Source organism: Lepisma saccharinum, chromosome 17, assembly GCF_977018435.1.
Source record: "Lepisma saccharinum chromosome 17, izLepSacc3.1, whole genome shotgun sequence".
NCBI lineage: Eukaryota > Metazoa > Arthropoda > Insecta > Zygentoma > Lepismatidae > Lepisma > Lepisma saccharinum.
Genome location: NC_139245.1, coordinates 25,642,179 through 25,703,126, shown reverse-complemented (window position 1 = coordinate 25,703,126; position 60,948 = coordinate 25,642,179). Strand labels below are relative to the sequence as shown.

The following is a 60,948-nucleotide window of genomic DNA, read 5'->3' as shown; positions in this document are numbered from 1 at the left end:
GAAAAAATCATGATACTTAGTAAATCGTCCACTATTGCCAGGTGCACATAGCTTCAATTTTTCCACCCCGTATGAATAATATCCTTACCCCATCCTTTCTCATTCTTTATTCACTGGCCCTCATATACACAATGATCAAAAAATAGTATTTCAGTAGATATTGCACGTTTGACTGTTCTGTATCAGATTACTACCATCTTTACATTACAGACCCACTGGCTATTTTGATATTAAAAAACCAGTGGCCTTATATGGAAATAAAGCTGCACCATTATATTTCCTCCACAAGCACTTCTTATTTTTAAAAAAATCATGCAAAAGGATAGTATATTGAAACAATCATTGCTTATACCTGTGTATATTTATACAAATGCTTCAAAAGATACATTAATGTACAAAAATCAGTTGGCTATTCTATTATCTCTGTACAATAAACATTTATATATTTACAACAATTATACAAGAAACAAAACACATTAATATTAAAAAAATCTCTTGCACAAGACACAAATCAAAAAACCTGGCCCAAATGGAATGCCCTCTCAAAAAATGCAAAGGTACCTTATTTTCACTCTTAGTTCCTGACAAATTATAAACACATGAAGTAACAAAAATAGTTCTATTCTAAATTATAACTAGAGGTAACATAACAAAGATTCAGTGACAGCAGCAAAATTTATGAACAGTCGACATCTGAAACTCGAATCATCTGATGGAAACAAAGTAACAATATGATAAAAGAATGCTGTACTAGTATTGCCAGATTACTTTCATTTTTCCATGTGTAAAATTCTGTGACAGTTCCATTAGTCTTTCCAAGAACTGTGAGCAGATGAGATACAACCACCTTGTACGCAATTGTACTACGAGGTACAGGAACACATCTAGAAATATATTTGAAGAGGGATGGGGGAATCCGAACCAAGTGACACAATAATAGTAGTAGTAATATAAATGTTTAAATTAATATGTTAATATAATTTATAGGTCTATTCATATGTTGTACTATTATTATTTAGGTAAAAAGACTGAATAATAGAGATATAACAGCACATTTTCATTATCTAGCTTACATGTAGTTAAGATCGTAAAAATTTGAATAAAAACAACTGTCCTGGCAAGGAAATTAATGTCAAAAAGAACTGAATATTTATGGAATAACAAAAAAAAAAAGTATGCTAGATCCAGTTGACAAAAAGTCAAGTTCCTGATTAATATTTTATCCATATTAGTGGTGTGCATAAATCTTTGGTACTGCCCTACAATCCTTACCTTCCAGTTTGGCAGAAATAGATATCCCCCGATTAATACAGCAAACACTATTAAAAGTATATTTTCATTATTCAATTTTAGTACTTGGTAAGTCTTTCTGGTGGAGGGGGGGCTGGACCTCCTTAACTCTTTCGCTGCGGAATTCTCGCACACAATATCCCTTGGCTGCGTAAATAATTTGAAAATATATTTTTTTTATAAAAAAATAGTTTTCACAATTACATTGCATTATATATGAGAGAGAACTTACAAAAGTCATTCCTTGCACTGGAAAACCATTCTCTAGTCCCTGGTGGTATGATATTTTGAAATATTTTGAAATTTTGAAAAAAAAACAACATTTTTTTAGAAAGAATAATTTTACAAAATTACATTGCAAAATATGTTATAGAGAACTTACAAAAGTCATTCCTTGCACTGGCAAACTATTCGGTAGTCCCAGGTGGTATGATATTTTGAAAAATTTTGAAATTCCCGCACCTAGATCAATGCTGTTTTGCACTCTGCTCCATGTTGTTACGGACGGTGGTAAAAATTCTTCATCAGACACTACACAATCACTGTCACCACTTGAAGTCTCATAAAAACTGTCGCTATTATCGTCACAACTTAATTCACCTTCTGATTCTGAGTCGGCAAATAACAGTTGAGTAACATCATTATCACACAAGTGTTGACGACTTGACGAAGCCATGTTGTTTACATTCGAACATGCATTTGAAACTGACATGGTCAGAGCACTCAACGCTCGTATGTCAAAGAATTCAAAACGGAGGCGTAATTAGCGACATCACATGGATAAAAACAAAACTAGTTCAAATAGTTCAAAATACTATCAACAGATGTCAGAAGGCTACTAAAAGCGACGTACTTCGGAAATGCGACACCCGCAGCGAGTGGAAGTATGAACTCGCAATAATGCGACTTCCGCAGAGCAAGGCACCTGGCGTGCTGTGCATAAAAGCGACGACCGCAGTGAAAGAGTTAAATATGATTTTGATTCTGTACTCTTGCCAGAGATGTGAAATATTATGTAAGTCATCAATTAATGACTAGTTGAATTTCATAGATAAGTGTTACGTACAAGCAATCAAACATGTCTTTTGATGTAAGCAATATGTAGATACAAGGAGAATTCCTTTATTTCTCTTCTAGTTAATTTTCATGTAGCATTTCGGGAGAACACACACTCCCTTCATCAAACATTTATTCTGATACACTTCAATTTCATGAAACCCTATGGATCTATGCAAATAATAGCGATGTAGGTGACAGATACACAAGTCTCATTTCAATTGGAGCTCAAGGGCCTCCCCAATGGCGCAGTGGTAGCATCGTCGCTTTGAAATCAAGGGGTCCCGGGTTCGATACCCAGTGGAGGCACATAGTGGTTCGGATCCCACTTTAAACTGTAGGTACAGTCCCAATTAGCCTTACCGTGCACAAAGTGGACTTAAAACACCAAATCAAACGTACAATTGGAGTTCAACGTCATCAAACAGTTAAACTTATATGTAAGAATATGCAATGGTGCTATTCGTAATGACTGACACAAGGGATATCTACAGTTCCATTCAAAGATTTCAGGTGTGAATTTTTTTAGCAATGTCCCTGCATAAGGTGGCTAGGGTAGCTCAGCATGAAATACGTGGGATCATCTCTTAACCACTTCCATGCCTTCGTGGCACCGAGCGAAGTACAAGGAGTAGCATTAACATTTCTTTCAGCTTTGTGTATATAAAAGAACATCCTAAATTGCGCTAAAAACTTATGGCATTTCAGTACTCCCACTGAAAGTATATTTTAACTTGCCCATCAAGAACTCTAAACAGGAACTGCTTAAAAATGTAATTCTTATGTATTGTCATCTTAAGTACACACTAGGATGAGGTTTTTGGTTTTTGGAGTGGGTGTTCAAAGTGAATATAAATGGTTGACCATAATTTTGTGCAGAACAATGCTGCATTAAGGAAACTGATCATTCTGCCATCTAGATGTATTTCTTGAAATTAAATTTTCGAGTGCTGCACAATGCGGTGAGGAATTCAAACTATTGGGTTGGTGCGAATGAAATGTCCGCTTTGGCATCTGGTGGGAAACTTACCTCAACAACACAACACAGGGATTGACTGAGGTCACAGGACTAACGTCATAAACTCTGTATATGTCCAGCAAACAGGCTGGAGCACCCAGACAGTCAGGAGGCAGTGTGTTGCTGAACAGGGTCATCTGAAAGTGCACCATGGAGAACACACAATTGCGAGTGATTTGTCTTTACGAATTCAAACTGGGACATTCTGATCAGCAAGCCACCAAAAACTATAACAGTGCATTTGGGCCAGGAATGGTAAATGAACGCACCATTCGCCGCTGGTTTGTCAAATTTCGTTCTGGTGACACAGCATTGCAAAATGACCCCCTTGGCCATCGACCAACATGTTCGGATGAGCTCCTCAGGAACGCCGTTGAAGCGGATCCTCGGAAAAGTGTTCGTGCCATTGCAGACGAGTTAGGCATACACCATACCACTGTCGTTCGGCGGCTCCGTGTGATCGGTAAAGTGAAAAAGTTGGACTCATGGGCACCACATGATTTGACACCGGTCAACAAGACTCGCCGTCTGGAGGTGTGCAGTTCTTTGAGTGTAAGGAATAACCGGGATGGTTTCCTGCATCGGATTGTCATTTCAGATGAAAAATGGATCTGCTATGACAATCGTAAACGATCAGGAGAATGGTTGGATCGTGATCAACGTCCAGGGCGGTTTACGAAACCACCTCTCCACCCACAGAAGGTGTTGTTGCTGGTATGGTGGTCTATGGTGGGTGTGATCCATCATGTCTTTCTCAGGCGCGGTGAAACCATCAATGCAGATCCCTACAGTGCTGAACTCCATGAAATGCACCGCAAACTTCTCCGCAAGCATCCAGCAATGGTCCACAGACATGGTGTCCTCATGTTGCACGACAATGCTCGCCCACATGTCGCGCAAAAGACGGTGCAGGCTCTCCATGAGTTGCAATATGAAACCCTTCCTCATCCAGCATATTCTACCAACCTCTCTTCCATTGACTACCATCACTTCCGGCATCTTGATCACTTCCTGACAGCGAAGACCTTCGCTGATGATCGGGCGGTGCAACATGCCGTTCAGGAGTTTTTTGCGTCGCAGACTCCAGACTTCTTTCGCCATGGAATCCAATTGTTGGCTGAGCGATGACAAAAGTGTGTGGCTGCAGACGGCGACTATTTTGATTAACCAGGTATTGTAGTTTTGATTTTTTTGAACTTTGGCAATGACGCACCTGGGCCGGACATTTCATTCGCACCAACCCAATACAATATGGCTAATGGAATTGAAATTCATAAGATGCTGCCATCCTGATGACAATTGGGAAGTAATAATAATGGGGCAATAGTAGCACATTCCGGTCTTGAAAGCCAGAAAGTGGTGGTGGTGATGGTACAACCTGCTGACCATGCATCCCCCAATAAAAAAGCTACTTGGCAGGCCTTTGCCATCACAGGGCTGTTGCACCATGGAGATTAGTTTCTAAATAGCAATACCCACATACTTGCGAGACTTGCTGTTGTGTATTATTACAAAGATATAAATTTTAGGAAAGCAATCGCTACAAATGTAACGGGTGTGGCACGGGAACCGGACGAATTTGAAAAAGTCACTTCAAAGTTAATTTTTACTGGGAAAAAAAAATATTTACAGAAATATATAGTAAAGATCATAGCATTTTATGATAGACATTCAAATGTTCTGTTGCTAGCAGTTTTGTTTCTGTTGGATTACCAACAGAGAGTGAACTTTGCACAGGGAATGCTTACACGGGGTGAGGGGAATGAAGACATTGTGTTGTTGACGAGTGATGAAGCTCACTTCCACCTAAATGGTTCTGTAAATAAACAGAAATGTCGCTACTGGGATGTGGAAAATCCCAGACAACTTCATCAGAAACCCCTACACAGCCCAAAAGTGACCGTGCGGTGCGCTTTAGGTAAGATTGACATTATCTGTCCTTATTTCTTTAAGGACGAAGCTGTTACTGTAACTCTCAACGCTGATCGTTACATGCAGATGTTAAACACCTTTTTGGTACCTGAATAACGGAGGAGGAGAATTACTCGTCGAGCAGTGTGGTTTCAGCAAGATGGCGCCACGGCTCTCACAGCCAGAGCCTCAATGAGTGCTCTTCAAGCTCTGTTCCTGAACCGCGTCATTTCCAGATTTAGTGATGTTCCATGGCCCCCCTCGATCCCCGAACTTGTCCATGTATGATTTTTTTGTGGGTACCTGAAGTCGCACGTCTACGAGAGTGGGGCACGCACACTAGATCAGGTGAAGGAGGCTATTGTTGAGACCATCAGCCAAATTGACAGACATGCTGGAGAAGGTGGAGGCCAATTTTCATGATCACCTTCAAAGTTGCATCCACGAAAATGGATGCCATTTGTCTGATGTAAATTTCCGCACATGAATAGCATAAAATGCTATGATCTTGACTATATATTTCTGTAAATATTTTTTTCTTCCAGCAAAAATTAACTTTGTAGTGACTTTTCAAATTCGTCCAGTTCCCGTGCCCCACCCTTAATTTTGTTTCTATTACAGCATTCATGAATCTAACAAATTCTAAATGATGTGCTCTGTGCAACTTTACACACTTCCTTACGGAACAAGAGTGTTAAAAATAGGAAACATTAATAACTCGTATCTGTTCATGTAAATACATATGATATGCAGAAATTGTCTCTTTGTGAATGTTTCTTTGTGCATTGACAGAAAAACTCCCTCCACAGATCACCCACTCCTAAAATTGAACCACATGTCTCCCTCATGACATTCACATGCTCACATGGACCACCATGGGTCTTCCATACACATGAAAATTGAAATAACTTCTAATCATTTTCCAATCTGGACTTTGAAACTGCACACTGAAAACACAACCTTATTAATTCCCATTAAGACACTTAATCAAATGGTGATTAATTGTATCACACTGCACTTACTTTTTCTCCACTTGAAATCAAGTAGAAATTATTGCATGCCTACATTAAGCATGTGGCCCACATTGCATCTACTTAAAGAAAATAGTAGGAATTCAAGAGATTTTATCTCTTGCTGGAATGCATAGAATGAAGTACTGAAGATGTACCGTACCTACCTTTGAGGAAAATGAGAGTCAGTGTCTATAATCCGGAAGACATGTCTAAACTAAAAAAAAAAACTTATGGAAGATCAGTTTTTAACAAACGTACACACAGTGACAATATTTAGTTATAAATGCTCCTGTCTCTTAGCCAACAGCATGTCAAAATTTGTGCCGAGAGTCACACTGGTACTTTCAAGATCCCTGCCAACACTGAATTTTCAATGCCTGTGCTTAACATTTGTCAACTGTCGTAAGTGGGCAAAACAATAATGCTTACGGCTTATTTATTACTACTGGCAATTATACAACATAAGATGTACAGAAATCAATTTGAAAGCATTATCCGTTTGTAATGTGATGAGATTTTATGCAATGTTTCATGGCACACTAATATTACATAATACTAAACAAGGTTAAACCTCATCATGAAAGAAAATGCTTCTATTAGTAGTATTTTAAATGCAAATATATGACACAAGTCACAGAATCCGAAAGCAATCTCCTGATCAAGGAGAATATGATTGGATATCTCAACAACCACTCTAAATTTTGCTGCTGTCTCTTAGTACTTAAAATAAATGGCTACCACCACTTTTACGTATAGTGTCTCACTGCTTGGATATGGCCACGACTTGGTTCAATTCATCCCGTTTATCCATATCTAACAGGTTTAAATACAGCTTGTACTTCTAAAAGAAACATTTTGGAATGCTGAACATAATCTTGTAAATAATCAACAGTATACAAAATATGTCTTATTTACATTAAACTGATCATAACTGGTGGTTTTAAGAGCACCAAAACTAGTAACACTGTTGACATATTGTTAACATGAGCTACAACTGCAGTAATCTCCTTTATACATCTATTACCTGCATTTGTGTTGAAAATAAATTCCTTCGTGCCATTTTTCTTAAGGTATTCTAATGATGATTAGACAACAATTCACTTAACAACAAATTCCAAGAATTGATCATGTAAGTTAATCCACTGTAGCCAAACCTGACACCAGACAAGCAGTTCTGATTTCATTGGACACTTGACCCCCATCCCAAAATTATCCCCTGTCCATAAATAGAAATTCAAAATAAATGTGAACTAATTCATATGCAACTACAACAATCACTGGACATATTAATTCTTGAGGATACAAATCATCAATTCTAGCTCCTCTATTATTACTTTCACAGGAAGAAAATGGAATGTACAGACTAGAAAGTATGAAGCAAAGTAGCCTTGCATTAATATATCAATGCAGGCTGTGTGGAATTCATAGAAAAATGCATTATATAAATAAATTTGCTTCTTTAAAATATAAATTCTCAATTGCTTACACACTATTCAACATATATATATGTATGTGTGTATATATATATATACAAGTACAATCATCTGCCCTGCAAAAATACACGAGGTAATTTCTCTTTCAAAATTCAGTCCTATACACATCATTTAGGAACCCTAAAACATTAACAAATAACAACTTTTAGAGATTCATGCTGAAAAAATTCAAATTACTACTATACAAAATATATAGATATATATATATACGTATATAACTCTTGTATACAGCTTGCACAAAATAATTAAAAATAAGTTTCAAAAAATTGTACATAATTCGCATCACATTATGCTCAATCCTACTTCTTACCTACATTTCATTCGCTTCGCTTACAATTCACTCAAAATCAAATTTCATTCTAATTCATGATTCAACTCTGTACACCACCTGTAAAAAATGCTATATGTGGCCGTAATGATCCAAGAGCTCTTCACCAAAGTGGGTGATCACGTAGTCATGGTAGTACATCATTATGCACAAAGGTTGGCCCAGAATCAATGATGCCCACACTACAATGTTGCCCCACCGTGGACCAAAATGCTTTTCCATTAACTTACTCAGGAAGGATAGTGGAATCTGTAAATAAATATTTTTCCTTACAAGAAGGTCACAGCAAACCATGTTCACGCTTTCTTCCTTAGTGCATCAAGGAACATGTAAATTAAGCTCTAAAATGGTGAAAGATGCAGGGAGGGGGAACATTTTAAATTCGGCTATTAGTGGGATAGCAAATTGCATTCCAATCATATAGTCTTAAAAAGATAGTTTTGAATACCTGTCCACAGGGCAATAAAAAGTATTTTAATTCACATGAAAAAAATGCCAACTTATGAAATTACACATGTAATCCAAATTGAACAATGTCCACAGAAGAAAACTGTTTCAAAACAAGAAATTTTCTAATCAAACATCGAACAACTGTTCACAAGAACCCTCAGATCAAAATCAATTAATATCTTTTTAAACAAATGTACTTCTGTAATTCTCTTTCAACCGTAAAGGTAATTTAATACAATTAGTGGGGAAAAAAAAGTTGTGGTTTTCACCATAGTTGGCAAAGTATTTTACTTTTGATTGATTTGGTGTTTTAAGTCTACTTTATGCACAGTAATGCTAATCGGGACTGGACCTACAGTTTAAAGTGGGATCCGAACCACTTGTGCCTCCACCGGGTATCAAACCTGGAACCCCTTGATTACAAGGCGATGACGCTACCACTGTGCCATCGGGGAGGCCCAAGTATTTTACTTTTGAAAGTGATGAAGGATGTTGAGTTTCTATTACATGTATTGCAAAGCCCAAACATCTCTCCTTTGATGTAAAATATTCCTTTTCTTTCACAAGATGTTTATTTGTTCCAGATGTTTGTATTAACAGTTATTTACTCAACTATATGTATGTTCTTGAAATTAACAAAGGAATCATTTAATATTTTTTTGAGATTGTATTCCTGGTTCTTCTTCTTCCAGGTTTATATAACCTTCACCAGAAAAGTTTCAGGACTGATGTAAAATATATTCAACTCTCCTACCAATAGTCCTTGGTCCTGTCAAAATAGTCCCCTCAGCTACCTGTACACAGTTGCCAGCGTTTCTTGAAATCTCGGAACAAAGCAGAGAAAGCTTTCTCTGGGATGCTACTAGCATATGTCAGAGCCTTTTGGTTTTCATGACTGATGCGGTAAACATGGTTTAAAATTACTTACGTGAAATTTAGAAATTTCGCACTTCCGCATTGCACAATTTAATGGTTAAATCCTATTAATTTCGTGCTGCCAGGTGGTGGTTGGGGGGGGGGGGGGCTGGGCTGTGTTGCTTGGGTGCACCCCATCCTCAAAAAGATCCCCGACCTGAAAGAGAAAAGATGTGGTGCACATACTTGACCCCCCCTCCAGCCACGTCGGGAACAGGAACTGCACCATGTGCAACAGCACAGCCCAGCCCCCCAACCACCACCGCCACCTGACAACAGGAAGCAAGACTACGCAAACCAGGATGCGCATGCCAGCGCCACTGAATGGGAGAAATTGCAACTACCGCCACCTGGGAACAAACAAAGCAGAGACGTGGTACCATCTCCGCTTCAAACGTCATACCCTTTTGTGAATGAAGACAGTGAATCTTCGAAATTAATAGGATTTAACCATTAAATTGTGCAACGCTTTTGGTTTTGACTGATTAATTTATTTCACTTTGCTTATCTGTTGCAAAAACACCCATGTCAGGATTCGAACCCATGACCCCCGGCATCACAGTGTTTTGAATTCCTGAATATGTTCATGTTGCTTCCCTTTCAGCACTATTTTCACACAGGCAAACAGATCTGGTCAATATCGAGAATGTGGATGAGCAGGGATATGATGTTTGGCCAGATATTCCTGTACCGAAACAGCAGCATGGGGCCTTGCATCATCATGCAAGACAAACCACTGCCCAGATACCCACTAGTCAGTTCGACATGATGACAGACATTCCTACTGAATTTCAGTACATCTGATATCATGCAAACAGTAAGATCTTCTCCAAGTATGTTCCTCGTACATTCCACATTTTTCAGCAGGTGCTGCTGAAGGACAGCCTGAAACCCTGATCTCTCGAAACCTCTTGTGCCATTTAAACACACGACCTCTCAATAATGCCTGGTCACCACAGGTTTGTTGTATCATGTTACATATTTAAATAGGTGTTTTTCCTAGCTTAACACAGAACTCTATGTTAATCCTCTGCTCCAACTCCGTGTCCACCACATCACTGAGCCAACGTAACAAATAGTGTGTTGCTACGTACAGCCTTGGCACCTGGTGGAGGTTAAGTGCTTCTAAGGGTATGTATATTAACAACAATCATCAGTGTATTTTAATATCACAGTTTGAGAATTAAAAAAACAATCCTGCAACTTTTCTGGCAAAGGTTATATGTTGTGTTCCATCCATTTTTATCTATTATCCTAGTATTTCTTCCCAGAAATTCAGTGAATAATTCATTCTAGTTTGATGTACTAGTTTCTTTTTAACTCCATTGGGTTTGATGAAATGCCATCTCTCATAATAATAGAAATGTGCTGTTATTTATTGAAGATAAAAAATAAAGTTTGTTCTATTCATTATGTTAATGGGTAATACAGTAAAAGAAGGCATAAGTGTCCTTTGATTAACATCCACTAGTCCTTATTTGATTAGTTCTAATTAGGTGTACTCATATTATATCTTGATTAAGATTATTTCACAGACATATTTATTAATTAATTTTAAAGGGGAATGGAAGGAAAACAAAGATAATTCATTTGAAAAAGAGCACATGCATTCAATATAGCTTACCTGGCCCATCATTCCCATGAAAGCCCAAGTCTTAAATGTCCGGAGTGGAACGCTAACAAGGTACTCATGGAAAAAGGCACTTATGAAAAAGACAGCTGTACTTGCAGCCAATTTTCCATAGCCAATCTCAACCAGTGGAACGTATAAGTGTCTGAAACAAAACAAGACAAAATAAAAGCTTTCCATGGATTGTTTACAAATGCAAGGCACATTCACTATTGTAAATAACTGTGCACAAAAAAAAAATCCTAGTATAAAATGACTCATTTTTCTGCATGCTGATTGAAGTGAAATATATACAGGTAACCTGACAAGAAGAGAATATGTTTATGTAACATTTTTTTCTTGTAGAAAATTTTATTTCATGATAACTTAATAATGGAGAAACTAGTATAGTGGAACCACGAGCAAAACAACTTGCGCAGACCCGGGGCTCCTGTGCACCGTACCCCCCCCCCCCCCCCTGCGTGAGTAAGGGAGGGGGAGAGTGGCCACTGCTTCCTTATGGCTCAAGGTGGATGGAAGAAGGGAAAGCTGCACGGGGACTTCTCGTCCCAAGGTTTTTTTCCTTGTGGTCGATCTATACTCACTTTATTCGCAAAACTGATTTTCCTTCTTTGTTCTTTTTTCACATTTGAACAAAGAAGAAAAAACAGTTTTGCGGATAAAGTGAGTACTAGTTTCTCCATATTTATATACTACCCCGTCTCTTTTCCCAATTATGAAAACTTACTTTTAAATAAAAAAAATAAGTTCATGAATATTACAATATTATCTGTATTATGCTTGCAGTTGGCTATACATTTTCCGATGTTATGAAGTTTTGAAATATTTCAAAGCACTTTTGCACTAAATCAATAATGTATTTTTAAATGTTCTAAGTGCATGTAAAAAAAAAAAAAGGGCCGATAATTTTTTACGTGGGGTTGGCAACACTGATGAAGTTGAGCATGCGCAGGAACATGCCCTAGTATTCTGTGCTTGCAACAGAGATAGAATCGTCAGAGTGCAGTAAGGTGAAATGGCTACCATAATACAAAATCCTACCAAATGTGAAGTGAGATCTGTCATACGATTTCTGAACGCCAAAGGACAGAATGCAGCTGACATCCATCGGGAATTGTGTGCCATTTATGGACCGACAGTGATGAGTGTAAGGAAGGGAAGGGCATTCAAATGTCCATGATGATGAGCGTAGCAGAAGGCCTTGTGTTCAGAAGGACGATCTGGTGGACAAGAAAGTCCGTTTCAATCGCCGGTTCATAATATCTGAACTCGCCAAAGAGTTTCCAGAAGTGTCTGCAAAAACAGTGCATCGAATTGTGACTGACAACCTGGGGTATCACAAACTGTGTGTAAGGTGGCTACCAAAAATGCTGACATGCTCACAAAGAGCAAAGGACAGCTGCACGTGATTTTTTGGCCCGTTGGGGGGAGGATGGGGATGACCTCTTTTCACACATAGTGACGGGGGATGAAACGTGGGTATCGTACGCCACTGGGGAGTAGAAGCAGCTGTCAATGCAATGGTGGCACTCTGGTTCTTCTAAAGCGAAGAAATTCAAACAAACACCATCAGTTCACAAAATCATGGCAACCATGTGGGATTTTTGTGGAATTCTTGGAACCAGGACGGACAATTACAGCAGAGGTGTATTGCGAAACACTGAATAATCGTGCCATCCAAAGTCGGCGGAGAGGAATGCTACGCTCTGGAATTTTTCTGATCCATGACATGCCTGCCCACACACAGCTGCTCGTACTGTTGAGACAATTTAAAGATTTCGATGGGAACTTTTCAATCATCCCCCTTACAGCCCAGACCTTGCCCCCAGCGATTTATTTATTTTTCTTCACCTGAAAAAGTGGCTTGCATCGAAGTGTTTCAACGACAGTGACGTGCTCAAGACATCAGTTCTGGGCTGGCTGCACTCTCAGGGGGCAGATTTTTACGCAGAGGGTATACGGAAGCTTGTGCCATGCTATCAGAAATGTCTGGAGGTTAATGGTGACTACGTCGAAAAATAGCCAAGGTATGTACTTGTTCATCAATTACAATAAATTTCTTCTATCATTTCTTGCTTTTTAAAAAATATTGGCCATTTTTTTTGACATGCACCTCGTACTAGTCCCACCATTCATGCAATCTCAAATTGAGTATTTATCTGCAGTTTTTTTATAATACTGATACATACAACTTTCTGCAGCTACCGATTCACACTAATTTAATTTACAAAGCAGCCAAGATAGCCAACAGTGGTAATGCCAGAATATTTTTATTTTGGTGTGTGGGGGGGGGGGCAGGGTGTTAGGTACGTTAACAATTTTCTTGTAGGAAATTAGTGGCACACACAGAAGCAAACAGTAGATCTTTGATATCTTAGTTTCCCTAAATTTCAATACCTTCAAAAACTAAAAGTTATGGATCAACTGATATCACTCCATTAACAGTAACTCTGGTCAAACTTCACACCATTCTACAAGCTCTCCACATTATATCCAGTATATTTAGCAAAATATGTCACTGATTCACGACAATCCTTCACACGAATGGAAGCTTTCAAACTACAAAAACAACATTTAAATGACTTCTCTCTTGTCATACACCAAACACCACATCATGAGCTCTTTGATTTCTTTCCTTGAAATTTTGAGTTTTACGAGAATACGTTTACTGGCCTAGATTCAATGTCTGCTTAGGTTGGCTAGGATTTGTCTTGGATTTACTTCATTAGAAGTTTTGGTGAAGAGAAGAATCTTTAACCAAACATAAAAAAAAAAATGAGTAAAAGTTTGAAAACTTGCAGGGGAAGGGTGTATAAAAAGAATGCAACAACTTAGAACGAAGAAAATAACTATCTGGAAATATATGTCCACAAAATCTAAAGGAAGAACAAAATTAAATGGGATGATGATGAACTAATACCTGAGATGAATTACAGCAAAGAATCAGGGGGGGCTCAAGATAGAAGGGAGTAGCTAAAAGTCATTGAGCAAGCCAAGACTCCATGGGATGAAGCATTGACAGATCAGATCATAAGGTAATTTATGACAAATATATGTAAATACTTGAAAACTCATTTCTAATACTTACCCTAAGTCAATGCATAGAAAATGTGAAAAATACAAATATTTTTCACACTTTTGGTTCCTACCTGACTGCCCAGCGGTGAACTGGAGTATTCCATGTCCTCCAGAATGTGTCTATGTTATTTCCATTCCACCAATCCTCATAGAAGTTCCTGTCCGCAAACTGTATCAGCTCTCCCAGCAGATTGAGGAAGGAGTGGAAGAAAAGGTAGAACCATATGAGCCACACCAAGTGGTTTGGAATCTGGGAAGAAATTATGAACCATACATTATTCATCTCATTTTTATGAGTTTCTCTTAAGTGAACATTGAATTTATGCTTCAAGGCAGGTGCATGGTTACATATCATCTGTGTGATTAGCCAAAATTGGCAGAAAAGTAAAGTAAAATATGCTAATCAATCAACATATCACAAGTAATAAAATGTTCATATTCAACTGTTTCTACAAATTCAGCTTAAGCATAAGGTTTCAGAAATCTAACCATACCACAAGAACAATCAATCGTGTAGATACAAAAATATTACTTACTGCAAGTTTAAGTAACCTCTCCGTTGCTTTGGCCAAATCCATGTTCTGCAAAATAAAATATTAAGAATAAGCAAAACAATTTTTTTTAAAAAAAAATGGTGCATATGTAACTACACAACTAGCAAAATTTTGAAATCAAGTGCCAGAATATTCAACTTTGAACGAAACTTGTTACTATTTGCTCATAAACTGAAAATAAAACATTACCACATTTTATATCTGATGAAATTTGATAACTATAACATAAGTGACAAATTAATCTTTCTAATTATTACATGTTAATCGTTATTTAAATATGATTTAGAAAAGAAATTATGATAAAAGAACTTACAGAGAATGGAATGAGAGAATTCTTCACAGACGGAATGATCCACTGCTGGAACAAAGATAAAACCACTTGGAACCCGACCACAACCTCTACTATTCGCTTCAGAAGAAACCTACAATAAGGGAAGTTTTTTTCTTTGAAGTATTATTTCACTTTTTTTAATGTTGTCGATTCAATTCTTATAATTTACAATACTGTTTTTAAGAATACCTTAAAGTAGTACTACATAAATATAACAGCAGAGGCAAAATAGACAGGTGAAACCAGGCTGCCTTGGTAGAGCAATGGCACTGAATGCCAGAAGACCTGGCATCAAATCCTGGTTGAGCCTGCATTTTTCACTTTTAAGCTATATTTATTCCTTTAATTTGTACTTATTTTAAAGGTTATATTAATATATACACTGCCCCGCATGCTGCTGATTATATCTCAATGTAAGACCATTAATGAGTATGTATAAATCCTCACCTTCCCATATTGTCATGTTAAGTACAAGGAAAATTATTAATTGCTTACTGTTACATGATGGAAACTTATTTCTTTTTTACAATGGTACATTTTTAAAAACACACAATCGCCTCAAATCATATCCAAATATTTGAATTTGTCAATGCTATATTTCTTAACCAATACAAGGCATACACTCTCTGCAAATTGCTAAATTATATAAATCCATTTAAAAGCCTTTAATTACAATAGAAAACTAAAATTAAACACTGCTAAAGAAATAACCCAAAGGAGTTAAGGTTATTTGAATTTGAATTTAAAATTTTGGGTGTGTCTGCACTAACGCTATTTTGCACTTGTCATGTTATATGGGGTTCAGCCCCTTACCATAACTAAAATAACATAACTGTAATGTTGTACAACTAAAAGATTAAAACATTCTGACTTCGATTAAAAGCTGAGGCTGGAAAGGGGCACTCAGCGTACATAAGGACAAAAAACAGGACAACACAGAATTATACTGGCCATAGGGCAAGACGCCAGAGCCTCGTTAGTCTGCAAAATCCAGTCCAGGGTGTAGGGGAAAGTGGGGGAATTGTGCGCACCTAAGCAATTTTCATTATATTTGGAAAGGTTTTGCTTGAGAAAATATGAAATTTAGCTTAATACTTTTTCATTCTTTCTCCTTTTGAATGAAATAATTATAATTGAAAGAAAACAGTGTGAACGTGAGTAATGCATCATGTAATGCAAACCTGCATTTGCGCACAATTCCCCAACCTATGGGGTAATGATACGCAAGGGTAGGGCAATGGTGCACATTAATAAATAGTTCAGCAAATAAAAATGTATGTAGTTATATATCAGATTAACAACATATAAATTGAATGTGTTAAAAGTGGTTGCCTTACAATTGTAGAAGGCAATTGAATTGCTGTTTCAATATTTAAAATTGAAAGAAAATTAATGGGGAAGACGATGTTATTTTCGATTACAAAAATCACACACGTAATTGTTGGCTGTATCGACACCAGTACACTCTGCATGGCTCCATTCACAGCAAGAAACACATCGATACCATAATTCACCGTCTTTCCCAAAATCACCACAAATTCCGCAACGTTCATTAGTGTCTTGTACAATCAAAGCACTGCCTTGTCCGCTTTCTAAGTCTACGTCATCCAATTCATCGTCATCAAAAACAATTTCTTGATCCTCTGTGTCTGACTCAGACGACTCTGAAAGTTGCCTTTTCCTTATCAGCTTCTTCTTGATGCTTTTCATTCCACACGGACGTTTATGGTGTCGCGTTATTTTGTCCAACTTCTTCTTACTTTCTTCTTGTTTCTTCTTTTGGGCCTCTTCTAACTTGCATTTAATGGGCGTACTGGTCAAAATTTCTGAATGTTGTTTTGCTCGCCGAGAATTCTTTACAGTTTTGGTATCATTCCCTTTTCCTTGACATAATCCCATTGGGACAAAGGAAAGGAAAGAGTTTGTCCCTGCAGCAGATGTTGAAGGCACATTATTATCAGGATTTGGATGGATGATTTCTTCCACTAAGTCTTCATCTGCACTGTTCGGAATGCCACATGATTTGTTCGAACTTTTAGGAGAGGAAGAATCTTTGTTTTCTTCCACTAAGTCTCTATCTGCACTGTTCGGAATGCCACATGATTTGTTCAAACCTTTAGGAGAGGAAGAATCTTCAGCGATAACAAGTGTAACGTCCTGAACAGGAGCAAAATCATGATCCTGAAACTCGTCGGGATTAAAGGGAAATATTCCTGCAGAGCGGAAACCTGAAACAGCTTTCTCCATTGTTGCAACTTTTATGAAAGCATGATTTAGGAGTTCAGCCAAATCATATTCTGTCACCCTCTCATGGCCAGTTGTAGTTAAATAAAGATCATATTCCCTGTACAATGCATTTTTCAATGGACTGAAAAATGTTACGTCGAGCGGCTGCAACCGGTGTGATGTGTGCGGTGGCAGAGATACCATATGAATGTGGTTATTCCTGCAGAATTCATAACTCTCAATTGAAATATGGCTTGCATGGTTATCTAAAATAAGCAGCACTGGGTCACTTGCTGCGGGTTTTGCAGATTTCTGGAAGTGAACTAGCCACTCAGTGAACAATTCTGCGTTTGTCCAACCATTTTTCGAACACTTGTAAGAACACCCGATAGGACCATTTCTTTGTAATTGAGGTGTCATACGTTTCCGCGGATAAATCAGCATTGGAGGAATATAAGATCCAGCAGCGTTGACAGCAAAAACACCAGTTATTGTGCGCCCTTTTTCTGCTGAAGTAGCAGCACCAATCCTCTTCATACCTTTCGCAGCGTAAATCTTCGGGCACTTCTTTGGGACGACCGTTATTCCTGTCTCATCCATGTTGTAGATTTGCCTTGGCTCAAATTTATATTCATCCATAACTTTCTGAAGATTTGAGAAAAATAGCTTCGTTTCTTCTTCATTGAATGCAGTAATTCTATTTAAGCTTGTTCCTTCGGGTTGTCGTAGAGTTACATCGGGATTTCGTTTTAAAAATCCGTACAGCCAGTCTTTACCTGCTAGAGCCTGTTCCATATTGAAAGAATGTACAATTTCGTGATCTTCTGCATATCTAAATGCTATGCGTCTTAATTCTTTCAGAGTTAACCCGTAGAATAACTTTGCCAGTGTCAGAACATAGTCCTTCAATTCACTTTCCACTTCAACAGAAAACGTTGATTTTCTTCCAAGCCGGGTTGGAGTAGGCAGATCACGATTTTCTACAAGCTTTTTCCGTAAAGTAGACTCAGGTATGTTGAACCATCTGCCAACTTCCCTTATTTTTCTTCCTTCATTTTTGATAGCGTCCAGAGCGTTTTTCAGATTACCCTGAGAGTAGGAGTTCTTCTCAGTTTTTCTGTTGTAATTTCGTGGCATCTGTGAACAAAATAAAAACCTGGGTATTACTACTTGTTTCACCTTTAATGTCGTTTGGGGAAATTGTGTGCATTCAATTACATATACGGGGGAATCGTGCGCACCCTTTCTCCGAAGCGCACCATTGCCCCACACCAACCTTACAAAAAATTTACTTTCTAGAAAAAAATATAAAAACGTTAATCTCGTAACAAGTCGACACGTGTATATACATGATCATGCACTATCGAAACAAGCATAGTTCAAAACACTAGAGTAAAAATTTAAGACATACCTCCTTATTTTCGTCAACAGCAAAATAACAACAATGGACACAAAAACAAACATCCACTCGCTACACACAACACAATACAACTGGCGCGAAAAGCCCAATGTAGTAGTATTTCCTGAGACGCCCGCTAGGTTATAGCATGAATCGAAAGCTCATTCTCTGGCTCGTACCTTCGGAAACGTGGTGCGCACGATTCCCCGCCACGCACGATTCCCCCACTTTCCCCTACTATGTGGAGAGTAAGGTTATTAGAGACAATAGACTTTTAAATAAAAATTACAGCATAATTGTGTTAAACTGCAAAAATATATTACTCTAGAATTATTTCTCTTGTAGTATACGGTTATTACAAAGCATAAAAACACACTTTTTGTTGTGACGTTTCAGGAGGACACACGCTCCCTTCATCAGACATTTATTTTTAGTTTGATTAAAGATACAGTTATAACTTATAACAATGGATAAAAATTTTTAACAAAAAAGAATCTGTTATACAATGGATATTGTCAATGTTACATTGCTGTAATATAGCAACTTAACTGTGAAACAAGCAGTCAGTTTCATTTTTATTTTGGATAAAAATTTTGATCACATTATTTTTTTATTTAAAAATTATGAATCCCAAATATCATCAGGCAATTCAAAATAATCATTGCTTTCACAGAGTTTCTTCATGTTTTCCGTCAATTCAGAACATTCTCGTATAACAATGAAACATATATTTTTTAATTTTTTTCCTGAGTACAAAAATTATGTTCTAATAATAAGGGTATCAGAAATGAAGAAGAAAAGCTTTATAATATAGCAAAAGAATATGGCTTTCACACTAACAGAATAAACCAAATAAAAAATCACGTCGCAAGAAAACTAAATGAAAAGATAAAAACGGACAAAGATGAGAAATCTGTTGAAAAGAAATTTGTTTGTATTCCATCCACAAGGGATTCTCACATAAAATTGCTTTTAGATCACAAAGAAGTTTGGAATGTACATTTAATGAATACAAAATGAAACAATCTCTACCAGATGTGGAAACCACAGGAATATATTGGGTGATTCCCTCGTTAGAGGCCCCAAACTTTTGTCTATAAAACTGCCATTTACTTAAAGTTTGTCTTGAAATTTTGTATGCACATACCTTGAACAATGTAAAACAGGATCTAACCCCTCGCAATAGGTTTGGACTCTTCCAGTGACCTTCATTTGTTTTGTTCCGCGACAATGCATCTCTAGTGTTGGCTCGAATGCATAGGGATTACAATGTACACAATCGAAGAGCGTGCATTCCTCGTTCGTAAAGACTGGCAAACTGGTTCATTTAAAGCATGTCAAAGGGCAATTCAGACTGAATTATGTGAGAGACAGGTACCTTCAAAGTGTTGCTATCCAGAAATTGGTAAGTAAGTTAGAAACAATGGAAAGCCTTGTCGCACAGCATTCAGGAGGCCGGAAAATGTCTGAAGATACAAAACAGGATGTAAAGGATGGCATCACCATCAAAATCATTGCGAAGACTTTCCCAAGAAACTAATCTCCCATATTCCACGTGTCAACAAGCTGCAAAAAAATTAAAACTATCGCACAATCGCAACCCTGAAAGAAGCTATACGTCAAGAGATTGAAGCCATTACCATCGCCACTTTGAGAAAAGTATTCCAGAATTTGGAGAGACGTGTACAAGAGAGCTTGCATGTGGAAGGGGGATAGATATGAGCAGATCCTCTTTTACATTGTTCAAGGTATGTGCATACAAATTTTCAATACAAACTTTAAGTAAATGGCAGTTTTAGACAAAAGTTTGGGGCCTCTAGAGAGGGAATCACCCTGTATAATGTAAGTTGTTCATGTTCAAAGGAATATGTAGGAGAAACAGCAAGGAAAATGGCAATAAGATGGCACGAACATGATTTAGACATTATAAATGTAAACCCAATAACAGGTTTGTCAGCTCAAGCTCATCATTGAAGAGAAGCATTTGATTAAAAAGAGAAGAGTGGTGGGAAACAGATTTTAATATCTGGGAAGCTTCGTTCATTGCAGAAAAACACTGGAATAAATTAAATAATGAAAATGGTAACAGACTCAGAAGTGGAGTAAGCCACCATCTTTAAAATTTAATGTAACGGAAAAAAACAAGAAACTCTGTGAAAGCAATGATGATTTTGAATTGCCTGATGATATTTGGGATTCATAATTTTTAAATAAAAAAGAATGTTATCAAAATTTTTATCCGAAATAAGAATAAAACACATTGCTTATTTTCACAGTTAAGTTGCTATATTACAACAATGTAACACTGACAACATCCACTGTATAACTGATTCTTTTTTGTTTAAAACATGTAACCATTGTTATAAGTTATAACTGTATCTTTAATCAAACTAAAAATAAATGTCTGATGAAGGGAGCGTATGTTCTCCTGAAACGTCACAAAGAAAAACTGTGTGTTTATGCTTGTAATAACCATAGTCTACAAGAGAAATAATTCTACAATGCAAGCAATGCATACATACAATAAAAATTATTATTACTCTAGAAAAGACAAATTCAAAGTTCAAATCCGGGAACTTTTCTAACGATGGAAGCGGCCCCGGCGCCCACCCAGCGTCGAATAACATGGGTACCTGGGGGAAACCCTGGGGGGTAAAGGCGGTCAGGGGCGTGATGCTGATCACATCACCCCCACTCACGACCGGATCAAGAAAGTGTGGGGCGTTACCCCCACACCCCCTATACGCCTTCATGGCGTGGTGCTATGCACAGGGGAGCACTTTACCTTTTTTAGAAAAGACAAATGGTCTTCTACTGTAATGTAGTCAAATAAAGCCACCAAAACCAACCTTTTCCTTATTCTGCTTGTCCTTGGGAAATTCAATTCGTAGCACAAAGTAGGAGCTACAATGTAGTAATACATATCTTTTACATTCAGATTATCTGGGTACTGGACTATTTTCTCCACATGCTCGCTTGCAATATCACCATTCAGGAATTCATTTGCGGAACCTAAAAATGTACAAAAAATAATCAGTATAATAAGGGTTCTCTATTGTTTTGTAGTTTTTGACTATAATATAAAATATGAAAAGTTGTGTATGAGAACATATAGCATGCAGTTGCCTCAAACTATGAGCATTAATAAAAAATGTGAGCATATATAACATTTATTCAAACATCAACAATTAGTTAATTTCTATAATAATTCGCCATCATATTGTGGTTTAGCAACACTTCTCAAAGCTCCTGAAGATCAGTCATCTTAATGACTAAAACGTTGAACATAGAAAAAGATAAGTGTTTGCGAGTATCTCGACTTTTGCTATTATGATATTTGATAGAAACTGGTCAAAAAGGTGGTGAATGAATACTTCAGGTTCTCCATCGAGTATTCCAACTACTGATTACGTGAATGATTTCAACAATGGCTCTTCATTGTTGTGCAATTCTAATTGGACATTATCCATTGAAGACTTTTTTTTCTCCAAGAGATACATTTCGTATTTGTAGCCAACTAGGCCAGTAGGGAACAAACACATACCTATTTTATATTGGCACACACTTATCAGTATTTGTGAAAGTTGTGCCAGCACATCCTCAGAAATGTGCATACATTTGAACGTATAGTCTTAACTGTCCCAGAACAGAAAAGTAGGGTATCGGTACCAGAAGGTATTGGTTGGAATTAAATCCCTGACACTTCCTGGAGCCTTCCTGTCTCCCGGAGTCAGCAAAAATACCGATCCTGGAAATTATGCAAAGTATTCATCATTTTTGCAACACTTTGGGGAGAAATTGATTCTGTGATTTAAAATGATATATCTTGTGAAATTATGAATATCTTAAGGCAAAACTAGCAAATTTCTGCAATATAGCTTCACTGGAAAACTTAAGATATTAAAATTATATATACCCTGAACTCTGTGACATGCCCAAGAGAGGGGTTGGTGTGGGTCATAATGCACCCCTACCCTTTGGTTCAGCATCCATAAAAAAAATGTCAAAGGTAGGAAAAGATGGCAAAATGAGAACTGACTACTGAAAGAAGTATATGGACCCGCCCCCCCCCCCCCCCGACCCCTTCCAAAAATCCTGGGCCTGAACTATTTTCAGTTCCTACAGTTTTCAAGTATTGTATCTATATCTTGTTTCAGCCTAAACATGAAATTCACTCTAGCAGCGCGATACCAACAATTCTCCATGCCAATCTGTGAAGACCTACAACCTATATTATTAAAGTTTTACAGCAAAACAGCAAACTTTACACTGAAGAGGCTAGTGTTTATTAAGCAAGTTAGGAAACTACTGGTTTCCCTACAATACCAATATATTTAATGCCAGGAAAAAACAAATTTATAACAAATATTGTAAATAAGAAAACATTTTGAGTTCACATTAAGTGGAACTAAAGAATCATTAGTAATAATTTATATCTAACATAACAATACTCACTAGAATTCAGATTCTGCAAGCTTTTCCTTCGTACATGCTTCTTTTTGGAATTCTGTTCGCGTCTGTTTCTGCACCACAAATTCACTTGCACATATGACCAAAGTTTGAGGAACAAAACACAGTACACTGCACACACTGTCGTAGCTCCAACTGCAAAAAGAAACACATTTTGACCAACTTATATCAATATAACAATTGAGTGCCAGTGTGCAATTACCGGCAATTCAAAAAAAGCTTTGGAGTTAAAATTTTACATTAGCAGGTCAAACAATATTTCAACCACAAAAATAATAACAACCCCATTTATATAGTGTTCAAGGAAAGTACCACGGAGCTACTATAAAAAGTAGTCCATCCAAATTACTACATCTTGTGTTCTATCCCTAAATTACAGTCCAGAACAACGACTAACTTATCTTCCATATTATTAATTGCAATGAGAAGTTTTCGTGAGATTACCAGTACACTGTCTATACCCTGTCGCAGCTAACTGTAGAGCAAAGCTGAGCATAATAGCAGAGGAGGGGGAGGAAAATTGTGGTGAAAGCGCAACATTGTCAACCGTACATGTATGGAAATTTCATGGCATGTACGGACGTACGGTCCAGACCTTAGTACGTACGCTAAATGCACAGCTTGTCAAAATTTGCTCTTGCAGTTTCATCCCTAATATTTCCCTAAGAAATTCTTAAACCAATCGTACGAACCTGGAGATAAAAATACGGTCCGTTTGCCACGTGCGTTCGGTATTATCCTTTTCAAAAGTTTGCAATGCTTACAGGAAATCGGGTAACTCCCGTCGCCCATTACAGTTTCTCTCACTTCATTGGTGGAGCCATCTCATGTCACTACTTGCGCCGAGATTTGTTCTCGTTCGTCTGGTCTACAGTTAGCTGGTACGGAGTTTAGTATATTTTGGAAGTTTGAGTTTGTGTTTTAAGTCCACTATATGCACAGAAAAGCCAATCGGAACTGGACCTACAGTTTTAATGTGGGATCCGAACCACCATGTGCCTCCAGCGGGTATGACCCCATGATTTTAAGGAGACGACGTACTAGAAGCTCTTCTTTACTAACGATACTTTTCAGAGTGGCAACTGGGTGTGGAATCAGTTTCCTTTTCTCTAAATTCTGAAAGGAGATGTGCAGGGTCAACAAATTTAGTGATACAGTGTATACTGATAGTTATTTTTCACTCTGTACAGTGATGGACACTTCTGGGTTGTAATAATTCCATGAACTTTCAATGGAATAATTACAACCCAGAAGTGTCTGTGACTGTACACACTGTTATACTCTCTCTCTGGAGTAAGGTCGCACATAGCGGCAGAGAAGGTGGTGGTGCGGTGAGGGGAGGGGGGAGGGTTAGTGGTCAGAGCAAAGCGGTACACGCTGCTGCAAAGGCTGGTAACTGCAGTCGCTTTTCTCCTCCATGCAATCCCATTCCCTCTCATGTGTTCATTGGTGGGACAGTCTTGCGTCACTACTTGCGCAGAGACTTGTTTTAATTTGTTTGCTCCAGAGATAACGAGGACAGAGTATAGAAGCTATTTCATCTTCATTGATAAGAATGAAAATAGATTGCAGGAAGGTCTAGAAATTATGGCTTTATCACAATCCAATCATATAGGTTGAACTGTATCATCTTCAAAAACCCTGTATAATGATTAGGGAACGGAACTTTAGGTAAATAAATGTTTTTTCTGCGATAAGATAGAGACCCTCGTTTTTGCCAAAATTCTGATCATAGCCTTATATGTCAACACAGCAAATTTTATTTTACATAAAAACACATATTTTCCAGTTTTCCGTATGTAAATACATATTTTGCGAATTTTCATTTTAAATACATAAAATCGCTCATTTACTTCAGCTACTTCGAAATCTTCGAAGGAAAAATGTTTATTCTCCACACCTCTTTCATATCGAAAGTGTTAGGTTTGTTTTGTCTTTGAACACGCTCGCTGGCAGACTTCTGGTGCCTCGCCTACGATCCTATTGGGGGAAAATATTACCCCCACTGGATCTAACCCTCAAGTACTAATGTCTAAATGTACAGGTACAGAAATTTTTGGGAAAAATCAAGGTTTTCAAACTTTGTGCCAAATTGCACGTGTTTTGGAAGGTGAAGTAGAGGAAGAGGAAGCTTTGGAAAACTTCAGCGTTAGTGACATTTCGTGCTTCAAATGTGCAAAAATTGTTTCTTGTGACGTGGAGCGATCTTTCTCACAATATAAAATGCTTTTTAGAGATAATCGTCACAGATTTACAATGGAGAATTTGGAAAAACTATGGTAATTCACTGCAACTCTTCCAAGAAATAGCTCACCAAGAGGTAAGCATTTAGAAACTGATTTCAGGTGTTTAAAATGCATGTAATATTTTGTTTTTGTTACCAAATGTTTTTTTTATTTTTGTCACATATTTTCCTGTTTTTTATCACATATTTTCAACATTTATGACACATAAAAAATAAATATTTCTGAGTTTTTTAGCACATAAAGTTCCGTTCCCTAATAATGATACAAACTGCAGAGTACTAAGTGTTTCAACATAGTTAATGACAAGCACCTCAGTTTTCGATACTTAATTTCTTAACTGCATTTTACATTTAAAAAATCACAGCTTCACCAAAATGCTAACACTGCAAGTGAACTCTATTATATTTCTTCCCAGATGTAAATTACTGGTTTGAAATATTATGAGTACATACAGCATGTGTGCTCACGATCATGTGTGATGAAGTGAGAAAGCAACACACTTAACGAGATGTGCACATACAATGACAACATAGCTAGCATTACAACAACAAAATTTCATAAAAGCACCTTTACTTACAAAGTGAATTCACTTCTTTCAGGTGTACAATCTAGGAGTACATTCCCAGGAAAAAAGAAAGGAAGGAATATAGGCAAAGGTGAAATATATGACCTGGAAATATTACATACAAATTGAAACATGGTACATAAATCTTAATGCATATTCAAATGTTTTTTTAAAAACCTATTGGTTAATTTTCCCTATCAGCCAATGAAATATGTGGGCATTCTTGTCCACCATTACCAACTAATTGCTCAAATATTATTTAACATTCTCTAAAATAAAATTCATTAAGTATAACTGTAAACAGTATTGGAAAAGCTCACAAAATCAGTTAAAACCCATGCAGTTAGTATTTCTGCTAGAATACAACTGCATCTGTATCTTCCTTAATGATATTCTGATCGTAAGATATTTATCAATCACATTATGGTACATTTTAGCATGCTGGCCTCACGGCAGATTTGTAGGCACAGCACTCTACGACATCAGGGGTCCTGGGTTTGAATCCTTACCTGGGTGTTCTTCGTGAGTGTCCCTTCATCACTTATCCTCACTCATCTTCATCTTCGGGATTAGCCAATTGTGGCAGTAAAGCAAAGTAAAATAAACCAACAAATCAATCATTTTGACACTTCATTTGCTTTGCAGCGACAACATGCATAAAAGCTGACAGAAGTACGTGACTGGACTTTTTTTGAAATTTAATTGCATTAAGCATGTTTTATAAATCAGTCCAGGAATGGCCAATGAAAAGTTGTAAACACATACTCACTTAAGCTGAATCCTGTGCTCTTAAGATTAATGACCACCATTGGCATGAGGACCATCAGCAACAAATTCACAACATGGGCCAACAAGCCTACTTTACTTGTGACAATATCCTGCAAGATAATACATTAGAGTACTTTTAACATGAGAAGTAGGAGTATGTTTCGAGAACAACCTTTTTAGCAAGTCCCTCTCATTTGCAGTGTTATGTATATATTCTAGACACTTGGGATGGGTTTAGATCTGATTGGAATTCACCCTAGTGCTAGTTATATCCTTCTTTTCATTTATAGTGTTGGGCAGGAAGGACCCAAGTTCCAACTGTGTAATTCTGATACATCACACATCTGCATTTTCAACATAAATCAAATTCTACAATACAGTGGCACATACTGAACAGCTTTTCTGGCTATGCCTATATAAGTAGGTTTGGCAGGTCAAAGTATAATTGCTAGAGGCACATATTTTTGGTAAATAAAAAAGCAAAATTTCGGTACAAAAACTGAGTCAATTTCGGGTTCAAAAGCGGTAAATAAAATAAAATATCGGTGTTATAGCGGTGAAAAAATGGATGAAAAGTGGTATATAAAAAGACTTATTGGTTTTAAAATTGTGAATATAATCCTAAATTTGATATAAAAACTACACTTATTCCACAGAATTAACATTTCACTTCTAATAGCACATTTATGTAGTTATCAGAGTATTAAGTTTATTTCTGTGTAAAGAGGTCCATTTTTGCAACTCCAATATTAACAGCAGAATTAATCAATTTTCCGAAAATTGCATACCTCTCAGGATAATTCAGACCTCAGAAGGTCGGTGAATAAACCCTGAATTTCGTGTTTAAGAGTTCATTTCGCATTATTTCGTGACAAAATATGGTCACAAAATGCATCTCACACCTTTCAAAAACATGAAAAATTAACACTACAATGTGTTGTTTTAAATTTCGTTTTTTCGTTAAAAACGAAATATGCATGCCCCTAATAATTGCACTTTTTACCAGTGTGGGATTTGAAACATTTCTAGGGGATAAATCCTAGCAACTACCTTTAAAGCACAGAGATATAACAAATTAAGTAGATAGTTCCACCCATACCATTTCTTTTTAAAAGCCATAAAATGACAAAATAGAGAAGGGATGCAGAAACCAGAGGGGGGAAATTTCCCTCATACCTCCTTCACACTGTTTTTGACTGTCTTAGTTGGTATAACGACCATTCCACAATAAAATACTTACACATCGTCATGTGAGAACCAGGGGGATGTAACTCAGATTTATCAAATTTACAAAAGAGGAAATAATGTATTTTTAGGGAACATGTCTGATTTAAAGAGTGCCAGTAAATTAGAGATACGTGACTCCACCTTCCTGCTAAGGATTAGAAGTGGATATATGCTCAAATAGAGCTCTTCAGAGTTTATTTAAACAAAACTGAAAACCCAATTTTTGGAGTTCACTCCTCTGCTTCTTGTTCCAAAATTTCTGGCATTTCGATGCAATTTACTTCCTCAGGAATTTTTCAACAAGCATTCTCCTCTGTCCTGCCAATCTTCAATTTTCCTATTTTAAACTTTTATATGTACATTTACCATTTCTACTTTCTACACCGGCCCCATTTCTAATGTTTAAAACTTCTGAGGAAGGGTCCAGAGACAGGATCATTACACATTTGGAACTTTGCCTAGTATAAGGCCATTTTCAACTAGAAACATCTGAACAGGGAAGCAAATCACACAAAGCTTCACCTAAATTCCTTTGGGACATTAATGATACACTCTCATTCTCTCTCTCTCACACACACACACACATGCATGCAATATTTTTAAAGCCAGCAGGGCTAGTAAGCATGACATCACACACAATGCTGAAAAAAGTAATTACAGTAGACAGAACAATAACATGGACTGATAAGTCGTGAAATGAAATTTATTTTCCTGTGAATACGTTTAGTTTGTTTTCTAAATATTACACTAAATAAAATGAACTATCCTTTAAAAAATAGGGTTTTTTTTATTTTAAATATCCACTGGCAGGATAGAAAAACCGTTTTACTTGTTGATATAGAGGAATTGAAACTATTGAAAAAAAAAAATTAAAAAAAATAATGGCTCAAGAGTTTTGTTTGGACCGGAGACCAGTACTGTGCCATTTATCTACCGAATAAGGAGAAAGCTTACATTCTTGGAAAACACATGTACATTGACAGTTATTTGATTTCCAACATGTGTGAAAATCACACACGTGAGACCATTGATCGAGGACATTCTACCACCAACATTGAACTACAGAAATGACACAAGGACAATGTTGCTAATTGCTGAACATGTAAGATTTAAGCAAATTCAATTTTCATCTACAAAAGTCAGTGTACAAAATGCATACCATTACAAAAATAGCAAGTATCTCTACAATACACAATTCCCGTAATACAGCCAAACACACCAAGTTGGGAAAAAGTTAACAGCAGTCCAAAGGATGTACAAAATAGTATGCTATAGAAATACAATTTTGCTACTGCACACTCTTAAGTTGTTCGTAACAAGTTACCACTTCTCACATCTAATGCAAAACTGCCAACTTTCACATGAACAAACAAACTCCTAGGGTTTGCATTTTTTACTGGTTATGCTGACAAGATCAGAGACAAGTGAAGATATATAAAGAATCGTCTAATTGTATTGGGTAACTATTATATTAAATTCACTTACCAAAGCAAGTCCTTTTTCTAAGAGTAATGTTAAAAGAACTGGTACATTTGAATCTGTAAAAATAAAATAAATATAAGAAAAACATATTCAAAAAGTCAAAACTTTAGCATTCAAAATAATCAAATTCCTTATTATTATTTATCTGCAGCAAGTTACACTGAAGTTAACAATTACTTTTTTTTAACTGATTTTCTAACAGCTTTTTGTATCCATCAAAAAAAGCTGAGAGCTGTCATCATGCTATGAGATTATACTAATTTCTAAATTTACGAAATATAGGAAATTATCGAAGGAAAATTGCTTAGAACTAAAACCACACTATGTGCTACACCAGGTCCTAATTGTGTACTCTTAGGGACATACAGGTCTTGGCACACAAGGGTGGTAGTGCCACGGAGTTTACATTTTTTACTATTTGGCCAAGTACATAAATGGTAAAAACTAAGAGGAAATATACAACGCAAGATCGTTTTTCTGAACAAGGTGTATACATTGTAGGAATTTCAATAAGTTGTAAACCATGTACAGGCAGATTACCTAACAACAATAATCTTCTCAGACTGTACGTGGTTTCTCCATAATTGAGCCTTGCAACTCGTTATTAGAACAATTCAATCAAAGTTGAAATCCTTTGAGCAATTCAAACACCATGATACCACAGGTAGGTGACACATGGTCTGTGCATCAACTCCTATTTCTGCTGTTTGAGACCAAAGTCAGCAGACAACAGACAACTTGTTAAGAGAAACTATTGCAAGTTCCAATTTTCAAGGCAAATTTTCCAAAAATTCAAGGATACAAGCAGATGTTTTCTCTAAACATTTCAACCTTACGTATTATATCGCCTCTCACCATCCACACACATACAGACAATATACCTAGGTATATTGGGTGTGTGCGATTCCAATGTATCCAAAAAAATTTATTCAATTCAATTGAATGGTATTGTTAATTGTATAAGAATTTCAAATTTATCTAAAATACTTCAATAATCCCTGTCTCGCAATAATCTTCGGTCTGTAAATAGATTGTTCTGCAAAGGACACTAGCAAAGCAAACGGACTGAGAGAATTCTGTTTTTATTCTCTACGCAGCTTTCTTTTCTTTTCCTTCCTAGATAAAAATAAAAGCTAAGCTGTGAAAAACTTGCCTCGGGGTATTAATAAATATGTATACATTCACTGGGATTTGGATTAATAAAAGTTGCAATTTTTCACGTCTACGGAGAAAAATTCCAACAGAATTCCCAGAGCCAATAATTCACGCATAATTCCCAGAGAGTATCCACCCTGATGTTGTTTGTTACCATGTAGATACCAATCTAAAGCAATAAGAAACAAAAGTAATTCATAGGCATGTAATACTGATCAATGGGCAACAAGTAATAAACACATGAGGTACAGTTAACTGCTTGCCTTATTATCCCAAGTAAACTCTGGCAGTAAAAAGTTCACTTCTTATAGTATTATCCTAAATATAATCGGCCCAAACTACTCTTTCCCTTTCAATTTCTTTTCCCCAGTACAAACTCGTGAGAGGCTCTCTGCCACAAAGTACAGTAAATGTCCACATGGAAGCAGCACTTTGCTCAGCTTGATGCTTCAAGCAGTTAATTCACATAAAAACATCATGCTTGCAGTGCTTGAATCGCCTAGCTAGCAAAATTCTCACAAAGCCCCTTTTTTTACCCCAAGTTGTCTCTGTCTGCATGTTAAACCAGTTAAACCATAGGACCCCCCCCCCCCCCCCCAGTTAATCTTTTCTACTTCAGGTGCTGCATACTTGCAGGAACATTTATAATACTGCATGGTATAGCACGGTTTCAGAAAACCTATCATAACAACTTGTGAGGTTAAAAACAATATCTACATAATAATATTAGATATCTAAACAAACATACTTACATATGAGCAGCATGAGAGAAGGGTGTTCTGTGCTTCCTTCGTACCGACCAGTCAGAACAATAAGCCATTGCTGGGGGTCCACTCTTACACCATACCTACAGAACAAAGACAGTCAGCTTCATGTATTAAATATTTGTTTATTGAATGTCACTTTCGCCCTATAGATTTCTAATTTCTTACAAAAGCTGTGAAATTGCCATCTAAAATCAAGTGATCACACTTCCAGAGATCATCCCTCTTCTAACATCTAAAATTAAGCGATCACCTCAGTCATAAAAAGTTAACAATGCACACGCAAACTTGAGTATGTGGCGATTTAAAATTTAAGTAAAGACTCCAGACTGAAAATGTTTAAAATTAAAAATTTACCAGGAATGAAATTTGCATGTGAGAGCTAAAAGAGAGGTACCCTCCCATCACTTGAAAGAAAAGGATCTCACCAATGAGCACAGTAATATTTTTAGTTTGCTTCATGCAAACACTTCATTACATTTTGTGATCAATTTTGATACTTGACAGCACTAGCATATGCTAGATATTACATAGCTGCATTCTAAGGGGGTGAAAGGATACACTATATAAAAAAATTGGGGGTCATTTTAAGAGGGGGTTTACATTTATCACTTGGATTTTTCCCAAGTTTTTACAGTTTTAATTTGAACATTTTGATTTCCTCAATTTCAGGACATAGCCCCATCAGCTCCTGCCCTGCATATGCCAGTGCTTGACAGTTAACGCACACAAAAATGTCGAGGAAAAGGGGACAAGAATGCATCCAAATCACTTTCATGAATCACGTAGAGTAAAAACTTGGGTTCTAAATGAAATTGTAGAAGCAAGTGAAAGAATGAGGTTCTTAAACAAACTTAAAAGGGAGGGAGATATAAAAGCTGAATTTAAGACATACTATGCTAAGAATAAGTCTGAATACAAGAATTTGCTAATACCAACGAAAAACTTATTTATTAATTTTTGGTTGGGCTTTTTTTACAAAAGTGTCTCAAATCAATGAAAATACAGGAGTTGGCAGTATCTCTCCTGTTCCATGGTTTTTATTTATCTCCTTATTCTAAATTAGACACTCATTTCTAAATATAAAACACAATTTACAATATGAAATTCGTAGCTAGACGTAAACAGTGTTTTCAAAAAAGCTGGCTTTTGGAATGGGCTGTTCTTTCCTAGTGTTATCTTCATATTTCGGTAGGCTTATTAAATATATCTATGTAGCATAAACATACTCACATAACTAGAGTAGTTTTGTGTGTGTTTTAATAGAGCCTACTAGTAGGATATGATTTTCAATGTTTGAATTTGTTTTACGAAAATGTACATGAAGCAAAAAAGAAAATACTGCTCTACCTTTTGAAAATCTAGTATCAAATCTCTCTACATTAAATTTTGTGTTCAGTAAAATGTATTTGTATTCTGGCTTTCCAGTACATCCTGTATAATTTGGTTACATGGTGGCTAAAGCTGGTCACTGAGCAACTAATGATGTATTTTGTCTGCTTGTTGCAGTGGTTCTCAACCTTTGTGAGACCACAGCCTACAAGTCAAATGTCCTGAACTCAAAAATTTCTCTCGTAAATACATTTCTGATCTTTAAAGTTTATATGAAAATTAATATGCACCCTTAATTAATATTAATACTGTATACCAACTATGGCATAATCATAGTTGAATTATGTATAGATAAGGCTGGCTGCAAAAAAAAGAAAAGAAATCTGGACTGTTTGAAAATGAGATCCAAAGCACTCTGCCTCCACTGAGGATTGAACCTCAGACCCCTTCTTATTACAAGGCAACAGCATTGCTTTATTCCATTCCAGATGCCCATTCATGATTATAAAAGGAACATCCTATCAAAAAGCCAGCCTTTTTCCAACAACAATACAGTAAAACCTCGTTAATCCGGATAGGCAAAAGGGGGAAAAAAAAAAGCAGAATGCAAGGTTTTAAATGTGGCTAGAAGTCAACAACTGAACTTCCTAAAGAAAAGGAAGTCAACCACTGATGAAATTCTGTTTCCCGCAGACTTTGTTCTGTACTGTATAGTGTATTTAGGCCTATGCCCTTTAAATACACCCTAACAAACGTGTTTTGTTGTTATAAATGAAGTTTTAATGCACTTTTTACTTTTTTCTAGGTTATATCAGTTAATCAGACTTTCATTAAACCAGTCAACTTATCCCCCCCCCCCCCATTAGTCTGGATTAATGAGGTTTTATTGTACTTCCAATTTGTTCTCTGTGATTTACAGACTAAATTAAATCTAAATCTCTTCTCTTGTTAAGTATAGAGAACATTCAAACCGAAGCAACACATGACAGTTGGGGGGGGGGGGGGTTCACATTGAAGCGACAAGTGCCCCTTCAGTCTATGAAAGCATCCCCCAAGCATGCACAAATAAGACCGAGGTGACATGATGTGCGCCATTGAAGGAGCTTTCAGATTGAAACATAGTCTCTTTCAGTATAAAGCAAAATATTCACCGTGCATGCAAGAACAACAGAATGGAGCGGCACGATGAACGCCATTGAGAAAACAGTATAGTCCAAGCAACATGCAAGTAACATGCTTAGGTCATGGTCGTGCTTCGGTTCAAAAGGTTGAATGAATTACTGAGGGTCTGCTTCCAAGTAACAAATGTCACTTGTTGCTTCAGTCTGAAAGTTACCTGAGAAAATGGTACAGGTCAAGTGACAAGCGAGACTTGTAGCTTATGTTGCTTCAGTTGGTTGATTTGTTGTTTTTAAGTCCACTTTATGCACAGTAAGGCTAATCGGGACTGGACTTACAGTTTAAAGTGGATCTGAACCACTATGTGCCTCCACTGGTTATTGAACCCGGGACTCCTTGATTGCAAGGCGACGATGCTACCACTGTTATGTTGCTTCGGTTCGAAAGATTGCATTTACTTCTAATGGTTGATTTCCACGTTGTCGCTTCAGTCCCAAAGCTCAGTTACATTCATGAAATACGTATACATCTGCATGTGTGTTGTGAACAGTAAAGATTTTTAATTGTCCCGAAACATCAAATATTTTGATATTAACATTTGTTTGTTTTATGACATCCACATGTAAATTGTGGAACAAACATGTAAAAGCTTGTTTTAAAGTCCATTTCAAGGTAAATTGTGCTCATCAGGACTACATGCTTAGTTTTAACCCTAGCTTACCAGTACCCGATAAGAAACTTACATGCCTTGATAGGGGGTGGGGGTCACAGGGCCACCCTTTTATTATCACTAAAATTCAAGAAATTATTTTATTATTGAATCATTGCTTCCTTTGTATATATGTGCAGTTATTTATTAATTATAATAATTACAAAAATTACTATCATTAATAAAAAATAACAACCAATTATTGCACGAGTATGTCACATATATTTTATCATTCACTAAAACTCACAGAATTTGTAATGTTTTTTTATTAATGCTTTTTTGTTTGTAGATGTACAGTTGTTTATTAAATATAATAATAATAACGATAATTACCAACTAATTGTACACTGTCACTGTGGTATGAGTGTCTCGAACGAGACATTCAAAGATGGCACCTGATATGCCCACAAAGTACATTTTGTCTCCTAATTACATTACATTTATGAACAGAAGTAATACAGTAATACCCCCCTCTGGTAAGCTAGGATTAAAATTGTATCTGAACCACTATGCAATATGTGTCCACTGGGATTGGCCAATAACTGTCTCTTGGCTGCTACATCATGTAAATTTTTTAGCTAGTTGTGAAACATGTCACTACAAACTTGTAAACTCATAACATTAACTTCAAGTGAAATAGGTTAGTTGTAATTGGTAAAAAAGCCAAAATTTTTGTTATTTTCCCCAAAAAGGTGCCTTTTTATATATAAAAAAATGATCATTAAAAAAAACTGCTTTTTTGCAACTCCATGATATTGCAAACAAACTGACATGTCCGATATCACTGCATATATATGTAAATAAGTGATTCATGGATGAAATAAATCTTATCTTATCTTTCTCCATTATATCTCTCTAGGTAGTGGGCTATTGACCTATGGTATACACAAACATTTTATCAGTGTGCAATCCTACTTCCATCCATGCAATATTAAGTATCAACACTCACTTGAGAAGATTCTCCAGAAGAAGTCGGATGCCACCCATTGTTAACAACAGAAATCCCCAGTTGACAAAGCCCGTGAAGTTGTCGAAACCAGAAGACCAAGAAAACAGGGAATCTCTCGGTTTGTGGCATCTGAAAAAAAAAATTAATTAATGCATAATTATTAGTGTGTTAGTGTTAGAAAGGTCCTGATAGAAAAAATGCAAAACAATCTAGGCATTTATCAGAATAGCTTTGATAAACAACAATTGACTACCATATATAGAGTAGGCAAAAGCTAAACTCGCTATCTGGAACAACACACAGCAGGAACTTTATTGCAGAATTTGTGGCAGTAAATTTTAGCGGTTGCAAGTGTATTTCAACTTTAAAAGCATAACATGCACTCATGTAAGCAATCTGATAGCCAATGATATTTTCAGACAAAAGGAACAAATCCATTATTGTACAAAACCTAAGTGTGCCACTTGCAACAATGGGAGCACTAGACAGTTTCCTAGCCTATAGTCAATGGCCATTCCCACAAAACACTTGTAAGGAAATATATGAGGCAAGAAATCATTCTGCAACGACAATGCACTATCTCTAGTGTGCACACTTAGTCAATTTATATGATGTAGTACAGGTGGATGTATAATAATTGGCATGAAGTTGGGCAGTGCAATGTGCAACTGCATCCAAGCAGTATATGTTAGTCCACATGCATTAGTATTTTATACAACAAATTAAAAATATATACATGTAAGTACATTCCTGCCTTATTAGTTGCTGTCAAAAAGAACATCCTTTAAAAATTAGATTAAATGTGGCACTCTGTTCATTACTATAGCCTTCGTGCAACAAATCTGTCAAGAAAAAGGCAGGCTGGTGCAGCAAAATTCCAACATTGCCACCTACTGTTGTAAACAATTATCTGGTACTTCAGTTTAGATATGGAGTTGCATAATTTGGTGAAAAGGGGTTCCGCATTGCAAATCCGAACAAAAAATGTGGTTCAAAATGTGTTATCTTTCATGGAGGAAGAAGCACAAGCCTTGTTTCCGCAAATACCTCCTGACCTCGGTGGAGGAATGGTGTGCTACACCAGGGTTCCCTCCCGGGTTCGAATCCTGGTCTGGGCAGGCTTGTAAGAGATGCTTATGTTGTGAAAAAAATGGTTAACAGTTTGATATAGGGAAAACACATTTCTTCAATTTTACAGGAGAAAGTACTTATGGAACTGAGTGTCTGTAGACTTTTGAAAGGTCGTGGAAGTGTATTCTCCCTTCATTCAATTTATTTGGCCGGTAAATCATGTATTTTTCGACATTAATGTCTCTCTGATGCACAAAAGCTCTTGCCTCCATTACCTTCGACTACGTGAACCAAATGTTCCGTGCGTTCGATGATGTAACCTCCGGTTAGTGTTTCCAACCACGCCATTGTCTTGCCAGAACATGACAATTTTAACTATGTTTGCCTAACCTAACAGAACCTAACCGTGCATGGTTCGTGAGGCTATTTGTGAATGGTTTGTGGGGCTATTCGAACCCGGAAAAAAAATACAAAATCAGAAACACGAAAGTAGGAATTTTTCAGTGAAGAGTTGGAAACACTGCATACGCACTGATGATAGACTACGCTAATCAAGATTTGCCCGCCACATTGTGTGTAACACAAACAAAAGAGGAACGAACAATAATTACTCTATATGTGGAAAATTGAAGCTATTTTTGTAAAAAAGCAAAAACCCACCTTAAAGAATGTTTCGGAATGCATAATAGGTAAGTACGAATGTAAAAAATGACTAAATGAACGAGTGAAATGTGTTTTCCCTATATCAAACTGGTACCAAAAAAATATATTGAGAATACTATAGCATATACACATATTGATGCCATCAAAGGGGTAGACGAACGTTTTAACCTAACAACTTTCATTACAAAAATGAGAGGGAAGGAACAGAATATTCTGTGTATATGTTTGTTAAAAAATGCTCTTGGTTATCAGGCATTGTTGTAACAGTTATTGAAAATAGCAATATGTCAGTGTGGTTGCAAACACTGCTTTTAAAGGGCGTAGAGCTCATTGTGAGGGTTGTCACTAACTTCACTGTCAACTCTTAACACTTTCTTCCCAGAGTTCAAGTTGTTGTACGGGACTTACAGTTACACTCCTGTTCAGATAAAAATAATATATTTTAACTATGATGTGTGCCACTTTCATCAATGTACCAACAACTTTGTCAAAAACTATTTTAACATTCATACATGCACATAAGAGGGTACTACTTTCTTACATTGTAGCTCACATTAAATGCATTGTATTTAATACAAATATGACGTTTTAATTGTAAATTCAAGCAAAGTAAAGTCTAAAAATACTTTTGTACGTAATGTTGACCTTCTCTACACAACGATATAGGCCTACATTATTTTCATCGTTTTCAAAACGAAACATTAAAAGTTGATTGATAAGGTACGCAAGTCATGTAAAAGTATTTTTATTGATTTAGCAACGTAGCAAGATTACGATAGTTATTCGTTCCTTTTCGACTGACATACAAAGCAAAAACAATTACGTAATCATACATGTTTCAATCACACGTGCTCAATCAGAACTAGTTGAACAGATGCAACTTACTAATCGAGAATCGTTAGTATAAAAAGGGAGCTCAATAACCATAACCAATATGAAAACTTACGGTTTATCTGGCTGAGATCTCCTTAACTTTTTCTCTTGCATTTGAATTTCCTCAGCACGGGTGACACTTTTACATCGTCGAATTCGCACTTTACTTTCGTCTGACATTAACTCGGATCCTAATGTAGCCATTTTTTCGATCGAATATATACACAGTTTGTATCACAGTTGCTTCGTCAGTTCACAATCGTGTTGTTAATAATTTTGTCTGCGGTGGTGACCTTTCAGCCACGCCTTCTCTTCAATATTCCCGCACAAGTACTCAGGTACACAAAACACACACTACGTTTCGTTGCATCTGTGTCGATTGTGTCGCCTCCCATCTACAACCTGCAAACTGGTTTCATGTGTATCAGAGTTGAGAACTTTACAAAGGTAATTTTTGTTTCCTGTCTGATAAAAAATGTTCTATGCGTGGTCGGAAATGAAACTACTTTTCTTTCACCATGAAGAAAAAACTACACTGCAAGAGTTTGTATCTCGAAAATACTTCAATTACAAGCTCTGCATGTGAAATGGAAACTTAAGTCTTGTACGAGTTGTTGTTTAACGTACGGTAATAATGACATAGATGCCAACCCTGTCCAAACAGCTGATTGTGAAACAGCACTAACGACATCTGTTAGGAAATGACGAAAAGTTTCATATGCAGGAGCAATCGAGCACTGGGGCACTGACATGAGTTAAATCGGTATAAATGCGGCAAAGTAATTCAACAAAAGAAATATTTTATTATTATTGTGTAGCATTTCTAAGTTACTCGCAAGAACATGACAATATTATCGAAGTAAGCTATGCAAATGTTACTGGATGATATTGAACTTGATATCATCTCATCACGCAATGCACTTTGGCGAGAAAATTAGCGATATTTATTGTTTTTTTGTGGTTTGTCAAGAACTGCGTTTTGTTCCCTTAACTATGGAAATGTGGAGGACCATGCCGTCATGCAGTTTCGGAGGTAGCAGAAAAATCGAGGATTGCCAGTCTTGAAAAAAGGAAAAGCAATTGAAAGGCAATAACTTTTTGTGATTAATTGGAATGCAAGAAATAATTGTTTAAATTCCAAGAAGCAAGCTCCAAAAGTTAAACTTATAAATTTTGGCAGTGCTGTGTTTGCAAGTTAAAAACAATGCCCGCCTCATCATATTGATGAAATGTCTTGATTTGGTTTACAATATGTTTACCATAGTAGAAAATTTGGAAACGATAATGCTTTCGAAGGATGCATTGAGTAACAAAGATATTTTTTTTATTTTGGAGTAAGCTACTATCCTCATCATGTGATTTCAAGTTATCTGATATCCATTTTGAATGCAACGGATAATTCGGATCCGAATATCAAGATAGTATAGATGTTATGAAGGATTTGTACAAAATCCGTACAGCGAAGTACAAACATGACCAGGGGCGCCGACTTGGTAAAATTATTGGGGGGCTCTGATCACTGAAATAAATTAATAAATGACTCACTCTCCCTTTTTTAAGCTTTGACTTCAGTGTTTGGAATCTCATAAAAGCCCATGAATTCCTAAAAAAATATTAAAATTTTTATTCACAGTTCGAATGCAGAATATTAATTGTCCACGGATGGATATGTCACAAGTTTCGTCAACCATAATAGCAAAATATTCCCGACTTTTAATATCTGCTACCACGGAGCGCAAAACAGATCTCCCTAATACATAATGATCTCGTTCTGAATGTCATGTGCGAGTCATTTGTAGCCCGAACGTCCCATCCACTACCCTAGTTCATGCACATCGTCTTTTGAAACTCTTTTTAGTAACAATTTTAACAATACGTACTCATAATTACATACTTAGTATATAGTAATAAGTCATGTGTTTTGCTGTCTCTGGTCATAGCCCCCCAAAGTTGATGGTTTAGCGGTCTCAGCCCCCTAAAGTTGATGGTCTAGAACATTTCAAATGTGTATTTAAAGTTAAGTTCATGTTGCACAATTCAGAGTAAACTTTACAAGAGAAGCAAAATAATACATTAGATCCTCTTAAGCAAAATTATTTAGGGGGCTCTGCCCCCACATCGTTAACATTGGGGGGGCTCGAGCCCCCCTAAGCCCCATGGAGTCGGCGCCTATGAACATGACGAATGAAAGAACGTGTCGATAGTTCGTGAAACTAACAAACGATAAAACTGCCCGGATAATAAACACATTCGGATATCCGGACATTTCAGATAATTAGGATAATCAGAATATCCGATATCCGGATTTGGCCATCCTTGGGTGTGGAGCTCCCCAATTTCCTCACGATGGTGGATTGCCACCGGTCCTATACACAGGCCGAAATCTCAGAGACTGAAACCAGGAGGACTCGGACCCATGACGTCCCGCAGTCGCAGGGCCCAAAGCACAGCACGGCCACGGTGATTGCGAAAAATCACCAAACAACCTTAGGAAGGCCACCATAAACTAGTACTTCCGGCTGAAGTTTGGCATTGCAAAACGAGCATACTACCTAAAATTGGGCCCCAATCGTCATGTGTCCATTGATATCACGTACGCGCATGCTAAGTCAGTCAGTTTCTGAGTCAGCAGCCTATTCGTGACATAAACACCATTCCAACTTTCTTACGATATTGCGTCATTTCTTTCTTGACAATAGCTTTATGATACAGTAATCTGTGCACTCTGTGAAGAGAATTATTAATAAAGTTTATGGTGACCTGTTTATGATTATATTCTTTTCTTCATAAAGTAGTTGGTGCCTTGTTAACCTCTCCCGTTCAGGGTACTTGCACCTCTGAAAGAAATTCCAAAATAACCAGCCAACTCGATGTAAGTGCAAGTTGAGCTGTCGATCCACAATCTCTGTACAGAGGGTTTCAGGTTCAAATCCTAAGATAAGATTCGCATCGAGCTACGTTAACCACTCAGTTGGCGTTTTTAACAATTGCTTCACCTTTTCTAATTCCTTATTATCTTAACTCTTATAATGCTACATTTAATATGCGTATAAATTGTTCAATATGCTGCATTGGTGATACGACTGATAGGTCACAAATGTTATAGAAACATTCCAATGTCCGATTTGATAAACATCGTTTGTATACATAAAAAATGGAAGGAGGTAATTGTTTCATATTTCGGTGATCGTTTATATTTTCAGTAGTTGTATATTTTTAAATTGCACTTGGTTGATTGATTTCGTTTATTTTCTTTAACTTTTCTGCCAGTTTTGGCTAATCGCGAAGATGAGGATGAGTGATGATATGATGGCATTTAAATTGAACTTGTTGAATTATTGGTACACCTCATTAGTTTGAGGCTACATGTAGTACAACTGCCTCATTGTTTCCATGTTGAACCATGCAAGCATCCATCATCACCTATTTAGTGATTCAGTGATTTATCCACACGTCCTTTAACACCCACAAAAAATTTCTCAACGCCCCACATACACTTGCACCACCTAAATACAAACTTACACCTCTCAGGTGATTGATTGATTGAGTGGTTGATTTATTTTACTTCTCTTTTGTGCCACTTTTGGCTAATTGCGAAGATGGGGATGAGTGATGATATGATGAAATTGATGAATGGACACTCACAAAGATCCATGCACAGGCGTCGCTCCTCAGGTGAGACCTTCTGGATAAACTCCAGCCCTTCACTGATCCCCCAACTCGACCAAGCATCCCTTCCATCTAGGAATTTCCAGCATTGAGTAACGGAAAACTTCCACGGGGTAGCTTGTTAGAGAGGGTTGTCAGAGTATCATTTTGCACCCGTGATCGAACTCGCAACACTTTCATTGCAAGGCTATAGCACCACCACCACGCTTGGCATTGTGTTACGTTTATTAATATATTGAAATTCCATTTTGTTATAAACTTTTCCACTTTTAATACAAGGAAAAACTTCGGAAATCAGGGGGAAATTTTAGTCACTCATTAAGTTTACGTTCTGCAACGCCTCACGTAAAATCTAATCTTTGGAATTTGTATAACTCATGGAACGATTTATTCTTTGGAATAAGTGTTAGGATATAAAAACATGGAGTTCTGACCCGGCTCATATTCCACTCAATTCTTTGACTTTGTTGTTTTTTTGGATATTCTGATAGAATGTTAATTAACTTTATTTCCGTTATTGACTATCAATGTATTAAATGTATTGCTTTCTTTAATTTAAAATTAATAATACATATTCTCATGGAGGTTCGACTCCTCCCTCCTCTCCTCTAGGTGCACTGTTGCAAGAACTATAAGTAACTTTATTTATAAGTACAATATTATTAACGATATGAATAAATAATCTTTCTGAATCCTGTTAACCTATCCCTTTCGCTCTTTCCAATAATATTTGCAGCAACGGTAGCGTCGTCGCCTTGTAATCAAGGGGTCCAGGCTTCGGTAGCCGGTGAAGGCACATAGTGGTTCGGATCCCACTTTAAACTGTAGGTCCAGTCCCGATTAGCCTTACTGTGCATAAAGTGGACTTAAAACACAAACTCAATCAATCAATCAATTTGCATCAACGGGTTTTCCACTGTAACATTTCATCGGTCATTTCGGTATTTTTGCACTTCAACCTCTACCAACACACTAACGAATTTCTTGTAGTTCTATACCCGGTGGAGGTACATTGCGCAGTGGTTCGGATCCCACAATAAGCTGTAGGTCCAGTCTCGATTAGACTATCTATGCATAACCCCCGTGGTTCTACAGCCCGTAAGAGCCTTGGCCTATCTCCCGACTGCCAGTCTCCCTCCCACAATACTACCTAGAGGTGTGGAGATCTTCAACCATTGGGGTCAGCACTTCGAACCCTCTTCCCCCGTTACATCCGTGACCGAGTTACGCTCATGGCCGTAGGCAGGAAAAATTTTCTTGGGGGGGGGGGGTTACTTATTATTGTTCCCATTGGCGGCGCCAGAAAATGGAATAATAGAAATAATAACAATACTACTTATTTTATAATAATTAAAATTTAATAACAATAATAATTTGGGGATAAACTAGATTATTATTATTATTAATAATAATAATAATAATATTGCTGTCATTATATCATTGAGGAGACTTTTCTACTCAATCCATCAGGTGAGTGAATACACAGCACAACAGTTTTCATATTTATTTTTTTGCATTTCATGCAGTGTGTACTGAAATGCACAATTATTATAGTTTGTTCTTAAATTTTAGACACTTTCAAGAAAAAGCTTTAAAAGTTTTTAGTCATAAACCTTATGTTGTTTGACCAGTCACAAAAAACCTATTTTTTGGAGTTTTGAAAACTGGAATCAGTTACTCTTTGGATTAAATGGTAGAATATTATAAAAAAAGAAACATAACATGGTGCTTGTATTGTAACCTCAATTTTTCAATCTAACGCAGGTATTTGGTTATTCTCCTCGAATATTAACTTAACTTTCTTTCTGTTATTAACAATAAAACTAACAAACATTCTGCTATTTTGTAATTTTCAATAGACTAAACGATGTCGATTCCAAGCAGGGACGGTTCTATGGATCGGTTTGATCCCACTTCCGGACGGTCATATTCTGTGCTAGTAGTATTGTTCCTATGTTTAGCAAACAGCATTATATATACAACCACTATGAACTGTACAAGTATGTGTTTTATAGGACTGCATATAGGTTAAATGTATGTACTCAACCGCTGGGTGAGGGATAGTGAACGTAACGTGTAACAAAGCTGCTAAAGATCCGAGGTTTAAACTCTTATCAAATCAAGGGGGATTTGAAATCCTTATCAAATAGAGAATTTAAAAGTTGGAACGGGAATTTTGGGACAATCATAAGAGAATTTTTAGTCTGACCCAGGAACAACACTGGAAAGAAGACAGCAGAAGTGAAAATGGAGAGGGTCCCAGATGGGCTGCGATTACGAGAATTAAAAGTCTTTGGCTCAAATTTCAGAATTTCAAATGTTTGAAAATTTTAACTCGGTCGTTTCATCATTGTCTGTCTCCCTGTTGCATTTTTGTGAAGCTGCGAATAAATTTTTGAAAATGAGTTACAGATTTTGGTTTCTGAACATCCATTAATCCAACATGCCAGAAGTTTCGGGGGGGGGGGGGGGTTGAACCCTAAAAAAAAAATCCTCTAAATACGGCCATGGACGCTACTCACTCGTAACTCCCCAATTTCCTCACGATGATGGTTGCCGAAAGCCCAGAGACTGAACCTAGGCGGACATAAAATGAACTTAAAACCCAAACTCAAGCGAATTTTTTGCAATGTGACTACTACATCGTCACAACGGCCATTAGTCGAACTCTGCAGACTAGGAGCATAGATAAGCGTATCTGCAGTAAATGTTGGACAGAACCCGGATTCAATGTGGTCAGAAGGCAAGGTAAGGGATTCTTAGTGAATCTTCGGAACTGTCAATCCGTATTTCAGTGTTGCAGGATCGTTACGCAACATTCGTGTAGAAATAGGCCCTGTACCGTAGGACAATGAGTTTCAACACAAGTGATTGAGCGTTTTCCTCCTGTCACTTAGTATCTCCAGCTTCCGGCTACAAGGTCAAAGTTGCTGGCGCTGCGTGACTGAGCGACTTCTCGCCTTGATCTGTGGTAATAAACAGCTTCCACGATAACAATCTTGGGAAGGGGAAGTTGGGGAAACGATCAAGTGTTCATGCCAGTGATGCACGTTGTTCATTCGCTTGTTTTACTTGTATGGCTTCTGTCGTCAACTTCTTCATGACGATATAGAAGGGAGGACTTGACGTGTTCAAACCAGGATTGTTAAAAATCCAAGAATTTTAAATAAATTCAATTCCGGTCCAGGAGAGAAAATCAGCAAGCGTAAATGGCGTAAAGAACATTTTTATCGGTAAAGTATTTCAATTCGGTCCAGGAACCTTTTTTCCGGTTCAATTTCAATATGGTCCAGGTTCCGTATTGAAATGAAACAATACGTAACTTGGACCGAATTTAAATTATGCGAGAAAGAAGGTTCTGGTCCTGATACGGAATCCAATAGAACCCATTAGAATTTATGGACCTTTGACAACCCTGGTTCAAACCCAACCTATTAGTTTATAAACATTTTGCATTCACTTTATAATAGAATATTGAATAACACAAAAAAATAGATGAATAATACAATATTCAAAAGAAGACTGACAATTTAGATATGTTGTATTTTCAAAAGGTTAATGGCGACTCCGGCCTCAAAAGTCAGAAAACTGACTTGGAAAGCCTTGGCCCTCAGAGGGCAGTTGTGCCAAGTAGTTTTAGTTTTAGATGACCTAAAGATGTACACTTACCGGCAATCAAAATTAGACACCTAGATCCTGAAATGCTATCTTACCTTCAAGGCGTTATGTGTCTTGCCTAACTCAATGGCGATAAGTTAATTTTAATATAAAATTTTCAATAGCAAACTTCTACCACCGCCGTAGAGTTAGGCAACGCACATAAAACCGTGCAGGGGAGCGATTATTTCAGGATCTAGGAGTCCCATTTTTATTGTCGATGACTGTACATAGCGGAGATGATTTCTTTTAATTTGAGTTAACATGTTATGATTTTAATATCGAATTCATACATTTCCAGCCCGGAAATTCAAAATTTTAGAAGAATTGTATCTTTAACTCCATCAATATGATTTCCTTCACAATTTCATTAATATATCCAACGATTAAATATTAATGGTAAAAAAAAATTATGGGCATTAGAATTATGTATCAATAGGTTCACACTATTTAGAAATACATTATTATTTAACCGTAACTTCGCTGATAACGCTGTTACTGCTAACAATAACAACAATAGTGATTAAAATGTTAGTATTCTTGGCCGACTCAGAGCTATATACAGAAGGTTGTTTCACGTTGATGGTAACGATTTCGATCAATAGGGAGCAGCACATAGGCACAGCACAGAGCAGCCAGAGCCAGTAGGACGAAAGTGCTGTGTGTTGACTTGCAAAGACGATGGTTGGTGTGTGAGTGAGTGTTTATTAGGCACCAAGAATTCCAGTCTTTTGGGAGGGGTACATCTTTGCCCTTTCCGACGTTGGCTATAGTTATAGACAGATAATTAAACAGTGCCACATGAAAACATTCCATGTGTCAAAGAAGGGCATCAATGCAGTGTTGAATCGCCATAAAGCTTCCACTGTACCTGTTGCTCGAAGCAGTCAAAGTAGGCCTCGGACATATCGGAAGCCCAAGCGTTCCTCCGATATTGTGCGGAAAGTGAGATCCTTGGTGCGATGTGAAAACCCTGCAATGCAAAGAGTGATTGTACAGGCAGTGCAAGGTTTCTTTGCAACTGTAAATCGCATCATAGCCCAAGATTTACAACTTGTACGGAAGCACAAGGCTCAAGTTCATAAGTTGCGTGCCTCACATGTCCAGAAGAGGAAGACCAACAGTCGGAAGCTCCACGAACGCCATCTGGCAGGGGACCGCTGGAAGTATGTGGTGTCCCTGGATGAAGCATTTGTGTATCTGTCGGGTTGTGGTAAAAAAAAGGGTCATCTACTATCGTCCACGTGATGCAAGAGGTCGATCTGAGTGGGTACGTGAATGTACTGAAAGTTTTCCATGCGGGTTCATGGTTGTTGGTGGTTACTGCCATAACGGCAAACTTCCACTGCGCAGAGTGGAAAAAGAGGCTAAAATAAATGCAGCCTATTACCAGACGAATATTTTACAGCCACTTTACAGACATGATATTCCTTCTCTCTATGGCAGTGACACATCTCGTGTTGTCATCCACCAGGACAAGGCTTCCAGTCATACGGCAAAGTCCACGTAGGCATACATGGATCGGATGGCACGTGAAACGGGCATTCATGCAATCCCCTTTACAGACATCCCTGTAAAATCCCCCGATACCTATTCCATGGATTTTTGTGGGTTTCCGTTGTTGAAACGAGCCTTGGGAAGCAGACGGTCCCGCACAATTGAGGGTCTTTGGAAAGCTTGTCAGGAGGAATATGATCGTTTGGACCAATGTGTTCTTCAACGCAGTCTCCTCCAATGGAAACTCCGCTGCAGGGCCATTGCTGCAAGACAGGAGTATCATGTGGAGCACCACCGCTTGTGGTGTCATGGTTTTTCTTAAGGTAAGGTTGGGTCTAACTTTGTTACCATGGACGTGAAACGACCTTCTGTATACGGATATGAGCTTCGCCTTCAAATGATTGTTTTATGAAGAGATACAATTAACTATTATGATAAGAGGCAGATAAACGTAGAATATGGCCCATAAATCCATCATGGACCTGCGTTGACAGCTTTCCAAAGCTCGTTAGATGCTGAATAGATGATAAAATTAAGCAACACCTTCCGACAAAAGATGTCATACCCTTCCACCTTAGAAACGATAAGGCACGCCAATATGTGGATTCATAATTCCTTTCCCACACTTTCAGACTTTTTATGTTACTTTAGGATTGAAATGTCTATATCTTCATCCCTAAAAACAAGATTCTAATATATATACAGGGTGTATCAAAAGTAATTGCGCAAACTGACACATGTGAAAGTACATGATAATAGAAGCAAAAAAGTCTCAGTAAACATGGATCTGCAAACGAGCCGTTTTCGAGATAATCGCGAATGTGTGATTACAAGCCGCAACTGACTTCAGTGTTTGTAAACGTCGTCCTAGCTGGTAAAATACCAATAATACGGTATAAAAAATCAGATCTCATTGCTTTTATTGAACATGCTACTTACTTTAACAAGGAATACAGCACTACTTTAATATGTTCTACGTTACAATTACTGTACACTCGTACCTGTTAAAGGAGGTGTTCAAAATGTCGTCCTTCCATCTGGATGCATTACTGTACGCGATTCCGCATTGAGTTTCGAATTATTTCGAACACCTCCGGATCATTTCGGAATTGGTCACAATGATGTACAATTCTCTGCTCCTGTTCTTCAACTTGTAACCACACATTCGCACACATTATTAGCATTTTACCAACTAGGGCGACGTTTACAAACAATGAAGTCAGTGGCGGCTTGAAATCACACATTAGCGATTATCTCGAAAACAGCTCGTTTTGCAGACCCATGTTTACTGAGACTTTTTTGCTTCTATTATCGTGTACTTTCACCTGTGTCAGTTTGCGCTATTACTTATGAGACACCCTGTATATAAATTGGATATACGTATATGTGTATATATCTATGTATGTTTGTTCCGGCATAACTCTCGAATTCCTGGAGCAACTTCAACCAAACTTGGTACACATATGACTTCAATCTGGAAAGAAATACTGTGAGGGTAAGACACCCCTGGCACCCCTAGGGGTGAGGGTGGGAAGGGGTGACATGTAAAAATAATCGAAAACGACCGATATTAGTGTGGAATCCATAGCTTTCGGGGTCGCTAAGATGAACAGTGACATTCCGGATGCCGTTCAATTTATTTATTCTTCCTCCTGGAGGTGAAACTTAAAATGTTGTTTATAATCAAGTTTTCAGTTAAATTAATATTATAGTGAATTTGTAAAAGATTTTACTTTATAATTTGTATACTGTACTTATACCTTTAACTACCTGTAAATAAAATTAGTTATATTTTACACTATATTTTCCTGTCTAATAGAAGATTGGGATAAATAAATACCCGGCCAACGCTGGCTAATCAGCTAGTAATATATACGATCCTAAGACAATACGATCTATTTTTTTTCTTTATTTGGTTGTTTTTATGGGTGTCCGAAAGAAAATTGGATGTCAGCCTAAAATTACATATTTCAAACAGATAAAATCATTTCAATCACAGTAACTTGTTTAATTATTTAAGGATAAGCCTTCCCCCGGGAGGACGGAGGTTTGGGCTCGACATGATCTCGAGCATTGTGAAGGTGATGTGATGAGCACCACGCTCTTATTTAATTATTACAAGGGACTGATAATTACAAATAAGAATGGCACAGGTCGTCGCAGAAATGCGATAACTTCAAACTAAGGCAGTGTTTTCTGATGGGGCGGCATCGCGGTTTTGGAGTGGAGAAGCCTAACTTACCCTCCTCCCGAAAATATTCCTTGCTTGAATCTTCTTGAAAAAGTCCTGAAATTTAATTGATTCAGTTCAACAATGGCCTACTGATAGCTTCTTGAAAGTGATGAATAGCAAATTCAAGTCATCAGTGCGTTTTTCATATGAAATCCTTTGATAAATGCCACAAAGGCATGATCGTGCTTCAAATCTTTAAATGGAGCAATGTGGATTGTTTTTTTTTTTTTTTTTTTTTTTACTAGTGTGAGAAATATCTGTATACAAGTGTGGGAAAAAGATACATTCGCAAGATCTTATCAAGTCTGAAGTTCAAGTGGAGGGCAATCAAGGTGTACAGGAATTATCGACAAGTACTTGACAACACTATTCTCAAGTGTGTCATTGTACTGCACTTAAAATGGTACGAATGAAAGGGTGATTCTGGGATTCCACCCCCTCTATGATGCCAAGTATAGATGGTGGAATCATGTTAATTTCCATTTTCACCATGGATTAATTTATCCTCCCTTTGCACAATGTAATATTCATGTCTGTAGCACGCAGCGGCGGCGCCAGGATTAATCATCTAGGGGTGCTGAGGGGGTGTGGAATGCAATTTGGGGGTGCGATATTGAAAATAAAGAAAAAGTGAAACATGCATGCATGTTTTAGCAACTAAATCAAACACTAATCAACTTTTAGTAGGCATATATGATAATATGGCAAGGCAATGAAACTGAAGAATACTGGCAACTTCCTTCAGTTTTGCTTCATTTTAGCACAACAATATGTTTAGAAATTTGAAAGGAGTAGCTTGTTCAAGGGATGATATACTACATGGACGACCAGAGGATTTTTCCAAGGAGAGGCAAGACCAACGGTCTCACTTCAACACCTAACATTCAATGCTCAATGTGACGGCATGGCATAATATGACACTGTAAGAGTTAGTGTTTTTGTTGAACATAATAAGTTTTAAAAGGGGTGCTGAAAGGGTTGCGGAAGAAAATGAAGGGGTCCCCTCCCCTGGTAATTGACATTGTTCATTTAAAGATACAAGAAAGCCGAAAGTTTGTTACTCTTATTGTTAAGAACAGAAATAAAGTTCATTTAGTTAGCATTCGAACAGGATAATCAAAGTAAAAATGCATTGGATGGAAAACATTGAGTGAAAAATACAGGAACAAGGTTATATTGTAGCATTTCATCCAAAGAACAAATGGTTCCACAGTTTTCAAAATTCTACAGTTGTAGGTGAGAGGTCACACAACACGCTTTATTAAAAAAAAATCCCCCTAACATTTAAAGCCTTTTCTTGAACGAGACGTGCAAAGGTTAATATCAAAATGTATTTAGATACTAACTGCTTAAAATGCAAAATAAATAATGGAAAACTAGTTGTGCTGGTATACACTCGTTTGGTGGATCGAGTCTCCCCATTTACATAATAATAATAATTATTATTATTATTTCGAATAAAATTTATTTTTGTTAGTTTGTAATATTTATTATTGTATACTAACACTTATAACCGTGGTAATAATACTTATTATTTATCTACTATTCAACTTTTATCATTAGCCCGATCCCCCCTGCAAAAAATTCTGGCGACGCCTATGGCTTTAATGTAGGGTATATGTTTACGTGCATAAATTACTAACTAAAACCCATCTTTGCTGGTGTAAAGTTTTAACATAAATAATGACATTGAAAATATCAAGAGAAAAGCTGTGTTAACCCATGTGTTAATGCATACTTGTGTATAATGCTTTGTTAATTTTTTTCTCAAGTGCATTCCTGATGACATGGGCTCTACACAACCCCTATCCCGAGTAAGTCTCGTCGGTCAGATAATATATTGCAGTACTTTCATGACACTTTGCAGACAGACCTGTACTAGGTTGAAGTTGCGAACTGGCCAAATAACTAATCGCAGACACGCGGATTAGATGTCGAGAATCATTTTTGCATGCCAATGATTTATCCACGCATCTCCAACAGCCACACTAACACTCCCACATTCTATTAACCTCCCAAAAATTTTCATGAAAATATTGATGTTCATTTTGGCACTAAATATGCCTTTATACACCTTCCTAAAAAGACCATTATCCTTCCAGATGAAAATATCTGGATAAATCCCTGTCGTATCATCATTTAAGGTTACTTACAAAACATAAAATGCAGATTCTTAAAGAGTCATATTTTTGTTTTGTATAAGTTCTCCAAAGTAAATGGTGCAGCTTTTCGTTGGCTGACGCCTGGTCATTGCAACGTCTCCCATCTCCTCTGTTTTCTGGCTGTTCAGACCGGAGCCTTAAAGTTGTCCTCACGATGTTGTCAACACTGAATATCTGTGGGCTCCCACCGGGAATCGTACCCGGCACCGCACGCACCAAAGGCAAGACCGCTATTTCGCTTATACGGGAGATCTGTAGACTGTAGACAGTGTGGTATTTGTAGGGTAGGATGGGGGGAATCCCCCCCCCTCTGTATACTTGTGTCCCCCTCTCTGCTTCATAAATTTTATCCCTGGGGGGAATTGTGTTTGGGGGGAAACAAGAAATTATTGGCAATTTAGTTACTTTTCCCCACTTCGCCATTCAATTGCAACATTTTCTGTCAGACAACTGGAAGCTCCATTTGGGTAACACAGATGTGGCCTCAAGCGCTGATCTATTCCTGGAACTGTCAAACAATTGGCCAGGGTTGAAGATTACCTACCCTCTATCCTTTTCTTTGTCCACGGAATTTGGTAGGAAAATGCATATGAAAGTTACAATTTAGTTGTCACGTGACTCGAACTTGTCACCTCAGAACGTCTCAATTTGTATGAGTGGATAAATAGTACACGAAGCTAGCCTACATGGAATTTTTTGACGCAAGCGGTATAGCCCTTTACGAAGTCTTTTTTTTAAAGAACAGTGTGTTTTTATTTTTAATAATGAGTTAGATTTCTTTGTGAAGCTAGAATGTTAGTGGATAAAAGTTAGCATTACGAGTTCCAGACTCTGCCGTATCAGGAATCTGCCTTCAAAATGAACGAAATCTGATAAAGCTGGTGGCAGTGAAGGCTATGTTGATGAAGGGATCGGTTTGAAAATTTGCAAGTGTATCTACACAAGAAGGAGGTAGTAGTCAATTGTTGAGTTTCCTTGTTTGTTGCCCATGAAAGATTTAACAATTACGTGGCCGCTACATTACCTGTCATTGCCCACCTAACAAATTTTCAGAATTAACAAGCTAATAGAACTTGTGTTAAGCTCCGGTCCTGAGATGCAAGTTAATTAGTAATTTTTATAATTTCGCAAATGTAACGGTAAATTAGCAAAGTAGCCTTGGGCGCTATTTTTTTTGTGGTAGAAAACTTTTTGATTCTGCCTCCCCTCAAAAGTTATGCCCAAGTTTGATTGAGGTCCCCAAAAGTTAGATTTCTGGCGGTGGGTGTCAAAATCTCACTTTAAAAACTGTAGGCAAAGTCCCGATTAACTGTTCTGATCATAAAGTGGATTTGGCCATTTCTTTTTGTCAAGATACAAATTTACATCGGCAAATTTTCATCAATTATTAAAAATATGTTTTGTTCAAAGCTTTATTTTTAAAGAGATCAGTGACATAAAACGAAGTGTGGAGTGACCCCATTTACCAATTAAAATTGTCACCTTGTAATAAAGTGGTCCCGGGTTCGATAACCGGTGGAGGCACAGAGTGATTAGGTTCCAACTTCAAAACTGTAGGTCCAGTCCCGATTAGCCTTACTGTGTATCAAGGTGGACTTAAAACACCAAATCAACTTATCACATAATGTATATATATATATATATATATATATATATATATATATATATATATATATATATATATATATAAATACGTACTTACATGTGTAATATATATATACCGGTATATTATATTAATATTATTACATATATATTATATCGGGTCACGCAACAATATATAAGCATTATCTCATGCTGTCTCTAGACAGTCGGTAGAATTTCCCCCTTCTGAAAATTTCGTAAATACCACACTGCTGGTAGTAATAATAATAATAATTCAGAACACAAGATGTATCATTTGCACTGCATAGGTCTTGTTGAACTTCTCGCATGAATAAACTTGTAGTATGGCTTTATCAAAAATGGGTGAACACTTGAAAAGTAAACGTTTTCGCCTCGGTACCATCCCTAGCTGTGGTGATTCGTTAGGGGTGCTGCGAAAATTTATAAATACACATTTGATTCTTTTTTGGTCCATTGAGTGTCTATTGGGGGAGTGCTTTAAAGAACCGACTGCAGGAAATAATTTTGCTATCTTGGAGTCCTTTCTTGAAACTTTTTCAGGATCTGTCACGGATTTGACTTGATTTTTGTTATTTAGCTTCCCTTTTTGTGCCACGTTTTCGGCTATTCTAGACGTCTATAGGTGAGTGATGATATGATGAAATTGATGAAGGGACAATCTCAAAGAACACCCATGCCCAAGCCGAGATTCGAACCCGCGACATCTGGCGTCGTACTGCGCTGTGCTAACCACTCAACCATGCAGTTCGACGGAGCTTGCTGGGATGAGCCCCTCCCGAGATGACAACGAACGAAAAATGTCCCCCTCCCATCCCCCCACCCACCGCCCTGACGAAATGAAATTGTAAAATAGGTTCATCTGCATTTTCATTTAGTGCACCCAGTCAAGTACTTATGCATGCTAGCTTCTTGAGAACGTTACACTGCTTCCAGAGATCTATACTTGAGATTATTTCGTATCTTTCAGCTGGTTAAGTCCTTGTCTCTGCGACCTTCAAACCTTGGCTAGGAAACAACGGCGGCAGACAGCGTTACAGCCATGGAACCTTGATCTTTGAGACTCATTTCACAATCGATCAGCTCCTTCGCTCTCGGCACCGACAACAAAATTAGCTGTCCCTGATAATGGTTGTCCTTGCACTTGCTGCTTGAATTTATCCATCCCTACATGTCCATAGATACCAACAGAATAACGCTGCTTTGCTAATATTCCTTCATAAATTTCATATAAGCACCATGAGAGGTTGGACGTATATATAATTATATGTCTTTTCTGTTGACATTTCCAGATCAAATCAGTGAAAAGTTAGCGTTATGCCAAATTGAGGCTTGAAACGTACATTTTTTGCTATTTCTGATAAATCTTCTTACAAAACCGTTTTATCTTAGATTGTGTTCTAATTAGAGAATAAAGCTAGACAAAACCACACAGAAGGATACCATGAATATATTATTTTTATGTATAGAAATACTATTTACATTCTTGATTGAATTTATTAATTACTTTTATATATTAATTAAATTAATTTAATACCTTCCTATTTACATCTCTTCTCCACTTACTTGCTTATTGTTTTGAGACTAATTATTCTGGTGCTGCCATCTATTTTTCCTTTTTGGAAACTTCTTTCTCTTGTGAATCGGGGTTGTAACAATTTTAAAGTACATATTTACATATTTTACTTATAATAACATACATTTACATAGTTTACACCAGCCACGTATATTTTGGCATTCCAGGCAGGATTGTGGTTTGGTGCCCCCTGCACTACCAAGCACCGTCATTTTATATACGTTCTTCGATATTTTCTTCTCATGCCATGATTTGTGATATTTAAAACCTGATTTTGAAATGAGGAAACAAAGAAAAACTCTTTAAAAAAATAATAGTGTACATTACACTTAAAGATTTGTAGTTTGCATTTCTGAGTTAAAAATTTTTTCGCACATTTACTAATGTTTCAGTTATGTCTTAATGTCTGAAGAATATCTTTAAAACCGTTCTAATCCTACTACTTTTGGAAAGAGAAAATTCCAGCAGTGTGTTACAAGAATATGCCTCTACCAAATGGAAATTTCTCCTTTGCATATTCTGAATTTGATGTCTAAGAAAACAAAAAATAAAGCTTTGAATGACGCCCTTCGCTTCAGTCCCCCTAGTCTACCCTTCGCTATGGGCCTGCTTTACACAATACGTACATCGCATGGGCGTATATATAGTTCACGTAAAGGAGGGGGTTCAACTTTTGGTATGATTAGGGTTACAATATTTCATAGGTGAAAATCCAGGATACACCTGACCTGAAGCGGGGGGAGGGGGAGGTTCTGGACCCGACAAAGTTGTGTGTATATACATATCCATTATCATATTCTTTACACTTTTTAAAAAGAAACAGAAATCTATTTCGAAGTATATCATTGACATAGGCGTGCGCAGACCCTCTGATTAAGTTGGGGGGGGGGGGGGGCAAAAGCCTTGATGAAAGTTATCTGGAAAGAAAAACACCATTTTATCTCACTCTTTTAGTTTTATTGCATTGAGGGTGTGTGTGTGTGTGTGTGTGTGTGTGTGTGTGTGTGTGTGTGTGTGTGTGTGTGTGTGTGTGTGTGTGTGTGTGTGTGTGTGTGTGTGTGTGTGTGTATGTATATCAATTCATCCTCCCCATAACAAATCGACAGCAAAATGATATAAATTTTCTCTGAAATGTGCGCGCACTCTTACCTCCGAAGAAAAGAATTCATGTGGCGCCATGGCATTCTCTTTACATTTTTTTTTTCATTTAGATTGTTTGGCGCCGAGGGCAAACTTCCGGTAAAATATTAAATTGAGTGGGCAATTACCCCTTTGTGCCCCACTGCAGGTTTTCTTGGCCGTCTGGAAGAAATAATGCAAGAAATACGTAAAAACTAATACCATCTTGAGTGTCCTGCTACTCTTAGATTCGGCTAGCCTTGCTTTCTTTTACTGAAATGCCCCCCCTGGAATTGATTTCCGTCCACTGCACCTCCTTACCCCGTAGTTGCTTTGAACTTTCATCAGCTTGAAAATATAATATCGTTTAATAACGCCAATAAGATTCCTCTACACTAAATTTCTAGGTGAAAGTATAATACAGGGGAATGGACATCTGGAAGGGGGGCAAGGATGGCCACACTTCCCCCTTAGAAAACGAATGCCAATCCAAAATTATATACGTATTTCACACGTATAATTTGATTTCAGTTACAGTAATTTACATTAATTATTATAATGGGGATGCGGGAATGCGATAATTTCAAATTCAAGTGGAGTTTTTTGAGGTAGCAAAACTATTATCGGGGTAATATGCCCTCCGTGGAAAAAAACTGCGGACGTCCATGATTAAGGGGCAATTTTTTTTAATATCTCGTTTAGAATACTGACATATTCACAGTACCCCTTTTGAGGTGCCCATCATAAACTTGCACTGCTTGAAAACAATTTGGTTAGAAGAAGTGAAGACGTTTCAAACTGCCCACAGGTTACACAATGAACAAACTGAAGAGCTTGCTGAAATATTTCTCTTCTACTAGAACATTGTAAAGTCCGTAGTTTCTATAATTAAGCCTAGTTAATACAATTCCACAAGCCACGCTACTTAGTATTGATGCTTTTCTGTTCATCTTGTGTCAAACAAACTGAGAACATTTCGATATTTCCCTGGTTTTCTTGCACAGCGTTTCTGAAAAAACAAATTTCTTTAATAAAACTCGAAGGAAAAAAAATATGACTGATTTGACAGTCCCAATGCAGTTTCTTATCGCAGAAATTCCGAAACTATCAGGAAATTGCAGACATTTGGTTTGCAGTCCCATCTTGTGTGTGAAATTACGTAATTTTCTTTCCATCCATATCCCGTCCTATACGTCTCGAATTTAGGAGAACAAAATAAGTCCGAAGAAATTTTTATGAACAAGTGGATAGAATAGGTAATCTGGTAATTTTATTGAACCATAAGGGGGTGGTTTGGACCCGTTGAACCCCCCCCCCCACCTTAAATACGCCCATGCGTACATGTATTTACATATTATAATAGCCATTTTAAATCAGTTTTAAATATACTTGCATATACACACGACGGCGGAGTGGTTTTCACAGTGTGCTACGACGCCAGGGGTCACGGGTTCGAATCATGACTTGGGCATGAGTATTCTTTGTGAGTGTCTCATCAATTTCATCACAGCATCACTCATTCTCATCTTCACGATTATCCAAAAGTGGGAGAAAGCAATCAATATGCACAGGACGGAATGTATGGCTCAGAACACACAGCCTTGAAATTGTTCACCCAATAGTCGCATCTCTGGAAAGCATGATATAACCAGTAGGGCCTGGATTTTTGACCTAAAAGTCACCAAAATATGCAAAATAGAATATGCTTTTATGACCTAAAATAGTACAAAATATGCACTATAATTTGAAAATTTTGCCGTTATAACTGGGCTGTTTCAAACATCAATATCTAAATGCTGAGATATTTTCACATTCGTACTATTTTTAGTTCACTTTATGGGCCCTTAGTTGCAATCCACAATGAATAAATACTTTCTGTAAATTTTCAAATGAAAATGAAAGAGATTTTGCTGCAGTAAAAAAAAAAAGTGTGAACCTGAACGAATCCATTTCGAAAATGGCTGTATATTTCTTGAAAAAGCGAAAATATGCTGAATATGACCGAAAATCCTTCAAAATATGCTCTATCATGCAGAAATGCCTAAATATGCCAAAATATGCCCTTGAGAGCACCCTAATTTAATTAGTTTCTGCATAATATGAATTTCTACATATTTAGGGAACACATCACCCTTACCAAAATAAATATCCTAAGTCATGAAAATCCTAGTCCTAATAAATAGTGAAGAAAGAGATGCATTCCATTTTGAAGAGAAACTCATGGTGCAATAGCTATTAACACAGTGTTGAGTGCAGAGAAAAAACTTTGGAAATTGAGTACAACCCACAAGATTTGTGCAAGTTTAAACGTGAACAATTACTTCGTGCAAAGTGGAAATACATGCGTACATACATACAATAATACACATTCCTTGTCCCTTACTGTCAAGGGGATTGTCTATTGTAAAAGTAACAGGAGTATGTAAAATATTTTTTAAAATGTTGTATTTGAGAAAAGCTTCTGTTGGTTTGTCTCACATGTGCAGTTTTTTTTAATGAAATGGAAATGTTGGTAATGTGATGTTTTTGATGTTGAATAGCTGTTTCTTACATTTTGAACGTTTTCAGTAGTACTTACATATTTTTTTGATATTGTGATGCATAGCTATTATATGTACATTGTACAGTCGCCAGCAATAAAAATGGATACCTAGATCCTGAAATACTCTCTTTCCTGCAAGGCGTTATGTGTGTTGCCTAACTCTAGGGCGACAAGTGTATTTCAGGATCTAGGTATCCATTTTTATTGCCGGCGACTATACATATTTTACTGGTTTTAGTATATAACTATCCGGGCTCTAATCACCATCTATTCTCGTTGTCGTGATTACTAAAATGAAGCAGAATGACGATGTGAAGTAAGAAAGAAATAGAAACAAATAAAATAAAAAAGAGAGGGGAAACCTTGATTTTTTATGCATGTCCTTCAAGCCAATCGGATGGTAAATTTAAGGTGCAATGTTACATAACACCGAAGGCACCGAACATAAATGGGTGTCCAGTCCCAACAATAACTCAGGATTTAATTTCATAACAGAACGCATCGTTTATTTGAAAACTAGTGCATGCGGTTTGTTGGCGTAGACACGAGATTTCACAGTCCACCGAACTTTATGTAATGTTCATCGTCGCAAGACGCCAAAAGTGGCAACAAAAAAAAGAATCTAGAATAAGAAAATAGCAATACATCATCAATACAATTTAAGTTTTGCTATGTGCTTTTAGAAATCAAGGGGTACAGGGTTCGATTCCCGATGGACAGAGGTTCGGATCCCAGATCCAATCCAGATTATTTAGCATTTCTGTGCAAACTCAAACTCCAAGGTGAAAACGCAAGCAAATTTGAGGAACTGCGGTTGAAAAGCTTTCAACATCACTCCCTAGATGGCAGCATAGTTCAAGGCGGGCTAATTGTTCCATCTACCGGGAGACGGTCGAAGTTGTTCGCAGCTGCTAAACAACATGCGATGTAAATGTGCCTGGAAAGTGATGCCTTTTATCATATGATATTGGAATGCCCAACATATAACAGGGGCATAAATATATTTTATACAAAACACTATGTAAATTAAAGGTGTCAATAAATTTGATATTTTGGTGGTGAATCCAGATGTTCGAATATAATATAGTTTGTTAACATTTTCAATAAAGTGTGAAAAACGATTGTAAAGAAGACAGGTCGGGTGATCGAAAAGTCCCCGAACCCAAACTTAAAAAAAAAATTTCGCCGGTCGTTATTATGATAATGTCAAAATTTCTGTGGAAGCTGGTTTACGAGGGTCTTGGTTGTACACGACGCAAGAGATGGAGCTGGGGAGTGGCACTAGCAGTCGTGGCGAGGAAATGAACTACGAGTAGTGCTGGTAACAAAATAATCAGGTAAACCAAACCAACAGTTAACCTAAACTGTGACCCCACAAGAAAAAATCGGGTGTGGTTAAATCAGGTGATCTTGCCGGCCAAAGCCCTGATGAAATCAGGCGGTCATCAAAAAATTCACGCAGAACTGCCATGGTGGCATTGGACGTATGGCATGTTGCCCCGTCTTGTTGTAACCACACATCTCGTTCATCGGCGTACAAAAGCGCGATAAACTGCTGTATAATGTCCTGGTACACAATAGAGTTCACTCGGCTTTCGAAAAAAATCCTCCTCCACCGACAAACTCATCCTTGCAACTGGCGTGATTATTTTGTTACCAGCACTGCTCGTAGTTCATTTCCTCGTCACGACTGCTAGCGCCACTCCCCAGCGCCATCTCTTGTGTCGTGTACAGCCAAGACCCTCGCAAACCAGCTTCCACAGAAATTTTGACATTATCATAATAACGACCGGCGAAAAAAATTTTGAAGTTGGGGTTCGGGGACTTTTCGATCACCCTGTAGTTATACATATAGGTATATAACTATTGTGAAATGTGGGGAAAAGAGATGTAAAAATACATTTAGGTAAAAGAATAATGTGCTTACAATGAGAAACAAGAAAGTTCGTAGACAGAAGTGGGAAAAAGCTGTTACGTGCAAAATAGAAGAATTAAGATGTTTCGTTTTCCTCTTTTTGATCAAAAACTCGATCAAGTCATGTCGTTCTACTACACATCATCCAAACTTGTATTATGTAATGATACTAGGTCATAACGATTCAATGCACAAATTACTGGACCTAACACCACTACTACAGTTACTGTTAGATAGACTTTCATTTTTAATTTTAGCCATTTTTGACATTTTCAAAATTCTTTGTAAACATAATGACACATAAATAACAGGAATGTGACGGCACAATTTGCACTATATAGTTTGAAATATACTACGCGATTTCGGAGGTCGTGGGGACAAGTAAAGGAGAATAGTTCATTAGTTTTGTGACTACGATTATTCCTGTAAATTTAGAGGTTTAGCTTAAATTCTCACCTCAAATATGATACCTCAAGAGGCTTTCTCGTTTTTTAAGTGTCTTTGCTTGTTAACGTTAATCGAAGCTTTCACAAAGGGAAAAAATATTCAATATGTAAAGGAATAAACTTATAAGTTTTAATCTCAAGTAGGAGTTTTTCTGTATGTAGCTATATGTTTATATACCGGGTGGCCAGAATTAAAGTTACCCAACTCAGAGCCCTCTGTAGCGTGTTTGAGGCATCGTAGAACTCTGAAATTTGGTGAATTCACTATGCAGACTATGGGGAAGAGAATGGCGATAAAAAAATAAAAACAGTACAATTTTCCGCCACCAGGTTGAAATGTGGCGCTGTACTTCCATGATGGGTTGTAATAATGACGTAAAGTGCTCCAATTGGTCATGGATTTGCCTTTACCTTGCAATTGCAATAA

General features: G+C 37.2%; 2 protein-coding genes across 2 annotated transcripts; both read right to left on the bottom strand.

Annotated features, from left to right (window-relative positions):
- Positions 1–342: 342 nt before the first annotated feature.
- Positions 343–38,500, bottom strand: mdy (diacylglycerol O-acyltransferase). Its single transcript, XM_083139171.1, has 12 exons — positions 38,159–38,500; positions 35,479–35,607; positions 31,358–31,452; positions 29,454–29,506; positions 26,743–26,851; positions 23,148–23,297; positions 21,542–21,704; positions 15,050–15,158; positions 14,719–14,763; positions 14,254–14,432; positions 11,099–11,249; positions 343–8,358 (listed from the first exon to the last, which is right to left on the bottom strand). Exons 1-12 carry the CDS (start codon positions 38,287–38,289, stop codon positions 8,182–8,184), a joined length of 1,491 nt encoding a protein of 496 aa, XP_082995297.1. The 5' UTR covers positions 38,290–38,500; the 3' UTR covers positions 343–8,181.
- On the bottom strand, positions 16,475–18,745 carry LOC146001759 (uncharacterized). The gene is made up of 2 exons (XM_083139477.1): positions 18,705–18,745; positions 16,475–18,430 (listed from the first exon to the last, which is right to left on the bottom strand). Exon 2 carries the CDS (start codon positions 18,428–18,430, stop codon positions 16,475–16,477), a length of 1,956 nt encoding a protein of 651 aa, XP_082995603.1. The 5' UTR covers positions 18,705–18,745.
- Positions 38,501–60,948: the final 22,448 nt, after the last annotated feature.

Bases quoted from the DNA above. Each gene is read 5' to 3' on its own strand.
- LOC146001759 (XM_083139477.1), bottom strand. From the start codon at position 18,430: ATGCCACGAAATTACAACAGAAAAACTGAGAAGAACTCCTACTCTCAG.
- mdy (XM_083139171.1), bottom strand. From the start codon at position 38,289: ATGGCTACATTAGGATCCGAGTTAATGTCAGACGAAAGTAAAGTGCGA. The intron at 26,852-29,453 runs GTAAGTGAATTT...ATTATCTTGCAG, and splicing joins TAGAAAAAGGACTTGCTTTG to GATATTGTCACAAGTAAAGT. The intron at 14,433-14,718 runs GTAAGTAATATT...ATTTCTTCCCAG, and splicing joins AGAGGTTACTTAAACTTGCA to ATTCCAAACCACTTGGTGTG.